The sequence below is a fragment of the Myodes glareolus genome, chromosome 12, assembly GCF_982192425.1.
Source record: "Myodes glareolus chromosome 12, mMyoGla1.1, whole genome shotgun sequence".
Taxonomy (NCBI): Eukaryota; Metazoa; Chordata; class Mammalia; order Rodentia; family Cricetidae; genus Myodes; species Myodes glareolus.
In genome coordinates this window covers 12489514-12560967 of record NC_142037.1, presented here as the reverse complement: position 1 = coordinate 12560967, position 71454 = coordinate 12489514, and the positions used below count along the sequence as shown (strand labels likewise).

Genomic DNA, 71454 nt, shown 5'->3' with positions numbered 1-71454 from the left:
AGTGTTCTTCAACGCTGAGCCATCACTCCAGTACTAACAATTAGTTTTAAGTCTTTTTTTCCTAAAAATTAAATCACTGTTTTTGTTAGAAGAGCAAAACTCTTGTGCAGTAGAAACACTGCGACTCACAATGTAGAAGAGTCTCAAATGTGAGCTGCTGAGGTATGACAGGCAGATAGCGTGGCCAGTGCCAAGTGTGCTCTGTGTGTGGAACCCAGGCTGCAGTGAGGTCCTGCAAAGCAACATGGGCTAAGACATCCAGAAACACCCCGGATTTGATACTTGTTTGATTTGGAATCAATTTTTGATAGTTAATGTTTGGAAACCTTTCACTGCTGCCTCATTTTTTACAAACCCCACCTACAGTGATGTGGCCCACAGTCTAAGAAGCAGACGAGTCTTAGCCGGGTGATGGTGGCACGTGCCTTTAATCCCAGCACTCAGGAGGCAGAGGAAGGCAGATCTCTGAGTTCAAGGCCAGCCTGGTCTACAGAGGGAGTTCCAGGGCAGCCAGAAACCCTGTCTTCGGGGGTGGGGGAAGAAGCTGCGTCTTAGAATACAAGTCAGCCCTTGTGGCCTCCCTCTGAGACAGTGGCTCTCAACCCGTGGATGGCGAACCCTTCCGGGTTTGAACAACCCTTTCACAGGGGTCGCCTAAGATCATCTGACTATCAGACATTCACATCACTGTTTATAACAGTAGCAAAATTACAGTTAGGAAGTAGCAACAATAATTTTGTGGGTGGGGGCACCACACCGTGAAGAACTGTATTAAGTGGGTCATGGCATTAGGAAGGCTGAGAACCACTGCTCTCAAGCAAACCCTTCATGAGGGACACTCACACTCTGACCTACCTGCACCATAGTGTGATTGATTCCACGGCTCACCGTACAGGACCCATGCCTCCCTGCCTGATTTCAACCCCTGAGTCAGCTGCTTACCACCTGTGTGACCCTGGTCAATTTATTTAATTCCCTGTGTTCAGTGTTCGGTTTCCTCATCAAGCATATGAAAATATTTATTACTCACCGATAGGTTGTTGTGAGGATTACATAAGTTGAAAGCTGAAAAATGCTAGCCTAGTTCCTGCCGTGTAATAAACCCTAGGGCAAGGTTCATCCGTATTATTACCATGCCTGGAACCCTTCTCAGCCGTGGCTTTGAAGCTATTGGTGCGGTGTCTCACTGGTCCTGCCCTTCCTTACTCCACTCCCAGGGAGGGTAAATTGTTCCTTGCTCTGCCCACTGCAGCGTGTGTCCTGTTCTCCCCCTCCAGCAGTACCCGGTCACACAGCAGTTAGTATCTGTGTGTCCCTCAGACCCAAGGTTTGGTGCCCCTTAGGGGCAGGGACCATAGTTTTTCTGCTTACGTGTTATCTGCTTCTCCTGAATGTCTGGAAGACAGCAGCCCTGATTATGAATAATGGTGAGGTAATGAATGAACGAATTGGCGGCAGGGGCAGGTCGAACCGAGTAAGAGCTGAATAATAACAGTGGTCAGAGTTGGAGGCGTTTATCTCCCTCGCGGCTCTCTCTTTGCCTCCTGGAATACCGCGTCAATAGCTTTGAAGCTCTTTCCTGACCTTGCACACACAGCACCAGGGATCTCTTGACTGGCTCTGACATTTCATCTGTGTTCAGGATGGTCTTTGTGAACTTTGGGGCTGTAATTCTCATCGCCATAAACTTAGATTGCACTTTTCATGGCCTGATTTCCGCCACCACTCCAGTTCCGTGCTGGTAAGGACCAAACAGGTGTTTCTTCTCTACTCTGGGCCTCTCAGCACCAATCCCACCCCCTGCTTTATTTTTGAGACAAGTTCTCACTATGTAACTTTGGCTGGCCTAGAACTCCCAGAGATGCACATGCCTCTGCCTCTCAAGTACTGGGATTGAAGGCGTAGGTTACTATACCCAGTGTGACATTCGTTCTTGTTGAGACCATGGGCAAGCAGCTCTGAGGTCGTCATGATTGTGAACATCATTGCTGTGAGTGGTGACAAGGTGCTTGGAGAGCTTTGAGTTACAGTTAGCTTAGAGGAATTGGCCTCTTCTGAAATCTCCTACCACAGTTTGCGTTCCAGCGCACGCTTGTTACTGGACTGCCAGAGTTCATAGGAAATGGCCAGGCTAAGCTATGCTTTCTGGATTCCCTGAGACATTTGCAACCTGGATTCCTAGCCTTGAGCATTCACAGCCTGTGACAGGCCCTTCAAAAGTACAGAGAGGGGCTGGAGAGGCACTGGCTGCTCTTTCAAAGAACCCACGTTAGTTCCCAGCACCAACGTGGCGGCTCTGTTACTCAAGTCCCAGGGGATCCATTGCCCTCTTCTGACCCCTATGGGCCTCAGGCATACATGTGGTGCAGAAATATAGGTAGCATGAATAAAAAAAACCCAGAGACAGATATTGGGGTTCAACCTGAAGATCAGAGAAGCAAAACAGCCAACCACTAGAGAGACCTTTTACCTCTACCAAATCTTCAGACCGAAAGGGCGATCCTGCAATGCTCTCCGCCAACCTCAGACTCCACACTCCACTGAGTTCCTGTCTCTTCCCACTTATATTCCTCTCTCTGCCCAGCCATATCACTCCTATCTCCACCTCCCTAGTGCTGGGATTAAAGGCGTGTGATACCAAGTGCTGGGATCATCTTTGTGTGAGCTCTGTTTCTCTTTTAGACAGATTCAGTCTTGTGTAGCCCAGGGTGGCCTTGAACTCACAAAGACCCATCTGCCTTTGTCTCCTGAAATTAGTCCTGAAATTAAAGGTGTGTGCCACCACTGCCTGGCCTGTATGACTGACTACTGTGGCTGCTTTGCCCTCTGATCTTCAGGCAAGCTTTATTTATTAAAACACAAATAATATACTACTATAGATATAAATGCAGACATTCACATATACATATAAGATATAAGTAAATAAATCTTTTTTTTCCCTAAGGGCAGAGATGGCTAAGGAGGCTCAGTGGGTAGGAGCACTTGCTGAGCAAACCTCCTCTGATCTTAGTGCCCACATAAAACACCAGGTGTGGCCATGGCACCGGCAGCTCCAGTTCTTCTGAAGGGCGAAGGTGACAGAATCACTGGGGCTTGCTGGTCACCAGCCTCGCTTCAGGTTCAGGGACAGACTCTGCCTCAGAGGCATATGGTAGACAGTGACAGAGCAGGTAGGACGCATGGCGTCTTCCCATAGCCTTCTAAGTGCACACACAGGTGCACAGCCCCCCCACCCCCCGCCCATACAACAAACACCATCCCTGCAGCAAAACAACAGAAAAACAGAGGAAACAAGACAGATGTCCAGAAAGCCAGCCGTGGTGGCACATGTCTGTAAACCCAGTATCAGGAGGTAGAGTAAGAAGAATCAAGTCATTCTTGAATATACGTTGTTCACAACCAGCTCCAGCTATGTGAGACCCTGTCTCAAACAAATAAAAGTACAGAGGGTGAAATTCTCCATGCTCCCCCATTCTGTGCGCCAAATTGGTTCTCCCCAACTCACTGCAAAGATTTTGATGGCTGCTGGCCAGAAAAAAACACTTGAGAATATGCATAGTGGGTAGCCGTTGTGGAGGTTTGTAGCCTGTCTGTCCTGTTCCCTACACCCTGCCCAGCCCTGCCCTGCCCTGCCCAGCCCTGCCCAGCCCTGTCACAGCCCCACAGTTCTGTTTACAGTATGAACACTTTTGGGTCAGGGAAATGATTCTTATCAGGAGGTCACATTACCCACCCACCAGCTGCTCCCCTTCTCCGCTCGCTCGCGCCCAGAGAAGATGTTGCTTTGTCTCTTGAGACAGTCTGGTCTGGAGCTCACTATTAATACAGGCTACCCTCACACTCACATCAATCCTCCTGCTGCAGTCTCCCAAATGATGGGATCGGAGTCCTTGTTACCCCTTGACTGTCTGTTTTCAGTTTGGGAAACTTGTTAAGCAAGCCTATGTGCTCCTGGGGGAAAGGAAGAGCGTGGTTTGGGAGTAGAGAAGGGACAGAGTGTGCTGAAGGGCGGGCAGGAAGCGCGATGACTTCTGGAGACAGCGACAAGGTGGCGGGGAGAACCGATGAAGGAGGTCAGGGGAGGAAGTGGACCTTCCGTGCAAACTCAAGCCCCAGCACAGCGGCGACCTGGAAGGTGCGCCCCAACAGCTAGCGCCCAGAAAAGACTTTCCTACGGGAAGCTGTGTGGCTGGTTTGGGCTTTATAGGGAAATCCTGGAACATGAGTCACGTAGTCACGGTAACAGGCATGGAAACCAGTGCTTTCTGGCTCCTGCCTGATCTAGCACACAGCGGGTAGGTTAGTCTATGCTCTGCCCCAATTAGAATGTCTTTGTAGCTGGTGACAGAGCCAGCCTTAGCCAGTCGAAGCTTTAGAAAGGGAGGTTTAGAAAGGGTCCCAGGTGGGATGGTCAAAAGTGGGCTGCACAATCCAAACACAGAGGTGAGACTGGGTATTTAAATATTTTAGGACTCCATTTGGATGTCATTCCTTCCTCCATCAAAGCTTTCCTCCTCTCTCTCCCCTTCCTCCTCCCTCTCCCCTTCTCCCTCTCTCCCTTTGTCTCCCCTTTTTTCCTCCCCTTCCTCTTTCTCCTTCCTTTTCTTCAATAGGATCTCATTAGGTAGCCCAGGCTTAGGTGAAACTCCCAATGCTTCTGCTTCAGTTTCCCAAGGTCATTCAAGCTTCCTTGCTTTTTTATTTTAATTTTTGAATTACAATTTTTAAATTACAGTACGAAGGAACAGGTTTAGTGTTTTACAAACCATTTATTTATCTATTATTGTATATGTGACTGAGTATATGGTATATGTGTGAGTCTGTGTCCATGTGTCATGGCCTGTGCATGGTGGTCAGAGGGCCACGGTTGGACGTGGTTCTCTCCTCCCACCATGTGGAGCCCTGGGATCCAACACAGGTTTTCAGGCTTGGTGGGCAGCACCCGTCACCATCCAGCCCCAGAGTAAAGGGTTTCATTGTATCTTTACCACATGTGTGGGTCACTGTACTGTGCCCAGGTCACCGCTTCCCTCCTGCCATGTGCCACGCTCCCTCTTCGTCTCACACAGATCATCTCTCCACCCTGCTTACCTGGAGGCAGAGGAGGTTCCCAGGCTAGTGCGGCACAGGCACCTCCCCCATACCAGTCGCTGATGTCTGCCAGGGCCCAGGTGGGAAACCACACACTGAGCCTGTGCAGGCAGTCTGTCGCAGATTCTACCAACTCCAGTGTGCCAAGAAGCCCAACACAGGGCCAGGGCAACCCCTTCAAACATGGCAGGAAGGTCATCCAGACAGAGAGAGAAGTCATAAATGTGTGTCTTCTGTGTTGTCCTCCTGCTCAGCATGGTGTCCTCGCTCTCTTTCCAGGTGCCCGGCTCAGGGTTCATGTTTCAGCTCTTCTAAACTTAAAACATGTTTTAGCTTCTTCTAAACTGCCAGGGGTCATTTAGTAAACAGGACAATTAACCTCCTCCAGTCCTCCTCCATCCTCCTCCATCCTCCTCCATCCTCCTCTATCCTCCTCCATCCTTCTCCATCTTCCTCCATCCTCCTCCATCCTCCTCTATCCTCCTCCATCCTTCTCCATCTTCCTCCATCCTCCTCCATCCTCCTCCATCCTCCTCTATCCTCCTCCATCCTTCTCCATCTTCCTCCATCCTCCTCCATCCTCCTCCATCCTCCTCCAGCCCTCCTCCAGCCCTCCTCCAGCCCTCCTCCAGCCCTCCTTCATCCTCCTCCGATCCTCCTCCATCCTCCTCCGGTCCTCCTCCATCCTCCTCCATCCTCCTCTGGTCCTCCTCCATCCTCCTCCATCCTCCTCCGGTCCTCCTCCATCCTCCTCCAGTCCTCCTGCATCCTCCTGCATCCTCCTGCATCCTCCTCCAGCCCTCCTCCAGCCCTCCTCCATCCTCCTCCATCCTTCCTCCATCCTCCTCCAGCCCTCCTCCATCCTCCTCCATTCTCCGGTCCTCCTCCATCCTTCCTCCATTCTCCTCCATCCTCCTCCAGTCCTCCTCCATTCTCCTGCATCCTTCTCCATCCTCCTCCAGCCCTCCTCCATCCTCCTCCATCCTTCCTCCATCCTTCCTCCATCCTCCTCCAGTCCTCCTCCATCCTCCTCCATCCTTCTCCATCCTCCTCCAGCCCTCCTCCATCCTCCTCCATTCTCCGGTCCTCCTCCATCCTCCTCCATCCTTCCTCCATCCTCCTCCAGCCCTCCTCCATCCTCCTCCATTCTCCGGTCCTCCTCCATCCTTCTCCAGCCCTCCTCCGGTCCTCCTCTGGTCCTCCTCCATTTTCTTCTGGTCCTTCTCCATCCTCCTCCAGTCCTATCTTATCAGCTGAACTGTGTCCCTCCCACATTCATGCTGCAAACCTAACCCTCAGTGTCTTTGGATGTGACTTTCTTTGGAAAGGGGAACCTTTAAGGATCTGAGAAAGTACAAGTGGGGTCTCGTCTCTAAGGTGACCCTCATCCAGTTGTATGACTGGTGTCCTTATATAAAGAGAAGACTCTGGGACATGGAGATGTTCAGAGGGAGGATCACGTGACGACTCAGAAAGAGCAGTCATTTCCAAGGCAAGGAGAGAGGCCTGAGAAGAAACTAACTTTCACATGTATGAAACAGTCAAAGAATAAATAAAGGTATTCCACCACAAAAGAAAGCCAAGCATGATGATGCATTGCAGCGTTCGACTTGACCAGCAAGAAAAACGCCACACGTGGCTCTCTTTCCTAAGCTTTATTCAGGACCTTGAACAATTTCTGAGTAGTACAATGGGATGGGAAAAGCCCGCTCGCTGCTTGAATACCCCCTGGGTAGCCAACCCTAGCAAGCCACGTGGGAAATGCGGATAGGGCTAAGTAGGCAGAAGCAAGCCAGGTCACATATTTGGCCATAGATAAAGATGTTTAGGGTCAGAGAATGTCCACCAGTCAGGGGTGAAGAGCGAAAGCCAGCGCCATTTTCAAGGCACAGAACAAAGCAGCTCTCTACAATGCATGCCTTTAATCCCAGCACTTGAGACACAGAGGCAGGTGGATCTCTATGAGTTTAAGGCCAGCCTGGTCTACATAGGGAATTCCAGGCCAGTCAGGGATACACAGTGAGTACACAGTGAGAGCCTGTCTTAAAAAGAAGGAGGAAGCGGAGGAGGAAACTAACTTGCTGTCCTTGAACTTCTGGCCCCTATTTGTGAGTAAGTAAGTATCTGCCGTGGAGCCCCCGGTCTACAGCACTTCACCACAGCACAGCAGCACGCTCTCCTTTCATTCTGTTGCCTTGTTTTCTGCCTCTTCTCTGTCAGGGGCAGCAACAAGGCGGCAGGAGCTGATGGGCATGCTGAGGTCCCAAGCTCTCAGGAGAGGCTCTGGCAGGAGTGTGGGCTTTGTAGTAGCTAGTGCTAAAGGCCAGCTTGGGTTAGGCTGGTGGCAGAAGAGGGACAGAGGTAGCTAGAGCTAAGGCAGGCAGGGAAAGACGCTTTTCACTTTGACAGTGGATACCTCTGAGTCCCTCGATCTCTCTAACCTGACTGACTAGGACCGCCCGTGCGTTCTTGAGAGGGCTTGGGCTGCGGCCTGGGCAGAGAGCCTGTGTAACCCAGCAATGGGTACATTGCTGCCCCTGACCCCATTTATGTGCTGGCCAGGTTTGGATGAACTTGTGTATTGAGTGAGTTGGAAGGAGTGAACTTGCAAAATGGCTGAGGCAGATGTTGGGCACCCACTGAGCACACCGGAAATGAAGGACCAACTGCTGCCAGCTGAGAAGTCAGCCGCAGACAGCCACAGTCTTTCAGCTCCATGACTGGAAAGGGTTCTGTCCCTGTGACACCCAGGCTCACCTTCTGTCCCAGGAGTTCCAGGGTCCCAGCTCAGAAGCCAGCTGTGGGCATCATATACGACAAACGTCCTGAGGACAGCCCCGTCTCACTTGTCACCCGGACAAAGCGACAGGATCCGGACACAGGCAGAGCTGGCAAACTTGCCGTGGCCCGAATGTGACAAGTGGGAAGATCATTTTCTTCTCTTTCCTGGTTGTCTCAACTGTCAGCTCTCTATGGTGGCTTTGTGGGGCGTCTTCCCTTATTTGGTACAGCGGAGCTGGTTTCTGGGAAACTTCTCTTTCTGGCTTCAGTTCATATTTCTTCGTGCTGTAATTTTTATTACACTTGGTTATTTGTGGCGGGGAGGACCCGTGCTCGCCGCAGCACAGGAATGGAGGTCAGGGGACGTCTTGCGGGAGTCAGCTTTTACCTTCCACCGCGTGGGCCCCGGAGCTTGAACTCAGGTCAGGCAGGCTTGGTGGCAGACACTTTACCTACTGAGCCATCTTTAACCCCACCACGCACATGCTTTTATATGTCCATAATTTTCCTTTCCTTCTAGCCTTCTTCCCCAATTCGAATTTCCCTATCTAAAAATTGACTAACAGGTCTCCCCCCCCCTTTTTGGTCTGGTCTCTTCCACTCTTTCCTGGCTTTCTTGACCTGAAGTTCCCTCTTTCAGGCACCATCTGGACCTTCCAGAAGCTTCCTCCAAGTCCCTCCTCACACCATGAGTTGAAGTTGCCCCGAGGGCCTTTGCTTGGCTTTCTATCATCTTTTCATTAATCAGAGTCCTAATATCTCTGGACCAGGCGAGGCCGCGTGGCCTGTTTGCTGAGGGTCAAGGTTAGGCTTGTCCCTTCTTTCAAACAGCACAGTCATCGGTATCTAGATGTATTTTATGAGACCATCTTGTACATTTATTTTGAATGAGTTTATATAGGCGTTGGGTTGGGTTCTAAAGAGTCATTTATTGCCCATATACAGATTATAAACTCTGGGCGCTCCCTGACATACAAGACCCTGTTGCTAGTTTTCTCTGGCATGGAATGGGCAGAGCGGTGTTCTCTAGGATGGGGCAGTGAAGCAGGAAGCTGAGCTGATGGTTCAGTTCAGAATAAGGGAGCCTTCTAAATAAGAAAGACAGACGCTTTATCTGTCCCTACAAACTGACCAAAGACTGCCCAGAGGGCAAGAGTGTGACTCATCTCTTATCTCCATAGCAACCTCTTTGGCTGATCACTTCTGACTGACCTTCAGGGAGAGTGCCCTTATGACTCACATCTTAAGGCTTGGGACATTTCCAAAGACAGTTCTGTGGTCCGTCCTGAGCATTATGTACACACTAATCATCTACAGGTGACTCGTCAAACACTGGTTGCTAGGCTACCTGTGCAGAGGAGAGTTCACGGTGTCTAACCGCCTCTGTAGCCATACAGTGACTTCCGTGTGGAAGCTTGGAGGGAACAGCACCGTGGGGGCAATGCGGGCCCTGGAGAACCTGTAAATCTGTCCCAGAGACTACAGCAGGCCTCCTCTGAGTCACTGAAGGGTGCTTGTGTGCACACTCCCTCTGCTTTTGGGAGAGCGGTTGAGGTCATTTGTTAATCCACTAATAATTGATTATTTTAGAGACTACAAGAATTCTGGAGAGTTGGGACACCTGAACTGCTCTGTGGATTACATAAACCAGCATCTACAGTGATCGGGGCTTCTGTTTGGTTTTGTTTTTGAGACAGGGTCTTACTGTGTATCCCTGCTGGCCTCAAACTCCTATACAGATCAGACCGGCCTTCCTTAAACTGGATGGGATCTGCCTATCTCTGCATCCCAGGTGCTGGGATCAAAGGCATGAGCCACCACCTACCCACAGTGACTTTATTTTTAATACTTACATTTATTTATTTCTAAAATCTTATCTGTCCATTTTAATATTTTTAAATGCACGTGAGCATTGTGTGTGGGTTAGAGAACAACATTCAAGAGTTGGTTCTCTCCTTTGCACATGAGTTACAGGGATCAGACTTGGGCTGACCTGAGGGTTTATCTAGTCAATGCTACAGTGATTCTCTTCTCCAGTGGTTTCTTGTTATTGTTGTTGTTGTTGTTTTACAGATAGCATAAAGGTAAGGACTTCTGGATTCTGCTCCTCCAGGGGAAGGATCTTGGAGAAGCAAATGGCTTGCCTGGTGTCAATTCATTTGGTCTTCTCTACAGAAAGAATCAGTGACCAGGTGGCTTGTAAACAGCAGGCGCTCACACCTTATCATTCTGGAGGCTGGGCCTGGCACCAAGGTGAATTCTGGGCTTGTTTTATCATTAGACGGTGACTTCCCACTGTGTTCTCACAAGATGGACAATGGTCATTCCACTTGGACCTCATTATAAAGGCCCTGACTTGATGGTTTGTTTTTTCTTTTAAGGTGACACGCATCATGTGCGCTCACACACGCATGCGTGTCTGTGTCTGTGTCCCTATTGTGGTCCATGGCTTGACTCCCAGTCCTCCTGAATACTGGAATTACAGACAAGAACCACCATACTCAGATCTTTTATCCTGGTTGTTGTTGTTTTGACATAGGGTCTCACTATGTAGACTAGGCTGGCCTTAATAGACTATGTTTGAGATATTTTTTTTTGTTAGTTTGTTCTTGGTTTGTTTGTTTTTCTACTCAATAGAAAGAATCAGGGGAAAAGGAAGGCAGGGATGGGAGGGAAGGGAAGGGAAGGGAAGGCCACCGAACGTTGGTGGCCTTAGGAGGTGCTGTGATTGGCCATCCAGAAATGGAAAGAGCAGTTGACCACAGATGGAATTCTCTGGAGAGTGGCAGGCAGAGCTGCTCCCTCAGGCCTGACACAGCGTAGGACCAGTGCTTCCTGTCTGACTCAGGCTCCTTAAGAGCCTGCCTTCTAGCTGTCTGACAGACAGTCTTTGGGATTTTAGTTAGAGCAGAGAGACATTTAGTGCTGGAAGACTATTTACTGTCGCCCTGACCATGGCTATATTTAGTTCTCTGTCCCTTAACTTTCTCATGAATAACAGGGTTTGGGAGCAAGGGCACAGTGAAACCCCTGAACTGGACCATGGTTAGGAAGAAGGGGTTATTGGGACTCCAGCTGCCAAGGTAACAGCCCCACCCCGGGTGGGGGAGAAATGCAAGTGACGGGTCAGCAGAATTGGGGTAGGCGTTGAACTGAGGCAGCCTGTTGGAATTGACCGGGAACTAGCTGTCCTTGCTAGGTCCTTAACCCTAGGTAGGTTAAGAGAGAGTGTGGGGGTCTCCGTTCCACGCCACCCACTTCCCACGAGTTCCATATTATCCTAGGGGTTAAAACACAAGACGCACACACAGAGATACAGAGTTCCAGTCATCCTCAAGAAGAGAATGCCCAATTTATTCAACTTGATCCAGGGTTAAATACCTTCAGCCCCAGTAAAGGAAAACTCCTCCCACCCAGAGGGGGCTGGGGAAACTGGCCTCAGGCAGGTGGTCTAGGGTGCAAGGCAATGTCAGACAGGGTAGATGGACCTTGAAACCTGAGCTTCTTTCAGGCAGGTTGAGAAATTACCATTTTAAAGTAAAATAGATCCCTCAGGCTATTGCACCAGGCTGTAGCAGAAGCAAGGACGGAACTTAGCTGGAAGCTTAGCTGGTTAGTGGAAACATTACTTGCATCCTGTGTTTTGATCTCAAGGAAGAGGGAGGACAGGGCCCTACAAGAGAGTCCTGGTCAATAGAAACCACATTTAAGTTTCTGTTTACCCAGCCAGAGTCCATCTGTTTAGGACATTGTCACCAGCACTGCCATTTGGGGTGGCTGTTTCGGACCTAACAGGATTAAAATAATACTCCAGAAATGTATGTAAGGCCCTAGGCACAGTACAGGGCGCATGTTTGGTAGATACTGGCCAATGTTATCATCTGAAGCCGGAAAAGAAAAGCCAGCTTGAATCTCCTTAACCACGTCTCTCAATTTTTATCTAAATAACTGCTTCCAAACTGGATAACAGCCTCCTGGAAAAGGGTGCTGTTACTTTTAACAATGTTCCATACAGACAGAGCTTTGCCCCGTGCTTTTAATTTAACTGTCCCTCGCCCTGCAGGACTCTCCTCCAATCTTTGAGAAAACATCTTCCTAGGAAGCAATTCACTCATTCATTCACTCATTCATTCACTAATCAACAAATACCCACTGAGGAAAACCTACTATGTATCCCGTTCTGAGTAGACCAAAACACCAAAACTTGGGGTATTCAGAAACAGCAAAATTCAGAGAGGAGTGAATGCAAACGGGGATACCTCTTACATCTCAGACATGTCAGGGACCCCTGCTCCTTCCTCCCCTCACACGCGTAAGTTACTATGCACTTCTGGGAAAGGCTTTGGGTGAAGGAAATGGAGGCAGGATGAGACCATGAGAGGCAGCTTCAGACTCGGGAATCGTGCGAGTCTTAAGAGTGTCTGAGTGCTGACAGCCAGGACTCACTGCCGGGCACAGGTGTGGGCATAGGTGTGTCCATACTCCAGCTTGGGGAAACTCCAGGGTCCGTGGGGCGCGGTCCAGCCAGGCGTCTGACGGACGCGGGTATGCTGCCCCGCCCCAGGAGGACGGGCCGGGCTGAAGTGTATTAGAAGCACCCAGCCACCGCCCAACTTGCTAACAGCTAGCGGAGAGGAGCGGAGCAGAGCAGCGGGCAGAGCACTGACCAGGTAAGCGGCGCCGGGCGAGGGAGACCGGTGCTGCTCAGTGCACCAAGAAAGGGATTAGCTCTGCAGCCCTGCCGGAGGCGACCTTTAGGGTCCCAGACTCCGGCTTACGGCCGTGGCTCACCTGCAGGTAACACCCGGAGAAAGCTACGACCTACATTCTTAGCATCCGTGGGGTGGTGGAATGCCATCGGGTCACGGGCACGCCTCGGAAGTCCTGCACTCGAGCGAGCCCCAACCCTCTGGAAGTTACCCTGCAGCTGACTCCAAGCAGTTGTCCCTAGCTTGGCCATAGGAACCAGGTCCTCCTCCCGACACACTGGGGGGCTGCCTAGGGACTCTACAGGACATCTCCTGGGATCCCTGACTTGGCCGGCAGGCTCCTTTGTTGCACCTACTGAGACTTCCCCTACAGATCTTGCTATGTGGTGCCAGATTTACCATCAACAACAGGGCCTACAGCCACTCCCAGCGTGCTAAGCGCACAGAAAACAATGCCGATGAGGAACTAAAGTAACCTCTAAACTTTTTGCAAGCCAAGTGACTCATTCGTGTCCAATATGATTTGTGCAATAACCTCAAAACCTGGGCAGGAAATTTTGGGTGTGGTGGTGTTTATCCATGAATGCAGAGCCTCAGCTGGAGACTCTTAAAGGTTGAATTTATTCTAAATTATCTGTTGCTCAAACACGAATGTAGGGAGCCCATGACTCGGGGATTGAAACTGTGATTCCTATTCCAAAAACTGGAATCTTTGTAAAGTAACCGTTAGGGAGCTGGGTTTCTAGATAACAGGGACCCCTGGACCTAGTGACCCAGTTTATTTCGAAGAAAATAATTGCAATCACAGTGTTTAAAACTCACTAATTTCTGAAATTTTAAGTTGTTTGCTTCAAGTTTATGTATTCCCATATTTTTATGTATTTGCCTTTTGGGGTAGGGGAAGGCGGGGTCTCACTGCAGCCTAGGCAGGTCTGGAATTCACTTCGCAGCCCAGGCTGGCTTTCACTTTTCAGTCCTGTCTCAGTGTCCCAAGTGAGACGAGAGGTGTGAACTGCCACTCCCACTGTTTCCATGAAAAATGAAGTTTAATAACAAAAAGCTTGCTTTTCTGCCACAATAGTCTTTGAGGGGGTTAAGGAATTTGAGATTGGAAGAGTTTTTGTTGTTTATAATTGAGACAAGGTCTTCTTATCTGGTTTAGGCTGGTTTTGAACTTGTGATTTTTCAGGCCAGTACAACCACATTTAGCAATTTTCTCCTTCTTGGTCACTGATATATTTTGTGTTGTTTTGCTTTTGTTCCTTGAGAGAGGGTCTTAAAGTATAGCCATGGCTGGTCTCATGCTTAGTTTATCGTCCAGGATGGTCTTGAACTCACGGCACTCCTTCTACCATAGTCTTCTGAGTGCTAGGATTACAGCGCGTGCACTATCATGCTAGCCTGTGCACACTGAGTCTGAATACTTTTCAAACAGGTCCCTTTTCCCTAAGATAGTCACATTTATCCTTGGTGGGGGCTAGCTTCCTAAATCCACAATGTTTAAGAGTTTAAAATCTGCATTTATTCCATATCCTGGGGAGGACGTTCATGGGATCTTTCAGGTTTAAGCTTAGAAGTGTTTAAGGGATGGATCATTAAACTGTACACAGAGCAGAAAGGATGGAGAACTGCTTGACGCATGGACCAGAAAAACTGATTATGTTTATGTAATATGACTGAGTCTCTTCAGGGGTTCTTAATCAATGAGAATTTTAACTGGGCCAAAAATAAGCACAGTGGCTTTATTGGTTTATTTGTTATTTTTTGAGATAGGGCATCACAGGTAGCACTGGTAGAACTCGGTACATAGATCAGGCAGGCCTGGACTTAAGGACACCTGCCTGCCTCTGCCTCCTGAGTATGCACAGAGCCTTCCAAAGAACTTTTCCTTAGGTGGGTAGGTGCCTATAATTCCAACAATCAGGAGACAGAACCTAGAGAATCTCAAGTCCAAGGCCAGCATAGGCTACATTGAGAATTCTATGCCAACCTGGGCACAAAGTGAGACCTGTCTCAAAATAAATACATAAGAAAACAAACTTTTACTTCTTGCCAGTGAGCTCAAGTGGCCTAGGATGGTCTCATTTATGATTTAGATGCTGTATGCCGAGCACCCTTGGTAGCCAGAGTCTTCGCTGCAGCAGTCTGTCCACAAGGTGTCCTTCCATCATTGACACTCGGCTTTCCCAGAGGGCAAAGTCAGTGACTGAGAAACAAGCACAGAGTAACTTTATCTTTCTTGACGTGAGGAACTGGCAAGAGAAAGAAACCCTAGGAGACGGCCAGTGTCCTCCCACTGACTGTGGCTTTGGGACGTGGACTTCCTCAAGCCCTGTTCCGTGTTTCCACAAAGGCAGGGAATGGAGTGGAGTTGCCTGGGCTCCTGGGGAAGGAGCGTGGGGAGGGCCCAGGATCACCAGTTACTGCTTTACAGTTTTATTCTTTATGAACACAAGTTCCAGAAGAGTCCCTGGGAACGCAGACCACTGGGCGAATGGTAGTTGGGCCCAGGGGAGCATGGCGCGATCGTTCGCCCCGCTAAAGGAAAAGCCTCCATAGACCGCTGGTTACATTGATTCGTATTTAAGCTCGTCATTCAGAGCGACACTGAACTCTTTCTGCCTACTGCTTCCAAATGCAGTATTTCCAAATATAAAGACCAATGTCCATACTCTGCTTTAAAAAAATACCTTTGATAAAAATTTTCTCCCCCCCGCCCCGTGACTCTTCAAAAACTTCTGGTTTTAGAAGTGTTAGAATGGAGCTCACGTGATGTGAAGGGTGGGAAGAAGAATTCCTTACATTTGAGAGCATGAAATGAGCAGGTTACAATCCTATTCAAAAACTAAATCTGAGCCGGGTGGTGGTGGCACATGCCTTTAATCCCAGCTCTCAGGCGGCAGAGGCAGGCAAATATCTGAATTTGAGACAAATCTGGTCTACAGAGTTCCAGGACAGCCAGGGTTCCACAGAGAGGCTCTGTCTTGAAAAACCAAACCAAACAAATAGATCTGGAGCTCGTAAGACAGTTCAGTGGGTTATGACACTTGTCACCAAGACTGATTGAGTTTAATCACTGGGGCCCACATGGTGGAAGGGGAGAACCAACTTCTTACCTCTGTCCTTCCATTCCTTCCACACACACATCCCTACTTGAAAAACACTGTATCTGGGGGCTGAAGAGATGGGTCAGCGCAGCACAATGGAAAACTCTGAGTTCAGATCTCCATTGCACACTGACCCAGCTGGGAATGGCCAGAGGGGCCTGGATCTAATCCTCTATTGTGGATGAGGAGGCAGGTGGAGTCTATGGGCTCACTCATGTTGGAGGGAGGCTGCTTGTTTGTCCCGGCCGCCCAGAACCGAAATAATCACACCGAAACCATATTAATTAAATCACTGCTTGGCCCATTATCTCTAGCTTCTTATTGGCTTACTCTTACATTTTAATTTAACCCATTTCTATTAATCTGTGTATCGCCACGTGGCTGTGGCTTACTGGCTAAAGTTCCGTCTGGCTCCGGTGGGGCTACATGGCTTCCCTCTGACTCCGCCCTTCTTTCTTTCAGCATTCACTTTAGTTTTCCTGCCTATCTAAGTTCTGCCCTGCTACAGGTCGAAAGTGGCTTCTTTATTCATTAATGGCAATCACAGCACACAGAGGGAAATCCCACACCACACTCACCAGCCATTCTAGCCAGGTGTGCACCTCAATTCAAAGAGAAATGGTATCGGAAAATAGGGTGAATCGTGACTGCAGAGGACATCTGGCTTTGACCTCTGACCTACACACATGGGCATGCGCACCCACCTTCACACACAGGTGCATAAGCATGCATAACACACACACAAACACACCTCAGTAAAAAAAAAATATCTATGGTTGAGAGGTGACACAAACAAAACAGTAAATACTGGTATTGGAAAAGCACAACGTATTGGTTAAAATGTGATTTTTCTCAGCAATGTGGCTGTACACGATGGTATTCTGCCTTCAGTAGCCTGTGAGTTGAATGAGTCATCGAGTTCATGTTCTGGATAAAGTTTGATCTTACTATTAGTTTACTATTTCAGCATGTTATGTAGTTCTGGGAGAACAAGTCAAAGAATTTTTCAGTGAAGTAACTAACAATTTCAGACTTGGACCCTGGTCCCACACTGCCAGTGAGATCGCTTTGGGCCACTCAGTTAGCTCTCCGATCTCTCGCTTTATAGTGGGAATATTTTCTCTGGTCAATCTCATTAGATTGCTAACAAAATAAACAGAGCTGTGAATGTTCTCTGGGAACAGAAAATCAGCACTCAGATGCAGGAAAGGCATCATTATCCAAGCATCCCCTGCAGTTGTAACAGTGCAATCCAAAGTGTCATCCGCGGTCCATGTGAATCACAATGAAATCTGCTGTTTCTAAAACTTCCTTTGACTAGACTGGAAAAAGGCCCGAACCAGCCCTGACCAGAGGCTTTGAGAAGAACAAAGTTCAATGTGGAAATGCCCTACAGTTGCTAATTGTATCATTTGTAAATGTAATTTGATTGGTGTTCTAGCAATAGGGCACTTTTTGAAGAAAAGGGTAAAGTTAGGTTGTTTTATCTTTCTCACACAGAATTTTTATGTGAAACATATAACATCAGAGATTTGGCCTTCAGACTTAAGAGTTTAACATAAGTCTAACAGCCTCTTAAAACTGTAACCTACTTAAGGGAAGGCAAAGAAAAGTTTTCTTTTTGGGGGAAGTATTTCCTTCTGGTTTTTGGAGATGATCTTGCTGTATGGCTTAGGTTAACCTTAAACTCAGTCCTCCTGTCTCAGCCTTCTGAGTGCTGGGAATCCCAGTGTGCAGTACCACACCCAGCAATAGATTCCCTTGGTTTGGAACAGGGTCTACTTAGACCTGCTTCTTAGAGGGCTTTACACTTTTGATCTTGTGCCTCGGCTTCTCTAGAGCTGAGGTTACAGGCGGTTACCGTCCTTCCTTGTAAACTTGGCTAGTTTTAAAACCTGAAACCCCTTATTAGTTTTTATTGCCTTGCTTCTGTACCCTTTATGTTGGGATAGACATTAACAGCCTAGATTGGTGGTTTTCAGCCATACCTGGTTTTGGCCCTAGGGGATATCTGGCAATGTTTGAAAACATTTGGGGCTGTCACAGTCATAGGGCAGTGTGCTACTGTGTGCTAATGGCTTGAAGTCACAGATATTGCTGAAGGGGTGGGAAAAGAGTAATCAAACATACTAAGTTCCCTGCCTACTTTGAACTTCAAAACTGTTCCTAACAGCCTCCAGAATGGACACAGGGTCTCACTATGCAACCTTGGCTGGCCAGGGACTTGCCTCATAGACCAGACTGAGCCTCAAACTCACAGAGATCTACCTGCCTCTGCCTTCTGAATGCTGTGTGCACCATGCCCAACCTACGTTTTAGTTTCTTAAGAAAATTCTGAAGCCAGGCATTGTGGCTCATGCCTTTGATCCCAGTAACTGGGGGGCTGAGGAAGTAGGATTGCCGTACGTGTTCAAGGCCAGAATGAGACCCTGGAACTTGGTATGTAGTCCAGGCTAACCTCAAACTCATGGTGGTCCCCATGCTACAGAATGCTGAGATTACAAGTATGAGCCACCACACACACCCAATAATGTTATTTCTTGGGATAACTGAGTAAAATATCAGAGGTGGGCAAATGAAGTCAAAAGAGGTTATGATTATTTGTAGGTCCAGATCATTCTGGTGGTCTGGGTCATTCCAGAAAAATAACTGTAGTTATTCTGAGCTCAGCTAGAACTAACCCCGGTCCAAAGCAGCCCTCTGGAGGCTGCTTGTGTTGCTTAGTACTAGAGTGCTGCAGAAAATTTAATCCACAGCACCCCAAGGGGAAGAAAGAACGAGCGAGCGAGCGAGAGAGAGAGAGAGAGAGAAGAAGAAGAAGAGAAAGAAAGAGAGAGAGAGAGAAAGAAGGAAGGAAGGAAGGAAGGAAGGAAGGAAAAAGTATCGAAATATCTCCAAAGCAAAGCTGCCCCGTGCTTCACTCTGAGAGCAGTTGCATCAGGGGTAGGAGGGGTTTCTATAGGCACCGGGCAGGAGCAGGAGGAAGTAGGGTATGTCTGCAAACCAGCCCCGTGACAGCTTTGTGCAAGACAAACTTGTTTGACAGTTTGAAGCTCCCCACATGCTTCTGTTCCCATCGCCAGCCACCTGACTTACCTTTGTTCGACTGCTTTACTGCTGAACATTCTATTTTGAATATCAAGATTAGCTTGGCATCATGGCTCACAGCACAGCCGGCACTTGAGAGACTGAGGCAGAAGGGTCCTAAGTTCAAGGATGGACTACATAGAAAGACCTTTCTAAAATATAAAGCAAACACTCCCAAAACCAACAAAACCGACACTCCCAGATGTCACCTGTCCATCAAGGCTTTGAATTAACATCATCTTCTTTCCCAACTCACACATAAGCTCTCAGATTTGAATGTCCCAGCAGAGTCTGGTAAGCATTGCACACCCTTGTGTACAAGTGTCTTATGTCCCCTGCTGGTCTGTGAGCCCTGGGATGCACGGAAAGTGATGGCTCAGAGCAGGCATCAGTGTGTCAATGGAGAATAACCTGGCAGCAGCCGTGTCAAGCCGTCTTGGAGATCTCAATAGGAGCCACACATAGCTTTCCCCCAGTGTCCACAAGTGTAGACAGAAGTTTCTGTCCTGCCCAGTCTCACAGCCATTGAGTATCAAATAAGCACACAGAGGCTTATATTAATTATAAACTGTTTGGCCTATTGCTCAGGCTTATTACTAACTAGCTCTTACGACTTAAATTTACCCATAATTCTTGTCTATGTGTAACCATGTGGCTTGGTACCTTTTCTCAGTAAGGCATTCTCATCTTGCTTTCTCTGTGTCTGTCTGGCTGCCTCTCTTCTTCCCAGAATTCTCCTACTTTGGTTGCCCTGCCTATACTTCCTGCCTGGCTACTGATCGATCAGCATTTTATTAAACCAATACAAGTGACAAATCTTCACAGTATATAAGAACAGAAGGGCTGGGAAGAGAAGAGGGGTGGCCTGTGCTGAACATAAATCCTTTCAAGGGTGGAGAAACCCAGGGAGGAAGGCAGCCAAGGGAAGCCACACCTTGTACCGTATTTCACCTAGAGAAGAGGCAGAAAAGTCTCACCCTGCTCTTTGCCCCTCAAGGCTTTCCTCTCAGACTTCAGAACATGAGCTCCTGGCACCAAGGTCTAACTTCATGACTTAAGCAGGTTTGGAATTTAGCTGGAAAACATCCCTCCCCCCCCCCCCCCAAGATGTTTTTCGGTCCTGCACCTTTGGCTTGGGCAACATGATTGCAGACTGACTAACACTGCCCGTGGACTGTTTGGGATGCTGAATCTCACAAATGTCTGCAAAGTCTTTAATGGCTCAAATAATAATAATCCCCTCTGTCTTTTTTCTCTTAGGAAAATGGCAGACAGTTTCTCAGTAAGTATTTCACGTCTACTTTCTTAGCTCCGCACACTCACATGGGTTAAAGGTTTCATTTCTACCACCCAGCTTTCCCTTTGACCCTCCGACGAAGTTCCCTTTGGCTCACTCCTCTGCCAGGGGACTGTTAGCTGGAGACTTGCTTTTCCAGCATCAGCAGCCAGGGAGAGACGTGGCCTCTGCAGCAGCGCTGTCCCTGATGGAAGCAGCAGGACCGGTTGGGCCAAGGGCTGCAGCTGTTTCTCACGCTGATTAGAAAGCGTTTGCTTTTAAAGGCAAGCGGCTGGTCTAAGTTAGGAGAGCTGAGCCCTCCCTGGTCTGTGATGATGAGACCAGAGGAAAGCAAAATAACAGCATGGGTTCAACCCCAAAGTCCAGGTCCTTGGAACTGAGAACAGTAGAAGAGGCAAGGCCAGAGTGTGACCCTTCTCTGGTTTCTCAGCTTCTCAGATCGCAGATGCCCAAGTCCTGTGAATCCTATTGCGTGCATGAGTCCCACCCTCTAATTGTTTAATCTGTCTTTACAGCTTAACGATGCCTTAGCTGGCCCTGGAAACCCAAACCCTCGAGGATGGCCTGGGGCTGGGGGTTACCCAGGGGCTTCCTATCCTGGGGCCTACCCAGGACAGGCTCCTCCAGGGGCTTATCCGGGGCAGGCTCCTCCTGGAGCCTACCCTGGCCCAACTGCCCCTGGAGCTTACCCTGGCCCAACTGCCCCTGGAGCTTACCCTGGCCCAACTGCCCCTGGAGCCTTCCCAGGACAACCTGGCGGACCTGGGGCCTATCCTAGTGCTCCTGGGGCCTATCCTGCTGCTGCCCCCTATGGCGCCCCCGCTGGAGCCCTGGTAAGAAGGAAGAGTTGTTTCATGGGCTTGATGTTCAGGGGAGAGGACATTAGGGGGTGGGGCTATCCTTAAGCCTGTTGCTTAGATCCTTGTCTTAAGGGCCAATCACAGAGGTGTATTGGTCAAGTGGAGAAAAGAACGTTCATATTGAGTTTATTCTGTGACTTGTTAGTATAGCAAGACAAGGCATTGAGAAAGGTGCTTTAATATAAATCCAATTAAGGTTGTGGTAATGAGCTGGGCATAGTGGTACACACCTTTAATTCCAGTACTCATAGGCACAGGCAGGTGGATCTCTGTGAATTTGAGGCCATCGTGGTCTGAATAGAGAGACCCTGTCTCAAAAAGATACTTAATTTTATTACACTATTTATTGTATTATTTTTATATTATGAGGTTAATAAACACTAGCAAACGGGGTGGCTCCTACCCACAACTTCAGTAAATACTGAGTGCTCTTCAGAGTAGCAAAGCTCTGGCTCAAACGTGGGAGGGGGGAAATGCAGGAGGCGGAACTGAAGGACAAGGGGCAGGGGAGACGCCTCCAGCATATACCTCAAGCAGGAACCTCCAGTTCACAGATCCACTGGGAGCAACTCCGGAAGCACATCCCAGACTAGTGCAGACCAGGGCCGGAGGTGAAAGTCTGGGGACAGCTGAATCTAGGAGGGCCAGAGACAGGGCCAGAGCTCTGGGGGAATTCGGGTCCCTTAAACACGTAGCTCAACACTCGTGAATGAGTTAAAGGGTTCATTCAACAAATACTCAGACTTTCATACAAAGCATTCTGCCGGTGACCTGTGAGCACAGAAGCCCCAGGTGACACAAACCTTTTCTCAGGAAGCAGAATTGCAGCGCTGTATGTCATGTGACAAGGGGCTGGCAAGTGAAGAAAGACTGTTGGCCAAGTCTACCTTAAAATGTCAGAAAAAGGATGTGTTATGGTCTGAAGCAGCTCCAGTGATGGCCCAGAAACCTTTTCTCCTTGTGTGTTAACATTTGCACACAGGGAACTTTGTCATTTTAGGCCCTGGGCAAGGGGGTCTCAGAATCTAGACAGAGGGGGCTGAACTAAGGATCCGTGTTAGTCATCTGCGTCGTAACATTAGCAACGTAACCTTCCTTTCCCCAAGAAAATCCAGTGCTTTACTGACGCTTGGTCTTGTCTGTCCCCAGACAGTGCCCTACGAGCTGCCCTTCCCTGGCGGAGTCATGCCTCGCATGCTGATCACGATCACGGGCACTGTGAAGCCCCACGCAAACAAGTACGCCAACAACCCAACATGTCTGTTGATTGGTTTGGGAATAAAGACACTCTTATTTTTTTTTTTTTTAACTACACATTAGAATCCTGGCAGGGCTATCTCAAGGATTATCCCATAATCAGTACATGTTGCCAGGTGATTCTTCCATGTCAGGGTTGTTCAGAGCAAATGGTAGGATCCTCGACCGTGTGGCATATCTTTTGATCTTCATAGGTGAAGCAGGGTAAGGACCATTGCATTCCCTTTTGTCAGGTAAAACCGAGGCTCAGGTCCTACAGGCAAGAGGAAAGCCCACCCTTAAAACGGGGCATTACTTATTTAAGGGTTGGAGAAGATTCTATCCATTAAAGATTTCATCAAAACAAAACCTTTGACAGGAGAACAGGTTTGACTGAGGTGAACCCGTTTGGGATGAGGTAATTTAGAACACTGCTGTCACTTTCCCCAACTTCCTAAGTTATTGTAAATAATCACTGTTAGGTCTAGACCACAGCCTATTAGCTACTAGTGTTACTAGATGGAACACAGCTTTAGAAACCCAGAAATAGGGTCAGTCCCTTAACAAGACTTGTGAATGCTTAACACCCAGAAGAAAGAAATTCAGAAAATTCAAGTGGCACTTTGGCCAATGCCATCCGTAGTCAGAATTTTCTTTGGGCTGCCGGCTCACAAAAGGAAGACACAGAGACTTCTTACTAATGATAACAGCTCAGCTTATAGCTCAGGCTTGTGCCCCTGCTCTTACAACTTTACCCACTTCTATTCACCTATGTGCTGCCATGCGGCTCTGGTACCTTTTCTCTGCACTGCCCATCCTGCTTCCTCTCCAGCAGGCTGGAGACTCCAGTTTTCCTCTTCCCTGAGCTCTCTCTATCCAGAAGTCCTCTCTGTACCGCCTGCCTAGCGATTGGCTGTTCAGCTTTCTATTAAACCCGTAACAGTGACACATCCTCACACAGCATAAAGGAGCAATTCCACAACACCCATCTCATGGCGTGGAACGCCCTGACTCTACAACCAGAGCAAAGGGGAGGAAACATTCGCTACCCCTGTGCACCCCTGCTGTTCTGAACCTCCTGGTTAACGGGAAAGGCAGGCACTTGATAGTTCTCAGCCAGCTGACTTGCTTTTTAACAGATAGCGAATCTACCAGTTCAGGGAAGAGCCATTATCATCTCTAGCAAGGTATAAATGGTCTCAGGTTGGGTGGTCTGAGGCTATGCGATATCTAGGAGGGATTTGCATGAGTGCACAAAAGTGTGTCTGTCAGGAACGGTGGCACCAGACAGAGTCAGCCAACATCCCTCCAAAAACAAACAAATTCAAAACCAAACAACTGGCGGCACACCTGAAGGTCAGGGTAGGAGAGAATCACAAGCTGGAAGCCAGCCTGGGCTACACAGTGAGACCTGGTCTCAGTGAACAGTCGTTTGAGCTGATTACTATAATGAGAGGGCGGGCCTACTACTCTTCTCTGAGTTGGAACTCACGCTCTGGCTTATTTGTTTCTTGTACAAAAAACAATTCCTATATAAAAAGTGTTTGTTTTTGGAAACTTAGATGCTCTTGGCTTGGTAATACATTAATATCTTTGATTTCTGATTTAAAACAGGTTTATTCTAAATTTCAAGAGAGGGAACGATATTGCCTTCCACTTTAACCCCCGCTTCAATGAAAACAGCAGGAGAGTCATTGTGTGCAACACCAAGCAGGCTAACAACTGGGGAAAGGAAGAGAGACAGTCAGCTTTCCCATTTGAAAGTGGCAAACCGTTCAAAGTAAGTTCCTGTCCGTGCAGACAATGCTCTTATGAAGGGGAACACTGGAAAGCATGCCTGTCCTGGGTCAGTCTTCCTCCCACCCTAGCGACTGAGCTTAGAGGCTGGGGATGTGGCCAGGAAAGGCATGTTCTCACTGGGCAACTCCAAAGCTACACTCTTCTATACTAAAGGGTTTAAGGATGGAAATGGGTGTGTATTTCCTGGCCTTTCCCAAACTGGCTACACACTAACCAGTCCTATAAATTAATATCTGCCATTAAGGAACTCCTTCCATTAAAACTAAACTTGTGTGTAGGCAAATTATGTCTTCTGACTTCCATTATCTATCCTTCTGATCATTTTGGTGCCTTTTTTTGTGTGGTTTAACTCTGACAATTTAGATTCACTTTCTATGCAGCTACTGTCTCTGGATTGTTATCCTTCCACTAATAAAATGAAATATTGGACTTCTTGAACTCAGCTTACACTGGTTTAAAAAGATTTAAAAATTATACATCATGGACAGTATGTCCTGAAAAACACACGCATGGCGGAAAGCCTAAATCGCACGCATTAGCACACGCTTTACCTGATGGTTTGTGTATTTGGTTTCTAGATACAAGTCCTGGTGGAACCTGACCACTTCAAGGTTGCAGTCAACGATGCTCACTTGCTGCAGTACAATCATCGGATGAGAAATCTCCGGGAGATAAACCAGATGGAGATTTCTGGTGACATCACCCTTACCAGTGCTGTACCCACCATGATCTAATCCAGAGGGGGCGCTCTTATAACCTAAGTGTCACGCAAAGGCTCCGTGCTCATTCTGAGTGGAAAGCTTTACATTTATTCCCTTATCCTTCTTGCAAGGCATCCATTTAATAAATATTCCCATACTGACAGATACCTGTTTTTCTGTTTATTTTCTGATACTAGGTGTCAAATCTTAGGCGAGAGGCGGCAGGTTCCTGGAGCTGGAGTTACAGGTGGCTGTGACCCGCCTCACTAGGGTGCTGGGAACCAGGACAGGTCCTCTGCAGCAGTAGTCCATGCCTTTCACTCTAAGCCATCTCTCCAGAGAGAATAGCTGAGCTGCCCAATTCAGGCCTCGGACTTGCATCTCTCTTCCCAGGGTGCTGGGACTAGTTAGGTCCACCAAGGCCTGCTCTAGCTGCTGGTCTTTATACGCTCTGAGCTGGAGCAATAGAAGTAACGTTAAGGGAAGCATGCACTATCAGTCAGCCATCCTGAGTTTCAAGAGGAAATATGAGTGCTACCAGCTACCAGGAGGAAGTCACCACTAATAGGCTGCTCAGAACTGCTGGGTGACTGCGGGTGAAGATCAGAGGGTGCACACACAGCCCTGGGCGTGGGCCAATCGAGACGCAGTAGAGGGCGGTGAGCTGCTGCCGGCACTCACACTGCCTGTTGTCTCCCGGGAGTGTGGGGTGCATGTGCCGTTCACTCTGTTCTTTACAGCAGGGAGCAGGTGTCACACCGTCACTGCGATCATGTGCACCTTGCCACACTGCAGGCCTCATCACTAGGTGACTGAATCATTCTCCATCTTTATGTATATATATAGTTCTGAGATAGCTGTAGTGTATGTAGGCTGTTTTCAACCCACTTTTTCTTTTAAAGTCATACGTCATTGTCTTCAAATCAGTATTTGACATCTTCTGTGTCTTGGTTTTTATATACACATTTTCACACCAAGTTTCTTCTTTTTCTGTTGGTTTTTCAAGACAGGGTTTCTCTGTGTAGCCCTGGCTGTCCTCAAACACACTCTGTAGACCAGGCTGGTCTCAAATTCTGAGATCTGCCTGCCTCTGCCTCCCAAGGGCTGGGATTAAGGCGTGCGCCACCACCCAGCCATCTTCTAACGTTCCTATCACCAACAAGATCAAAGATTAGGAAAGTGTCAAAATTGTTCTACAATGCTATCTTCTCCAATAATTTAAACTGGTGATTGTCACAAACTGGAGTCCCAAGGAGAACAGAAATTAAAAGGTCTGTAAAGGCAAGCATTGGGAAAATGGCTCAGTGGCTAAGAATAGCTGTTCTCGCTACCATCTGTGATGGGATCTGATTCCCTTCTGTTGTGCGTGACGACAGGTCACTCTATACAATAAAAAATAAAAAAAAAAGGCAAGCACTTGCAATCAACACTTGAAGGACCAAGAACATGCAGAGCTGGGCTCTCCTTCCACCATGCAGGTTTGGGGTGCCAACCTCAGGCCATCAGGTTTGGTGTCCTTACCCATCAAGCAATCTCACCGCCTGGGAACTTTCCGTCATTCATTAGTGTGGAATATTTGTACACTGTGAATAAAGATGGAGTCACCAGCCAGAGTAGGAGGAAGCAAGACGGGGAGTGTGGAGATGAGGCAGCGCCTCGTGGCAGAACACAGATTAGTATGAACAGGTTAATTTACGTTATAAGAGCGAGTGAGACCAGTCCAACATAAAGGCCAAGTTTCCATAACGAAGTCGTTATTTGACCTGGTGGCTGCACCTCCCCTCCGCGTTGTCAATGGCAGCTGGCTCTGCTAAGGAGACAGTTACCAGAGGGAGGAGGGACTGGTCTGTAATAAATGGACTTCACAGTTCAGAAAACTTCCTCTAAAGGAATGAAGGAAAAAAAGCAAAGCTATCTGCTCAAATGAGCAGTATAAATGAGGACACAGATGTAGAGATTTGCTTCATGTTAGTATTTTACAAGCCTACAGTTTGTACAGCATCACCAAAATGTGTCTTGATGAACACTGAGCATTAAAAGATTATGTAATACAATATAAATACAGCAAAGAGAAGCGAATACTAAAGCATACTTTAAAAATTTCCAACAATTTGACAATGTGTCAGAGAATTAATGATATGAAAAAAAAATGTCTGGAATTATTTCTAAGTTAAAAACCCTCCGGGTGCTCTTGATTGCGGAGTCTCAGAGGTGAGAAGACGATGAGGTCACCCCCAAAGGAGATGTGTCTAGGACGACCTTGCTGTCTGGACTCCACCTGTGTGCAGGGGCTGGCGTTGCTTAGGGCTGGCTGAAGAACAAAAACAGAGAGGTCATTGCATTCACTATCAAGAGTTGTTCCAAACAAACTTTTTACACTGCCAGTTAAGTGGGTGCTAATGAATAAGCAGGTTTCCCAAAGCAACAATGAAATTATAAATGCCTAAGGTCTAATGGAAAGCAATCTTTAAAAAAAAAATTTGTTCTGTTTTTTTGACCCAGGGTTTCTCTGTGCAGTCCTGGCTGTCCTGGAACTCACTCTGTAGACCAGGCTGGCCTCGAACTCAGATCCACTGGTCTCTGCCTCCTGAGTGCTGGAATTAAAAGGATGTGCTATACTGCTGGGCGGTGGTGGTGCACACCTTTAATCCCAGCACTCGGGAGGCAGAAGCAGGCGGGTCTCTATGAGTTTGAGGACAGCCAGGTCTACAAGAGCTAGTTCCAGGACAGGCTCCAAAGCTACAGAGAAACCCTGTCTCGATAAAACAAAACAAAAGGGTACTCATGCAGGCTCCACAAACCCTAAACCATGTAAGCCTTAATGGGTCTTTCACCATAGTGTGGCCCTATTGGGATCTTTATAATTGCCCCAATCAAGCCCTGTTTGAGTTTCAAATGATACTATTTGGCAAGCACTAATTTGGTCCTAAACAGACTGCTAGATTAAGTGCCTAATGTGTAATATTTATGGAAATGGAAAAAGAAATCATAGAAAAAGTGTAACTACTAAGATTCAATGAGACGACGGAGAGCTACAGCGCACCTCTAATTATATTACAGACGTCAAAGCAGAGCAACCTCCAGATCTACTTATATACCCGAACCAGAGACGAGACCTAAGAGGAGGGTTCCATCAGGCCTGCTATATGAATTAGCCTGACGCTGCTGAGTCCCTAGGGCGTCTGAGACCAAGAATGACAGAGACACAGTTGTGCTTCAGGGACACAGGCGGCACAGGGCCTGAGCACAAAGACAGCAGATTTGCAAGAGGTCAGAAGACAAGACAAAGGTGCATTAGGAATCAGCGGCTAGAGAATACACGTATCTGCCGCCATTTAACCCTACATTTGCTGTAGTGGATTTCTGACTTGGCCTTTATGTTTATTTAATGAGTGCATACTAGGGCATATACACAAGAGTAGGGAAGTCATGGAACAACTTGCAGGAATTGGTTTACTCCTTCCAGTGTGAATTCTGAGGATTGAATCTGGGTGGTTAGGCTTGGCACATCTTGCCAGCCTAGCGACTTTCTTATAGTCTAATATTCAAGACTAGCAAACCAAAGTCATTTCCTGATTCACGGTAGCAGCTGGTGTCAGTTAAGCCAACAACGTTACCCACAGGTATATTAGACTCACAGGATAAGAGACAGGAGACAAAGTCCTGTTCCAGATCACTGAGAATGTCCACTCAATAGAAAGACAACTATGCTGATCACGTCAATACCATTAATACCAGTGAGCGTCAGGCAGAAAGTGGATAGTTTATAATTACAAAATCAGATTCTGAAATGATGGTGGATTTCAGAAATAATAAGTTCATATTGTACTCTTATTGAGAGACTAAATACACACACACATACACACGCCTATAAACCCATGTCTTCAGCGGGGCTAACTAATATTTGGACTTAATTTACAAGTAAGAGACTACCAAGAATAAAAGCTGCAGCTCACAGTAACACAGCAGAGTATCACTGCAGTGGTCTCAGGGCTGAAGGAGAACACGGCCATGGAGGGCTGAGATGGGATGCAGTGGTCTCAGGGCTGAAGGAGAACACGGCCACGGAGGGCTGAGATGGGATGCAGTGGTCTCAGGGTTGAAGGAGAACATGGCCACGGAGGGCTGAGATGGACAGACACTGCCCGTCACCCCGTGCTTTTTAGAAGCGGCAGCCGCATCCTATGGGTTTTGAGACAGGGTTTGTCCATGTAGTCCCCACTATCCTGGAACTCTATCTGTAGACCAGGCTGGCCTCAAACACAGAGATCCACCTGTCTCTGCCTTCTGAGCACTGGGATTAAAGGTGTGTGAGACACCACCACCTGGCTCTTTTCTTCTTTCATACTTTATTATAAAAGCTTGAATCACTTAGAAACATCTGGCAGAATCTAAACCAGACAATAGGTAAGTTTTCAGCCAATTTGTCCTATCATATTTGAATAGCAGAATGCATGTCAGTGTTTAAGACTATTAGAATGTATGAATGTGTCTCTCAATTAAAATGTAAGCAGCTATGTACTTTATGTGTATGGGTGTTCTGCCCACAAAGGCCAGAGAGGGTGGGGACCCTCTGGGAGTGGAGTCACAGGCAGCCTTGTGCTGTCATGGGGGTGCCGGGACCTGAACCCAGATGCTCCGGGTGAGAGAGCGACCACTGAAGCTGTGCCCGCTCCCACTTCAGAACACTAGATGGTGTGTACAGCTCAACATATGCACACGTAATCACACGACACACATTTAAACCTTGCAGCCAAGCTGAAAAGTGAGCAAGTTTCATTTTATACAAGAAATTGTCATCTCAGAAAGGGAGAGTTGGAGGCTAGCGTGGTCTTCAGAACAAGACCCTATTCTGAAAACAAACAAAACCAGGGTGGGTGAGAGGTTCAAAAGGCTGGCACCTGGAGTTCCATCCCTGGAAGGAGAGAGCGCACTCCCCAAAGTTGCCCTCCGCCCTCCATACACATGCCATGGCATGCTCACACCCACAGTAAACTGGAAACAAGACAGAGCCAAAAAAACTTTACAATCGCATAAACCTAGAATATACAGAAACTTTCCAAAGTAAGATAAAAAACTTACTGGATCAAGAAGTTGGTCTTCAGACGTGAGCTGTCTATGTAACGGTTCTGAAAAACAAGGAACAATAATTTTTAAAGAATATTCTTTCGGTTAAGGGAGTTACAGATGGACAGGGAAAACCACCATCAGACGAGAAGACAAAGCCACGCCTGCCTGTGTCACGTGGTTCAATGCAATTAGATCGCTAGGTCAAATTCTTACTTTTTATAAGGGTCGCCAGGCAGTGGTGGCGCACACCTCCAACCCAGCACTTGGGAGGATCTATCTACACGAGGTCCTGGCCAGCCAGGGCTACACAGTGAGGTCATGTCTCACACAAAAGAGGTCCAGGTAAAGACAGGAGATGTCTGCACAGTGTAACACTGCACTTTACTAGGTCTCGGGCAGACTGGGAACAGCGGAGGAGAGTAGGCCCATATGCTATAACACAAATGTGAGGCCCAGTCCCTTTTACAGAATAATCACAACATGGTAGATAGAAAACAAGCATGAGAGAGGAAAAACGCAATATTCTGAAGACAGCTTTGGGGATATGGGCTGAAGAAGAGAACCGAAGGAGTTTTTCTCATTGAGGGCTCCCATACACGTCTATCGCCAAATGCCCTCGTCTCCAGTGTGGACCAGCACTTGTCTCTCAAGTCTCGGGTTAGAAGCATGGTGCTCCTTGGTGCTGCTGTTTTGAGACAGCGCCTCACTGTATTGCGCTTGCTAGCCTGGAATACCATAGGTAAGACAGGCTGGCCCTGAACTAGACGTAATCCTGTCTGCTTCTCTTTGGCTAGGATGCCCCCCCGCCCAGGGTATGACCCACCACACCTGGCTGCAGAATGAAGTATTCTGAAACTGGCTTCTGTAACATTTACAGTGAGCCTCCTTCATCACCTTCGTCATGAGAAACTGTTCTCAGAATCCTACGACGATCGCGCCTTCCTCTAACTTGTGTTGCACCCAGGCTGCACTGCGTCTGAGACTTTACCTGACTGGGATACTCTGGAGTCTTCCTGGGAGGCATTTGGCGAGGGGGAGCTCCTCTCAGGATCACTCATCAGCACATCCTGGGAGGCAGACTGTAGCTCCATGCCTTCCACATCCGAATGCGCTTCTCGCTTGGTGTCATCGTCCACTCGACCAGCAGGAAGAGGCAAATTCATCACCTCGGTGGGGAAACAATCCATCTCCACATTTACCTTATTTACAACCTGGAGGTAAAAACGGGCAAAGATTCCAATTACCCATAAATGGAACTAATTTTTAAAAAAAAGCCATACTGCTATGAAATATAAGAAAAACAGAAGCCAGGCAGTGGTGGCACATGCTTTTAGTGCCAGCACTCGGAAGGCAGAGGCAGGTGGATCTCTGTGAGTTCAAGGCCTGCCTGGTCTATAGAGCGAGTTCCAGGACAGCCAGGGCAACAGAGAAACCCTGTCTCAAACCAACATCCCCAAAATGAAAAAGTCTAAAGAATGTCAGGTTGGCGGGGGTAGAACTGAAGATGGAATGCAAAATGAAATTAACAAAATAAATTCGGGGGAAAAAAAGGATGCCGGGAAGTGGTGGTATATTCCTTTAATCCAAGAACTTTGGGAGGCAGAGGCAGACAGATCTCTGTGAGTTCGAGGCCAGCCTAGGCTACGCAGAGAAACCCCAGTCTTCACACAACAGCAACAACAAACCCACAAAAAGTCTAAAGAACACTATGAATCCTGCTGTCTTGTTCCACAACACAAAGAACTAACAGGAACAAGGACAAACTTCTCAGCAAACACCTGTATCAGCTCAAAGATTGGCAAACTTTTAGTGAAGAAAGAGAAAGTAAATTACAAGAGCAAACCTGACCTGGGAGCACCAGATTACAGTGCTACCCTGGACGGTAGGGCAAGAGGGTTCCAGTTCAAACCTGCTAGGTCTATTCAGCAAAAGAAGGCAGATATAACACACAGATGCAAAAGATAGCGCTGGCCGCTCTCCCAGAGGACCCCGGTTTGACTCCCAGGACTCACATGGCAGCTCACAACCTTCTGTAATTCCACATCCAGGAGATCTGACACCCATTTCTGAACCCACAGGCACTACATGCACACAATGTGTAGATATACATATGCAGGCAAAACACCCAATCATAAAGAAATTAAAAAAAACAATTTAAAAAGAGACTAAAGACTGCTATCCTTGCTTGAGTGCACTGGTTCCAGAGCCATCTTTTTTTTTTTTTTTTTAAAGATTTTATTTATTAAGTATACAGTGTTCTGCCAGAAGAGGGCAGCATATTCCATTACAGATGGTTGTGAACCACCATGTGGTTGCTGGGAATTGAACTCAGGACCTCTGGAAGATCAGCCAGTGATCTTAACCTCTGAGCTATTTCTCCAGCCCCTCCAGAGCCATCTTGATGTGGCCTGAAGCAGACAAAGAGAGCTGTTTCCAGCAACCCAAGGGCCACTCAAATGAGAACGATGCGACTTTGCATGATTCACTTAGGCTGCCAAATGCGAGTTTTGTTATTTTCTCTGCCTTTCTTTGAGTGACTTTCTGTCTGATATAAACAGCTAACACCCTTGGCTACCTCCCGCCACCTTGCAATATGACTTACATGGTCCAGGGCACTTGACTCTTGCTCTCCAGGACACCAAGTGTCATCTACTCTGCTGGACCTAGAACAAACAGTGGTTAGACACCAATTGTCAAGCACATCACAGTCGCTTGATGTGGGCTTTGAGTCCACCCTTCACAGAGGGTGCTAGCTTGCACAGTGACGTCAGAGGTAGAGCCTGGCCCAGGAGAATGGTATAACAAAACTCATTCTTTTGTATGTTGATAAAAAAAAAAAAAAAAAAACAAAACTAGGAAGACTTATCTGTCATAATCTCTTTGGGGACCCACAAGATGGTTCCCCGCCACCAAGACTGATAACCTGAGGTTAACCCCTGGAACATGTTAGGAGGAGAAAACTGATCCCTGAGGAGCTATCCTCTGGTCCACACACTGTACCACAGTATGCATACAAGAATCTACACATTCAACGTGACTAAACATAATGTTAATTTCAATCTTTTCAAAGTTTGCTTTAAAAATATTCTCTTCTAGAGAGATAGTTTGCTGTTCTTATAGAGGATGAGAGTTTGGCTCCTGTGTTGGTCAGCTTACAACTGCTTGTAACTCAGGGTCTAGGAAACCTAAAATCCTCTTCTGGACTCTGGATATCCACACACATAGCATGTATGCACATGTGTGTATATACACAACACATATACATGCAAACAAAAATGATTCCTTTTTTTTTTTTTTTTTTAAATTTTCAAGACAGCATTTCTCTGTGTAGCCCTGGCTATCTGGGAACATGTTCTGTAGACCAGGCTGGCCTTGAACTCAGAACTCAAGAGATCTGTCTGCCTCTGACTCCTAGGATTAAAGGCATGTGTCACCATTGCCTGGCATAGAAATGAATCTTAAAGAACAACTTCCTGCAGAGTTGCTTATTTTTAAGATGCCGTCTTGAAAGACATTTGCAACTGAACATTAAAAAAAGATCCACTATATGTGTGTGAGGCCACAGCACACATGTGAGGTTGGAGTGACCGCAGGGCGCTCTCTCCTCCTCCTTTATGTGGTTTGTAGGGATTGAACTCAGGCCAGGCAGCTTGCAAATCAAGCACCTTCACCCACTGAGCCATCTTGCTGGCTCCAGATTCTTATTTTACAATTTTATTTCCTACTTGTTCAAAATCCCCTCCCTCTATCAGACGCGCTGTGTTTAGGAATCACTGAAAAGGACAGTTTAGCTGATTTTAATGCATTTGTGGAGAGTGGATACATGCAGAATGGACCCAGTTTGACCAGTTACAAGTTGAACTTCACTAAGACACCATTTAGCTCTCCTCACTCAATACCTGACATGGCTGCTGTAAGAGAGGACACCAGTTAATAACCTAACGTGATCTCTAGGCCGTCTGCCCACGCTGGGCACTTCCTGTACAGCCCAGCCTAAACGTATGTGCCTCTGAAGCACCGCAGAAGCAGCGGGTGTCTGGGTGCGCCTGCTCTGGAGCGGAGAGGAGTGAAGCTCAGTTTCACAGGGGCCAGCCATGCCCTGCTAAGCACCGGAGGGCACCACACTGCTTCTTCTCCAGGGTACTGCACTATACGCGCTGCCAATCTAAACATGGCCACTTTTCAACTTCGACCTGCATTTTTTTGTTGAAGACACCAGCATCACTGGGGCTGGTCTCAGACTCTCTTAAATCACCCCTTACCTCAGCCCCCTGAGTGGCCAGGATCACCTCCACCGCACTTGCTTCCAAACGGAAGCCTTAAGTCTATTTCCTCAGGAAAGAGCAAATCTTGCCTACATATTTCAGGTCATATGTGAAATTTAATTGGATACACGTCTGTCACATTTTACCAACCTAACCATGTGAAATAATAGTTAATATCAGTATCATTAAACTTGTAATGTACATTAAAGAAATACCTGCTTTCAAGAGTGCCTGAAAACAATGTCTTATTGATGTGGTCACGCTCGCTGCTCTGAGGGTCAGGATTCTCCAGCGATCTCCTTTGTCTCTGAAGGTCCCCTGCAGCCCCACTCTCAGGCATGACTCTGCTGGCAGATATGAGCGCTCCAAATCTCTGAGAACGACGTTCAGAAGAAAGTGCTAGAAAAAGACAGAATAACCTCCATAGCAAAAATTCTTTCTTTCATTTTTTTGTTCAGAAAGGCAATGCAAATCCTGCTAACTAGGACTCCTCTTGTCAACATTTGCTAGTCAGGTGCCAGGGGCTTTCCTTGAAGAAGAGAATTGTGACTTTAGACAATGCTTCCCATGCCTGTTACAGCATTGTTCTTTCGACTCTGTGGCTGGAGGGATGACTCAGCAGTTAAGACTGGCTGCTCTTCTGGAGGGACCAGGTTTGATTCCCAGCTCCTCCTGGGGCTTTGCAGCAGCTGTAACTCCAGGTCCTGGGGATCTGGCGCCTTCTTCTGGCTTCTGCAGGCATCAGGGACACACATGGTGCAGACAAACATCCATATATACAAAACACTAAAACTTAAAAAATAAAAATAGGTGCGTCTCTGACAATAAGAGACTATATTAAGAGTATTTTAGAAGAGGCTGGAGAGATGGCTCAGAGATTAAGAGCACTGGCTGATCTTCTAGGGGTTCTGCGTGTAATTCCTAACAATCACATAGTGGTTCACAACCATCTATAATGATATCTGGTGTGTGTATACGTAAGAAATAAATTTTAAACACACACGCACACACTAAAAAATATTTTAGAAGGTATAACGAAATCAGCAAGTGAGCTATTTCTCACCTATGTCGAAACAAATGGACACTGGGGTCAAGAATCTCAACCTGGCAGGCACAGTAGTGCACACCTTTAATCCCAGTACTTGGAGGAAGAGACAGATGGATCTCAGCGAATTCGAGGCCAGCCTGATCTACAGAGTTCTAGGACAGCCAAGGTTATACAGAGAAACCCTGTCTTAAAAGCCAAAACAAGCAAACAAACAAAAACACCAAAACCTCAGTTTGAAGAATAATTACAACAAATTCCTTTGATGTTTCTTGCACAGCAAAATATTTCCTGGAAAGGCTGAGACACAGGTTGTATCCTGCTGCAGTCACCAGATACAGCCAAAAACTGGGCCGGTCCATGGAAACAAATGAATATTCACAAATAAGCTGTTGAGACTCTCAGAGCCTCTGTACGGTACTTAGGTGGCTGGTGTCAGAATCACAGTCCTAGCAGGACATAAGAGAGTGAGCAAGCAGCACCCAGAGAAACGTTTCAATAGTGATGTGAAGTGGGAGTTTGTGCTCCCTGATGCCCCAGCCTCCTCAGAGGCTATGGCAGGAGGATTGGAGCAAGTTCCAAGTCTGCATGAGGTCAAGGATAGCTGGGAAACGTAACCAGACCTCGTCTCAAAAGAGAATTTCAGAAAGGGAGGCCATAGATCAGTGGACAAGTGCTTGCCTAGTGTATGCGTTCAGAGCTCAGTGTGATCCTGAGACTCAAAAAATGCAGTTGCTCAGTTCCCTCCCATCCCTCCTGTGCAGAGGCTGCACAGTTGCACAGCCGCACAGCTCAGGAGGGGAAAGAGCAGGTCCAGTTCCTTGTGCACCTTAGTTCTAATCTCACTTGTCACGGAACCTTACAGATCGGGACTCCATGCCAGTAGCAGCTATGGAAGCCTTGGAAACACAAGCATGACCTTAAAAGACGGATCATGCACAAACCGATCTGCCCACACCTCGCAGAGTGTGGTTTGCGTGTGGCTTGCTAGCACAGATCTGTCTTCTAGGAACCGGTGCACCTTCATATGTTCACAGGAAACCTATTTTATCCTGCACACAAGCCCTCATTTGGCCCAAATATTTCTCTTAAGTCTCTGCAAAAACACAAACCTGAAAACGACTTAACAGGACTCTCAATTCTGAAAAACCCAGCATCAAACACTATTTTGTCGACTTCCTTTGGTGTCTCCACGGCTGCCACCGGGGCATGCTCTTCCTGCTTCAGCCTCGCTTTCATCGCATTCTTTATGGCAGCAAGGCGGTTTCTAGCCGCCAGTCTTCCTGCATCATCCTTCTCTGTTCTGTTTGTTCCAACAGGCGCAATCTTCTTCTGCAAGGGAAATAGCAGAAATTAATCAAAGATGACATTTCCACCCCTTTCCTCTTCCTTTGGTGAGGACTGAACATTACCATCTGTGGTTGGATGTAACTGGCCCCCATAATCTCACAGGGACTGGCACTATTGGGAGGTGTGGCTTTGTTGGAGTGGGTATGGTCTTCTTAGAGGAAGTGTGTCATTGTTGGGGTAGGCTTTCAGGTCTTAAATGCTCAAGCCATACCCAGTGTCTCTGAGCCCCTTCTCCAGCACCATGCCTGTCAGATTGCCACCATGTCTCACCATGATGGACTAAACCTCTGAAAATTTAACCCCAATTAAATGTTTTCCCTTGTAAGAGTTGCCATGGTCATGGTGTCCCTTCACAGCCAGAGAACCCTACCTAAGACACCCTCCTTGAACATTACCCTCCTCTTCTGTTCCCTTGGTACTGGGGAAAGTACCAGAGCCCTGTACACAGCAGGAAATCTTGCTACCACTGACATAAGTCATTAGTCCTTAGAACTCATCTTGGGCCAGGGTCTCACTAAGTTGTGCCAGCTGGTCTTGAATGCATACCCGCTCCACCCTCGGGACCAGCTGAGATTAAAGACTGGCATCACCACACCAACCGGTATCACCTTGTGTGGTGTGGGGTCTGAATGAAAATGACCACCATTGGCTCATATGTTTGAATGGTGGGTCCCCAGTTAGTGGAACTGTATGGCAGAATCAGGAGTTGGTGTGTCTTCGTTGGAGGAGGTGTGTCACTGGGGGTGGGGGTTTGGGGTTTCATAAGCCCACACCCGGCTCCCTCTCTCTCAGCTACTGCTCCAGCACTTTAACAATCTGTTTTCCTCCATGATGATCATGGACTAATCTTCTAAAATTGTAAACAGGCCCCCAATTAAATGCTTTCTTTTATATGAGTTGCCAGAATCAGTTGCTCTGGGTTCTTTCCTTGTAAAAGATCCATGAAAATAGTTCAATTTTTTTTGTGGTTAAGAATCTCACTATGTGGCGCAGGATGTGGCCTGGAACTGTCCTGTCTAAAAATCAAACAACAACAAACCAGGAAGAAAACGGGTCGAGTACAGTCCAGGAAAGAAGCGGGGAACTTCTCCCGAGACCTCAGTTCTGCAGGACGCACACTGTCCTTGGGAAGGCTTTGTGTTCCTCCCAGGTGCAGCTGATGCAGATGAGCTTACTCCAGATTACTCGATACTGCTTGCTGTTGTTACCAATTAAACACTGAAATTATCCTTTGCAGGCCTCTATGAAAACATGTTTCTGTCTCATGCAGCTTGTCATTGTGACTGTACACAACTTGAACTCATGAGAACTTTACTTAGGCAACCACTCTTAAGCCTCGGAGAATAATCTGTTTAAGGCTCTGAACAAAGTTGGCTATTGCATGAGACTGTAATCTCCTCAGTTATCAACTCCATTCTCCCAGGTTCCATGGCCTCTAGAGCAGTGACAAGAGATATTTCAGTAAACCCGAGAGGACCTGAAAAACTTACTGTATGTGCAGAGGAAGAAGTGCGTATAACAGGAAAGGGAAGAATGGGCTACAGAGATGGCTCATGGGTTAAGAGCATCTGTTGCTCTTCCAGCACCTACATGATGGCTCACAACCATCATGACTCTACACAGGGACTCTAACAGGCATGCACATACATTCAAGTAAAACATTCATAAAGTAAGAGAGAGAGAATATTGAAGTGGAAACCCAGGAGTAGTGGCTGGTACCTGTAATCTGAGCATTTAGCAGCCTAAAGGAAGAGGATTACCTAGTGTGGGTTTCAGCAAAACCCAGAGCTACAGGACAGACACCCAGTGGCACAGAAATGCCTTCTTCTGAGACAGAGAAACCGCTCCTGGAAATGGTTTACTAAAGATACGGAGACAATGATGTGCAGAATCTGAGCCTGACCAGCACCTTCGTATGTAAAACAGATTTGGGAGACCAAGAAGCAGGTTAAGATGCACAGGAATGGGGCTGGAGAGATGGCACAGCATGGAGGAGAGCTCACTACTCTTTCAGAGGACCGAGTTTGGGTCCCAGCACCAACACGGGGCTGTTATTAGCATCTGTAACTCTAGCTCCAGGACACCAACACCGCTTCTGAATTGAGAACCCACATACATAAACACACGCAGAGTGGACAGCGGTAAATAAACTTACAATTTAAGAAAGAGGATGTAGACAGTAACAAAGAAGGTTAAATTGTATAAGCCACGCATCTAATAACTTTAGCAACTAATGGACTAAAAACTCTTGACAACTTCTCTGAAGGCAGAGAGTGGTAAACCACACAAGCCGGATAGAAATCTGTGAACACAGGAAAGATATGCATGCTTTTCAGGAAACTTTGTGACTGAGAAGAGCTGAGAAGGGGGTGGGACCCACAATAAGGTGATTCACCAGGTAAGCTGTAATCAAGGTTAGACCTTGAACACATTTAAAGAGGGAGGAACAGAGAAAATGCGACAAACTGGAAGGGAAATGCGTAAGAGTTACAGGTGTGTCATCACAGTACAGGTAAAAGATTAGTTTTATTTGACTAACAGGGCGTGGCGTATAACTCAGACATAAAGCACTTGCCTAGGCTACACACTGCCTGAGATGGTCCCAGGGTTATAAAGGTCTCCACAACCAACCAAACTGTAGCCTAAAACAAAGTAGACACAGAGAGACATCTGGTGATCAGAGGCAGAACTGCACCTCTTACGTGATACAGCCACGGACAGCATTTTCAGATCTAAACATTCAACAAGAAATACCCACAGGCTGTCAGGAGCAGCTGTGCAAGTCTACAATCTCAGCACCCTGGAAGCTGAGACAGGAGAATTCCATGCTTGAGTTCAGACTGGGATACATAGTAAGACCCATCTCAAAGAACATTTATCGTTATACTAGAAACTTAAATAAATATTCTCCTTTATTATGTAGATTTACAAATTTCCAACCATTTACTCATTCCCTCGATCCTTACAGTGAGACTTCATTGGAAGGAAATAATAGTTTCTTTTAATTCTTTAACGTGTTGTGCTGCTAAGACAGAATTCAGAAGCTTTGTTTGCATAACAAACTATAAAGTACCACCCCAAGTTTATAGACTAAGTGTACTTCCAACAGCACGAGGAACACTGACAAGTAAGACAAATGGCCATAAGAAGCCTAAGAAAAATGGACTTAGAAAAGACCCTAAAGCATGTGTACATGTGTGTGTCTGTGTGAGAATGTGCACATGGGTGCAGCTGTCCCCAGAGCCCCCTGGAGCTGGAATTATAGGCCATTGTGAGCTACCCTATGTGTGTGCAAGAAAGAGCAACATGTGCTCTTAACCCGCTAATTGGACTCTTATTAGATTAACAAAGCATGTTTTACAGGAAAAGTAGAAAACCTTACCAACATAATGAAGAAATACATAAAATCTTATCATTCTATAGTCTGTCACACAAAAAGCACGTAGACAGTGAGGAGGTGTGGTCTGCCCAATAAAAGCATGAATTGGGAACACCAAAGCCTGGAATGAACCCAACACTACCTTGGGCAAATGATTTACTCTTTCAGAGTCTTGAATTTCTCAGCCATAAACTGAGGATACAGCACCCTCTAAATGAAGCTCTATGAAGCTTAATGGACTTGGAATTAACAAAACATGGATTATTTACAGCTCTGCAATTAAAAGAAATACATAAACATAGGAGGTCTGTTCAGTTTTGTAAGACACAGTCTTGTTATGCAGCCCTGGCTGTCCTGAAACTTGCTTCGTATACACAGCAAATGGTGGCCTTCGGTCAAGGCAATCATTCTGCCTCGGTCTCCCGAGAGCTGGCATCACTAGTGTGCCAGGCCACACATGCCAGCGCAGGTGCAGCTTTCTGGGCAAGTCCATGCCCGTGGTCATCCCCGTGCTCATCTATCCACCCACTATCTGGGAACAGGAAGGTCACCTAGGTAACCCAATTCAATCACACAGCTCTTACTTGTTTCTCTTTAGAAGCAAACATCTTACACTTTGTGTTGATTGTACCCTTGTTTTCCCCCAAAGACGATCAGAGTGTAATAAGCATTATAGAAAACGTAGCTTGTGAAACAGGAAGCCCAAAGCTAAATATTTTCAAGACTTACATGGTAGAAGCAAAAAATCAATGTTTCCAAGCTGTCCTTCACCTCCACATGTGCTCCGTGGCACAACTAGGCCACCCTGCCCCCACATGATTAAATGTATTTTAAAAAACAAAATTAGAGAAGCATCTATGCTGGAAATTTGGATAGAAAATGCACAAACCTACCCGGAGGACTTTTTTGCTTGGATTATTATTGTTTTTCCATCCAGCTTCCTCAAGTTTGACCAGGTTGTTGAACTTTTGGTTTACATCATCGACCTGTTAATAAAAAGCCCAAGTTCATCCCATTAACACTATGTTAAAATTGCTACGTTATGACTATAAAGTTACTACGCTAAATAAACTAAAAAAATTGTGCCCAGAACTGGATCATCATTAAATTCCTGTGTGTGTGTGTGTGTGTGTGTGTGTGAGTGAGTGAGTGAGTGAGAGAGAGAGAGAGAGAGAGAGAGAGAGAGAGAGAGAAAGAGAGAGAAAGACTGCTGTGGGATAATGCTCTTCTACACTGTGAAGATTTGTCACTCGTATTGGTTTAATAAAAGGCTGATTGGCCAGTAGCCTGGTAGAAGTATAGGTGGGGCAACCAGACTAGGCGAATTCTGGGAAGAGGAAAGGCAGAGACAGTCAGCAGCCAGGCGTAGAGGAAGCAAGATCAGAATGCCTTACCAAGAAAAGGTATCAAGCCGCATGGCTATACACAGGTAAGAATTATGAGCCAATTTAAGTTGTAAGAACTAGTTAATAATAAGTCTGAGCTAATAGGTCAAACAGTTTATACTAATATAAGTCTCTGTGTGTTTTTTTTTTTTTTTTGGGACTGTGGGTCTATGGGACCAGGTGGGACTAGGTGGGACAGAAACTTCCATCTACAAAATATGTGTGTGTGAGAGAAAGAGAGAGAGAGAAACAGAGAGAGAGAGAGAGAGAGAGAGAGAGAGAGAGAGAGAGCGCATGGTTGAGTGGCAGGGTCTTAAGTCAATCCAGGATAACCCACATTTTGCTGTACAGTTCAGGATATATTTGAACTCCTGATCCTCCTGCCTCTACCTCCCAAACGCTGGGGTTATTCAGCTTACGTCACGGTAAATTGAGTGTTCAAATCAAGAATTTTTATGTTAAAATTGTTCATTGGTAGTTTTGGTCTAGAAATCTCTAAAACCCACAGAAATGAAGTTATATATTAACAACTCTCCCAGATTCCTTTTAAAAACAGTTAACAATTACCCCACTAAGGGACATCTTGTTTTTTTTCCCTGGTGTTGGCAAATACAAATACTGTTGCTCTCAGCACTGCACACAAATCACACGGGAAGGCAATGACGGTGTCACTGGCATCGTCACCACAGAGTTCCTGCTGCTCCGTCTCCTGCTGCTTGCTGACCAGCACTCGCTCTCAGTGTCTGGTGAGAGTCTGGGCAGCTGTTCCCTTTACTGCTCTAACTGCTCAGTGCCTGACAGCATATGATATTAAATCATCGTATAAGCTCGCCACTTCATTAACACCAACTGGTTTATTCTGTTCTAAGGCATCTGGTCAGGTCTTTGTCCAACTTTTTAAACTCGGTTGTTCATCTTCAGGCTTTCTTTCTTGATTTTTTTAGTGGGAGGAGAAGGGAGAGGAATAAATATTACAAACTCCAAATCCAGAGACAAGGAATGACCAAGTGCTTATCTGGCAGAGGGAAGGGCCCAATTTAGATCCTCAGCACCACATACTAGAGAGGGTGAAATCCCTTACATAAAATGTCTTGCTATTGCATATAACCTGTGTATAGCCTTCTGTACTGTCTAAATCACCTGTATATTTTATAATTCCGAATGTGAATTCTTCAGTAGTTTCCAGAGTGATGAGATTAAAGGTGGATTCCACCATACACTGCTCATCTGCTTGCTTCTTTTTCCTTCCTTTAAGATTAATTTTATTTTATTTAGCCAGGCAGTGGTGGCACACACCTTTAATCCCAGTACTTGAGAGGCAGAGTTAGATGGACCTGTGTGAGTTCAAGGCCAGCCTGGTACATAGTGAGTTCCAGGGCAGCCAGAGATATCACACAAGAGAAACTTTGCCTCAACAACCAAAAACAAACAAAAAAGGGACTGATTTTATTTCATGTGTGTATTATATTTATTTGCCGGACCCATGTTGAGTATGGGTGACCATACAAAGGAGTCAGATCCCTTGAAACCAGAGTTATAGGCAGTTATAAGCTGCCTGATGTAGGTGCTGAAAAAAGAATCCCAGTCCTATGCAAGAGGAGCAAGTGCTCTAACTGCTGGTCCATCAATCTCTTCAGCGCCTCATATACTTATTTCTGAAATATAAACTCAGCAAGGTAGGAAATGTCCTTCCCCCAGACATACCCTCCTAGACCTCCATCAATACTCTGCTTTACATTACAATGTCATACTGTATCTAAGAGGCTCAGCTTCCCATTACAACGTCATACAGTATCTAAGGGCTCAGCTTTCCATTATGTCATACTGTATCTAAGAGGCTCAGCTTCCCATTATGTCATACAGTATCTAAGAGGCTCAGTTTTCCATTACAACATCATACATATTTAAAAGGCTCAGCTTTGCATGACAATGTGATGTGGGACTCCCCTCTGTATGTTGTGAATACCACTGGTTAATAAAGAAACTGGTTTGGGGGCTGGAGAGATGGCTCAGAGATTAAGAGCATTGCCTGCTCTTCCAAAGGTCCTGAGTTCAATTCCCAGCAACCACATGGTGGCTCACAACCATCTGTAATGAGGTCTGGTGCCCTCTTCTGCCCTTCAGGCATATACGCAGACAGAATATTGTATACATAATAAATAAATATTAAAAAAAAAAAAAAAGAAACAGTTTGGCCTGATAGGGTAGATAGGCAGGGAAAACTAAATGGAATGTTGGGAGAAAGGAGTGAAGGAGAAGCCATGTAGTCCAGCTGGAGACAGACACTGGGAACTTTACCTGTAAGCCATAGCCATATGTCAATACACAGATTACTAGACAATACACTGATTACTAAAAATGGGTTAAATTAAGATGCAAGAGTTAGCCAATAAAAAGCTAGAGCTAATGGGCCAAACAGTGTTTTAAAAAATATAGTTTCTGTGTGGTTATTTCGGGTCTGAGTTGCTGGGTGGCTGGGAAACAAACTAATGGTCTCCATACAACAACGTCATACCCTATCTAAAAACTGCTAACAGCCTCCATACAACAACGTCATACCATATCTAGAAGCTGCTACTAAACCATTCACTTCTCTTCGTACCTGTTTTGTTTTGAAGTCAGTCAGGGTTTCTCTGTGGAGCCCTGGTGGCCCTGGAACTGTTGACCAGGTTGGCCTTGAACTCAGCCCTACCTGTCTGTGTGGGATTAAAGGCATGTACCACCATGTCCAGTTCTTTTCCTGCCTTCTTATCATTTCTAAAACCAAGGCAGGGCACACAACAGAATTCAGTAACTGCACTGGCTCATGCCTCACACATACAGTTACCACAGACTATTTGACAACACGGGAAGAGACAGTGCGATTTACACGGTGCATCCATCCGAACAGCTCCCTTATGACATCCACTGTGAAGCAAACGTCGCAAACACCGGACACATACCTGAAAATTAACCATATCCCAAAATCCGTCCAGATCTGAGCAGGTGGTCTCCTTTTCACCTCGTTTATATTCACAGTTATCTATTAGTCCTTCAAACTGCTTGAACCTTTCCATAATAAGGAGTCTTGTTTGACCAACTGTTGTGCGAATAAGATCTTTAGCTAAAGAAGAAATTAAGTAGGCTTTACAGCGAGCCAGCCAACTGAGACTTAGCCCCTAATCCCCAGATCCCTGTTTTTAGAGAAAAACAAAAAGTAACCATCCCCAAACTTTGCCACAAATGCTGAGCACGAGCTCCTTGCTTCAAGGACCAGAAACAATTAGCAGTGTTCACCCTCAATCACACATGGCTTCTCAAGGAACCATTCCCTTTCTCCGGTATTTTATGGGATTTCAACCTCAAAAGAGTCAAGGTACATAAGCATCCAGGACCTCATACTGCTAGTTTTTTAAATAATTTCTCCAAATAAATAGAACTAATTTGTTCATACTGATTTACATAATTATAATTCAGAACACATATTTATATAACTAAGGAATACCAGATTAACACCACTATATACAAAGTCACATTAAAACACCAAAACACACAAAAGCTGTATACTTCTTTAGCATAGAGCTACTAGAGGATGGATATATGTTGAGCAACTTGTGGCATGTTGAGCAATATTGAAAAAAAATAAGGGTTATGGATATAGTTTGCCGAGCATGTGCTTAGCACAAAAAAATATCCTGGGTTAAAACTTCTACAGTTACTCTTACTACTACAATAAAGAAAACCTACTACAGACATAACCATTTTTATTGTCAGGTGTGTTTAGACACACCTGTAAGCCCAGCCCTTAAAGAGGGACAAGATGACCAGGGTTCAAGGTCACCTCCAACTACCTACTGGGCTCTAGGCCAGCCTGTGCTAGGAGAACCCCTCTAAAATGCACAACAATACAATGCTAACAACGAAAGAGAACGCCGTTATCTCACCATCATCAGGAATGTCCAGGTCCAGCTTCCTCTCCCACTCCAGGCACTGCGAGGTTAATCTGTCAGTTTCTGATTGGAGGATTTTCCTGGAATTGTGACATCCATTTTAGTCACACAAGTGTGGCCACCTTAGTTCAGTCTTACCATTAGGACACTTTAATACACAAGACAGGACGGTTTAAAACAAAGGTACAACATGGTACATAAAAAAGGCAAAACAGTCATTTTGAAGATTTTATGTGCAAGGGTTTAATGAACTATATACAAAACTCACAAAAGACAAATTTTCTATCATCACATAACTCATGTATGCCTGTTCTTCTATAGTAAAATTTACATGGGATGGATGATGCCCAGACACACTTTTCCCCTTTCCAAGCCACCGTTTCTGATTGGTTCGGTTCCTCATTCAGAGGCTGAGTTCAACATCCCTTGGTGAGGAATACACACTCAGATACTCATCACAGAACTAAGAACTGTCAAAAACGAACTGAAGATAAAGCCAGCGTAATCTATGACTAAAGTCAGGGCCTTCCCTGAGGCACGGCATGGCACGGCCCGGCACAGCACAGCACAGCACGGCACAGCTGCAGCCTAGAGCCAGAAGGCAGAAGCAGGAGAGCAGTGCGAGCCAGTTCAGCCAGGCGAGGCTACAACCGAAAACAAGGACAGAAAAGAACAAATCCTCTCCGCCAGGTGACAGGGTCCTACAAAATCTATTAGATAGTGTTTCTTTCTCTCTTTTTTGAAAAAGATTTATTTATATTATGTATATAGTAATGTTCTGCCTGCGTATTTTGCCTGCGTGCCAAAAGAGGGCCCCAGATCTCATTACAGATGGTTGTTAGCCACCACAGTTGCTGGGATTTGAACTCAGGGTCTCTGGAAGAGCAGTCAGTGCTCTTAACTTCTGAGACATCTCTCCAGTCCTAGATAGTATTTATTTGCGTTAATCTTGCTCTCCAGAGAACATTTGATGATGTCCAGAGACCTTTCTTAAGACAAGGTTTAACTATGGAGCCCTGGCTGGCCTTGAACTCAGATCCTCCTCCCTTCTGCCTCCCTCTGCTGGAACTAAAGATGTGAAAAACTGTCTGGCTGGAGATTTTTGATTATCACTATAGGTTAGGGATGCTCTAAACACTCGACAAGAACAGAATAGACCCAAACAAGAAGTTCACAATCCAAAATGCGAGAGATCCAGGCCTAGTAGGAGTTCATCTGTGTTAACACAGGCATCCCACATCTACGCACACATCAAAGAAAGACCTGAAAGCAGGTCCCCAAGGCATGCTTGCACACTCATGTCCACAGCAGTCCTAATCACTAAAATGGAAGCAAGCCAAATTTCATTACAGCTGAGTGTGGCAGCGCCAGAGTCAGAGACAGGAGGATCAATCTAGACTGGAGGCTGTTATAGCGAGTTCTGGACCAGCCAGGTTCTGGGCTCATATGGTGAGTGTAGGGTAGTCAGGAGACTATAACATGATTCCGTCACAAATGAAAACAAAACAAGACAACAGCAGAAATGTAGATGACAGAAGCAAAATCTGAGTACAGAGTACCACTTAAGATTTATTTTTGAGCCGGGCAGTGGTGGTGGCACACGCCTTTAATCCCAGCACTCGGGAGGCAGAGGCAGGCGGATCTCTGTGAGTTCGAGGCCAGCCTCGTCTACAAGAGCTAATTCCAGGACAGGCTCCTAAAGCTAGAGAGAAATCCTGGCTTGAAAAACCAAAAAAGATTTTTTTTGGCTGGAGAGATGGCTCAGCAGTTAAGAGCACTGGTTGTTTCTGTGTTTAATTTGGTGGCCGCTCACAACCATCTGTAATGAGATCTGGCGCCCTCTACTGGCACGCAGGCATACATGCAGAGCACTGTTACATAAAATATAAATAAATAAAAATTTTTAAAAAGATTTATTTACGAAGTGTATGAGTGTATGCAAGTGCACCATGTATGCACACTGCCCTTGGAGGGCAGAAGAGGGTACTGGATTCGCTGAAGCTGAGTGACAGCTGGTTGTGGGCTGGAGACCAAACTCCCGACACATCAGCAAAGTACCCTTAAAGGCTGAGCTACCTTTCCAGACACCACACCCCATCCTGTTCAACCTTGAGAAAGGAAAACTGGGCACAGGGCTTATGTCTGCAGTCTCAGCACTTGCTAGGCATAGGTGGGAGGGCTGCCCATGAGTTGGAGGCCTGTCTGGTTTACAAAGTTAGGACTACACACTGAGAAAGGAAAGAAATTCTAACACCACAGATCAATCTTAAGGATACTACACTAAGTAAAATAAACCAGTCACAAAGATACAAAAAATAAAAAAAAAATCACTGGCTCAAAACTGTCTCTAACTCCAGTGCCAGGGACCCAAAGGCCTCTTCCGGCCTCTTCAAGCACCAGGCACACACACAGTACACTAGCATACGTGTAAGCATGACACCCATACATATTACAAACAAACCAACTGAACAACAGCAGTCCATTGGCTATTGAAAGAAAGAAAAGAAAAGAAGACGTGAGGGTGGCTTGGAGGCACTGTGGACCAGGAAAGAGTTAAAGGATGCTGAAGGTGAGTTTGATGAAAACACACTGTATGGAATTCTCAAAGGTCAAGAATAATAACAAAAAGACAAGTTCTCATCTATCCCAGGCAGTTCTTGTATCCCAGGCGGTTATGTAGCCAAGGATGACCTTGACCTTCAGATCCTCCTGGCCAGTTTGTTCAAACTTTCCCGGGTGCTAGGAAGCGCATCACCAACTGACACTGCCGCCCCATGCAGAAGACGCTTTCTCTCTTCAGCCTGGGCTTCAAGAGTGAGCAGCTGAAGCCTGTTAGAGCCACCAACTGAGTCCAACTAAGTAAACTGTGATAGAGCAGACAACTGAGTGTTTGCACCCACATACGGGAGAGCTCTTCAGGTGCTAAAATAGAAGTCATCAACATTCACCACCAGATGAAAACAAAACTGTGTACCATACAAGACACGAACACAGATTCTCAGGGCAGTAACAGACGAACCTGAAATACGGCACATCATGCTGTGGCTGAGACATCTGACCTTCACCTACTCCCAGTGATGTGGCTCCGTCCACCGAAAGGCAACTGGAATTTGTAGTAGGCGCTTCCTTTTGGTTTAAGACATGTTCTATGTGAAAGAAACCATTACTCAATAAGAACAAGTCCTAAAATGACAGAACTCACGAGGTATCTTTTAAAACCCTTCAGTTTTAGCCATGCTGAGCTTTAACATTGCTGCTTCTGCCTCAGTCATTCTATTCAGATCTCGTCCATTATGGTCGTCAGTGTGTGTGTGTGTGTGTGTCACACACGCGGAGGTCAGAGGTCATCTGCAGTGTCCTTCTAAGAGCACGCTCCACTGTCTTTCTGAAATGGTCTCTCCAGGGCTGGAACAGACCAATGGCAGTGTCCCCACCTTCCCATTGTAGTCTTTAGCTCCCATCTGACCCACATCCAGCTCTGTCCTTAGACTCCAGATCTTAGTGGCTGAGCGGTGCTCTCCCTAGCTCCTTCTTCCCATCTCCCACTTTATCCAGGCCCTGGACACATTTCTGAAGTACACGGTGAAAATGAGCAAGTTCAAGAGCAGAAGCCAGAGGAGTGACAACTTAATTAAAACACCCTACCTTCATTACAGACTGCCGGAGACTCCAAATCATTCTGTACGTTATTTGATTCTTGCTGCACTGATAAAGACTTTTGTACCAAGAGTCCATTTTCTGAATCCTGAGTTGTAGAGCTAAAAATAACAGCAGAAAGTACACTTCACAAAAGATGAAGTTCCCACATATACAGCCGAAGGACTCGAAACTTGTGTAGTTCTTTAAAAAGAAGATAAAGTGGAAATGTTTTTTTAAGAGCAGGCCTCACTACCTAATTCACACAAAGTAGCTTTTAATTAATAAACTTCTATCCAGGCTGGTGATACGTGCCCACAACCCCAGCACTGGGTGGGAGCAGGCTACTGAAGATGTCGTGAACCAGGGGAGCTGGGATCAAAAGTCACTATTTGGGGATTTTTGTTGGTTTTGACATGATGTCGTGCTAGGAAATGGAGCCTGGCCTCAGACACTGAACAGCCTCTTCAGCCTTGCCAACGGGATGGCTGTGGGCCAGGCATGTGCCAACCACCTTGGTTAGGATCCTGAACAATGCTTATTCTGGGCAGGGAAATTTAAACCAAAAGTGGGAATAGGCTTCTTCATTAAACTAATTATAGGAGGATTCAAAGATATTGGAGCTCTGTTTTTCCTCCCAAGACAGGGCTTCTCTGTGTAGCCCTGGCTGTCCTCAAACTCATAGAGATCCGCCTGCTTCTGTCTCCCAAGTACTGGGATTAAAGGTGTCACCACCACTGCCCATTTTAAAAATGGAACACGTTTTTGTGTGATTCGTAGCTAGCACACTTTACTAACTAAAAATAGCACAAAAAAAGTAGAAATGTAAGACTGGCATTTGTTGCTCCTTTTAGTAAAGAGCTTAGTATTAAGGTTATTTGTGTATTAGTGTTTGCGTGTGTTAAAGTACACATCTTACCCGTCTAGTTTTAAAGGGCTCCAGGGCGTCAGGAGAGCGTGGTCACTTCTAAGACACGTCGGTGCCACTGGGTAGGTCTTCAGCCCACGAGGTGGCTGAAACACACAATGCTCAGGTGCAAAGGAGTTCCTTTGCTTCGCTTTGGCAGGAACTGTCCTCGGTAAGCTCTCCACGGCTGGGAAGACTCCGCCCTGGCCCGTTCCCCTTGGTATGCTGCTCTGTGGATCCACACTGTTTTCTTCACTAGCACCTTTAGAGGGAATGACCTAGGTATAAGCAGAACAGAGCTGGAATTTCTCCTCCAGGAATGCACCCAATCACTAAAACAGAAACACACAAATAGCAGCAGTAGCAACAAACAAACACATTTGACACTGTGAGGGCCGTACTGAGGGACGTCACCACGACCCAGCACTGTGAGGGCCGTACTGATGGACGTCACCACGACCCAGCACTGTGAGGGCCGTACTGATGGACGTCACCACGACCCAGCACTGTGAGGGCCGTACTGATGGACGTCACCACGACCCAGCACTGTGAGGGCCGTACTGAGGGACGTCACCACGACCCAGCACTGTGAGGGCCGTACTGATGGACGTCACCACGACCCAGCACTGTGAGGGCCGTACTGATGGACGTCACCACGACCCAGCACTGTGAGGGCCGTACTGATGGACGTCACCACGACTCACTTCTGGCCACACCTGAGAGTGAGGTCTAGACAAGCAAGGCAGGAAGAGCAGCCAAACTGGTGTGGGCAGCACCATTCTGGCCACTGACTAAAAGGGAACAAGCTGAGCACAGGCACTCACTGCTGCTTCTTGGCTGCTGCTGACATGTGACCAACTACCTCAAGATTCCACAGGATGATGAACTATAGCCTTGAACTATGAGCCAAAGTGAACCTTTACCTCCTTAGGTTACTTTAGCAACAGGAAGTTAGCAAGAGCGCATCCACATGAACAATTTGAAACTAAAATAGATATACTTAATTAAAATACATTAAAACTAAAATGGAAAAATTCAACTAAACCTCTGAGGCATCTCTCCAGCCCCAAAATACATTTATAAAAATTACAAGGCTTTAAGAATGAGAAATCTAGTATTTATTGAGTGACTCCTAATCTAGAGGACCACACCCTTAAAAAAAATAACCTTGAACTGCAGTGGCTGGAGCAATGGTTCTGTGGTTAAGAACACTGGTTGCTCTTCCAAAGGAGCTGGGTTCAATTCCCAGCACCCACACGGAGGCTCACAACCATCTGTAACTCCAGTCCCATGGGATCTGATACTCTCTTCTGGCCTCTGCAGGCACCAGGCACACAAGGCATATATGCAAGCTAAACACCCATACTCATATTGTAAATCTTCTTTCCACAGAACAACAGTTTTTAGTATGCTACAATGAGATCAAGCCATAGAATACAAACATATTTTTCCAAGTCAGTTTAGCTGTTACTTGATATTGAGACATTTAAAAAGTTTTTTACTTATGAGGTCTGAACTCATACTCAACCTGAATAAGAATATCAAAGGCCAATATGTCACTGAAAGTAAAAACTAATGATAACATTCAGAGGAATAATAATTTTCTTAAATACACTTATTTATTTTACGGTATGTGTATTAGTTTGGGGTGTGTACACCATGGCACGGGTGGAGATCAGAGCACAGGGTCCAGGTGTGGTTCTCTTCCACCCTGTGGGATTCGGGGATCAAACTCAGGTCATCAGGCTTGACAGCAAGTGCTTTTACCCACTGAGTCATTTCGCAGGCCCCACAAAATAAATCTGAGAAGGGTTCCCTTTAAGGCTTACAAAGATTCCCTCCTCTCCGTTTCCTTCCTTGGACACTCAGCACGGCTATCGGCAGGCTTTGCACTCTTCAGCAAGAGGTTCTTTCGTTTGTTTTTAAGATTAAAGTTGCATTCTAGGCCAAGAGACTAGGAACTCAAAATAGTTTCTTAAGTTTTTTTTTTCTTTCCTTTTTTAAATTTCTATGTGTGGAGGTCAGAGGACACTTGCAGGAATTAGGTTCTCTCCTTCCACCCTGTGGGTTCTGGGGAGGTCAGCAGGCTTGGCGGCTGCACCTTTACCTGCTGGGCCACCTTACAGGCCTCACTGCTAGATGCTGTCAGAAACCCTAGCTTACTGAGTTCTTAACAACTCTGCCTAGGACATTCTGCTAGAGATGGAGAAAACCTCGAAATTCTGCTAGAAATGGAGAAAACCTCGAATTCTGCAGCTTCATGTCAGCCATGGACAGAGCAAGGAGACGTCAGGCTTTCGGGACAAGCAGACCACACTCTCTACCTTGTCAGGCTTGGCGTCCACCTTTCTGGCAGGTCTTCCTCTACTTGGCCCCACTCTTTCAGATTCATTCTCTAAAAGAAAAAATGAAGCAAGACATCCATTTGAAAACAGACAAGCGCTCTTTTCTGCTGGCAAGATGAGAGCTTCTTTGTCAAAAATCAGGAGCGCCAGAAGCCCAAGCTACCCACCCAGGAGCAGGGAGTCACTGAAACCCCATGGACCCTGCTTCCACCTCAAGGAGCAACCCATCTGAGCCTTGGGCCTGCTTGCACCTGGAGGAGCGATCGTCAGCGTCTCTGCTCTGCCTAACGTGAAGGAGCCACAGCAGCCACAGCCCCAACTACACCAATCAGAGGAAGAGGGATTGTTCTGCCTGGAGGCTTGCCTTTGGATATGGCAAAGTCTCTCTCTCTCTCTCTCTCACACACACACACACACACACAGTAAAAGCTGCCTTCTACTTCATCAGCTTCCTGGACCCACACGGGGGATATGGTTCATCCCATCCTGCCAAGACAGGCAGACCGAACCCAACCCCCACAGGAAACTCCTCAGGCCTCCTGGGCTCATCACCTAAAGGCAAGTACTGCTTCTAAGATTGGTATTCTGCCAAAGACTACGGGGAGACTTGGGATTGCTTGCATAGCTAAAAAAGCTGTCTCACTTCTGTTAATTTACTTATCTCTCTCAGATCTGTCTGATGGCATCTGATGACTTAAGGTACTGGTAGCTCATTACTTCATTTGCTAAGTTTCCTGCTAAAAATACAGACAGGTGTGCCTCTTTCACAGGCTTCATGGTCCAGGACTAACAGGTTTCAGGTGTATCTTCAGAGGTTCAGAGTGTCCAGTTTCCTTTAACTGTCTTCTAAAAAGGTCATGCCTTTTAACCTAAAGTCATATACTTTTGCTATGACACCAAGATGTAAATCTGCCCCAGCTGTCTTACAGATGCCTGTAGGTTCCTGGGACAAGTTCTGCTGCTTTATCAAGAAATCTGGCCTGGTGAAAACTAACAGTCTCCAGTGCCTGTTTTGACCCCTCCCAATCTGAGCATATTTTACAGGTCACTCCTCCTGCCTGGGCCAAACCAATCTGCAGAGGGTTCTCCAGATAACACCAGCAACTACACCAACTCACCAGCTCCTGGGACTTCACCATTGGTACTGCCTCTCCAGGGTCAAATGGGTACTTACCCAGCAAATAAAATTTGGTTTTAAAGGGCATATCTGCTCTCATCTCATTTATCACCCATGCCTCTCCTGTACCAGGACACTTCTCTGTTCCATTCTTTCTGGCCTTCCCAAGGCTAGCCCCATTCAAAGGGCTGATAATAACAATTTATTTTTTTTTTCTCCTAGCAACCTGCCTTCTCAGTTCTCTCAAGAAACAGATGCCTGAGGCAGTAAACCTGATGCCCCTCCAGTCACACTTCCTGCTGAGTGTGAGCCCAACTCCCAGCTCTCCCCTCCCCAACATCATCCCCATGCCCGCAGGAAGCAGCCAGACTTGAGCCAGAGTCCCTATACCCAAAGAGTCTGGGATGTTTGGGTGGAAGCATCACCCCAGCCCCTGGCATCCATATACCAAAAGAAAACTTTCCCAACCTAAAAAAGGACATGCCTATGAAAATACAAGAAGCTTGCAGAACACCAAATAGAGTAGACCAAGAAAAAAGTCCCCTCACCACATAATAATCAAAACACAAAACTTACAGAAGAAAGAAAGAATAGTAAGAACTACAAGGGAAAAAGGCCAAGTAACATATAGAGGCAGAGCTATCAGAATCATACCTGACTTCTCAATGGAAACAATGAAAGCCAAAAGGTCCTGGACAGGCTTCATGCCGACACTAAGAGACCACAGATGCCAGCCCAGACTACTATATCTAGTAAAACTTTTCATCACCATAGACGGAGAAAACAAGGTATTTCAGGATAAAACCAGATTTAAACAATACCTACCTACAAATCCAGCCCTGCATAAAGTACTAGAAAGAAAACGTCAACCAAGAAGTCGGCTACATCCATAAAAACACAGGCAAGAAATGCTCTCACAGCAGCAGACCCGGAAGAAGGGAAATGCACACACGATACCAACACCAACAACGAAAACTAAACAGGAGCCAGCAATCACTGGTCATTACTATTCCTTAATATAAATGGCCTCAACTCACCTATAAAAAAAATCGCAGGCTTACAGATTGGATATGAAAACAGAATCCATCCTTCTGCTGCGTACAAGAAACACACCTCAACCTCAAAGACAGACATCGCCTCAGAGAAAAGGGTTGGGAAAAATTTTTTTAAGCAAATGGACCTAAGAAACAAGCTAGTGGAACTATCCTAACATCTAACAAAATAGACTTCAAACTAAAATCAATGAAAAAACAAAAAAGGACATTTCATATTCGTCACAGAAAAAAAAAAAACAAAACCAATCCATCAAGAGGAAATCTCAATTCTGAACATCTATGCCCCAAACACACGGGCACATGAGGCAGGGCAACAGCTCAAGCACAAGCGAGCACATGCAAACTCATAATGAGCAGGCAAAACTGGCCAAGGCAACCTGTCAGAGGACCAAAAGCACAGTAACTAATAACTAGTGTGCGCCTAGCCAATCACACACGCCAACAGTGACCGTCAGTTTCAAAAGGACCAACCAGAAACGTTCCTGCAGCAGCTTAATGCCACTAATCCCATAAAAACCCCAACCGGTTTACAATAAAGAGTTTCTGTATTGGAATCTCCCAGAGTCTGTGCCCTTGCCTCTGTGTCTTCTCAGCCCTGCCCACCCACCCACTCCCATCCCCCCGCTCCCCCAAATGGGGATCACACAACAGGCAGCAGCCGCAAAAACTACAGGAACCCACATTTGTAAAAGAAACATAATTTAAGCTTAAATCACACATTAAGCTTCACACACTAATAGTGGGAGACTTCAACACCCCACTCTCACCACCGAACAGGTCAGTCAGACAGAAAATTAACAGAGAAATAAGGGAACAGATGTTATGACTCAAATGAATTTAACATAGATAGAACATTCCATCCAACCACAGAATATACCTTCTTCTCAGTACCTCATGGAACCTTCTCAAAAACTGACTACATACTTGGTAACAAAGCACATGTCAATAGATATAAAAAAAAAAACCAAACTGGAATAACCCCATGCATCTTATTGGGTCACCATAGCTTAAAGTTAGAATTCAACAGCAACACTAATTTCAGAAATCCCACAAATACATGGAAATTGAACAATGCTCACCTGAATTACCGATGGGTCAAGGAAGAAATAAAGAAATTATTAAAGACTTCCTAAAATTCAATGAAAATGACCACACAACATACCCAAATTTATGGGACACAATGAAGGAGGAAAGTTCGTAGCACTAAATGCCTCCATAAAGAAGCTGGAAAAATCTTACACTAGTGAATTAACAGAATGTCTGAAAGATCTAGAACAAAAAGAAAGCAATTTCACCCAGAAGTAGTATACGTTGGGAAATAAACTGAGGACTGAAATCAAGAAAATAGAAATAAAGGAACAATACAAAGAACCAATGAGACAAAGAGCTGGTTCTTTGAGAAAATCAACAAGATAGACAAACCTTTATCCAAATTATCCAAAAGGCAGAGATATAATATCCAAATTAATAAAATAAGGAATGAAAAGGGGGACATAACAACAGACACAGAGGAAATCCAGAGACTCATTAGGTCATATTTCAAATACCCGTACTGCATAAAATTGGAAAATTTAAAGGATATGGACAATTTTCTGGGTAAGTACCACATACCAAAACTAAATCAAGACCAGATAAATGAATTAAATTGATCTACAACCTATAAGGAAATAGAAAGTCATCAAAAGCCTCCCAATTAAAAAAAAGCTCAGGGCCAGGTAGTTTCAGTGCAGAATTCTACCAGAATTTCAAAGAAGAGCTAATACTGATACTCCTTAAATTGTTCCACACAACAGAAGCAGAAGGAACACTGCCAAACTCTTTCTACGAGACTACAGTTACCCTGACACCTAAACCATACAAAGACACAATTAAGAGAGAATCACAGACCAATCTCCCTCAAGAACACTGATGCAAAAATACTCAACAAAATATTGGCAAACCGAATGCAAGAACACATCATAAGCATCAGCCACCATGATCATGCAGGCTTCACCCTAGAGATGCAGGGGTGGCTCAACATAACGAAATCTGTCACCATAATCCACCACATGATCATATCGTTAGATGGTGAAAAAGCCTTCAACAAAATCCAACACTCCTTCATGATAAAGGTCTTGAAGAAATCAGGGATACAAGGAACATACCTAAACATAATAAAGGCCAACTTAAAGCAAGCTGACTGCCAACATCAAACTAAAAGGAGAGAAAAAAATCAAAGCAATTCCATTAAAATAAGGAGCAAGAAAAGGCTGTCCACTCCCTTTATATATATTCAATATAGTACTTGAAGTCCTAGCTAGAGAAATAAGAAAACAAAAGGACATTAAGGGGATACAAATGGAAAGGAAGAAGCCAAACTTTGGCTATTTGCTGATGATACGATAGTATACACAAGTGACCCCCAAAAATTCTACCAGCGAACTCCTACAGCTGATAAACACCTTCAGTCATGTGACAGGATACAAGATTAACTAAAAAAAAACCAGTAGCCTGTCTTTATACAGATGATAAACGGGCTGAAAAAGGAATCAGAGAAGCATCACCCTTCACAATAGCCACAGATAACAAAATATCTTGGGGTAACGCTAACCAAACAAGTGAAAGACCTGTATGACAAAAATTTAAATCTTAAAGAACGAAATTGAAGAAGATATCAGAAAATGGAAAGATCTCCCATGCTTATGGATAGTTAGGATTAACATAACAAAAATGGCAATCTTACCAAAAGCAATCTATAGATTCAATACAATGCCCATCAAAATCCCAGCACAATTCTTCACAGACCTCAAAAGAACAATACTAAATTTCATATGGAAAAACAAAAACCCAGGAGAGCCAAAACAACCCTATACAATAAAGGAGGCATCACTATTCCTGACTTCAAGTACTATTATAGAGCTACAGTAATGAAAACAGCTTGGTATTGGCATAAAATTAGACAGGAGGACCAATGGAATCGAACCGAAGATCCTGATATTAACCCACACACCTATGAACACCTGATTTTCAACAAAGAAGCTAAAAATATAAAATGGAAAAAAGAAAGCATCTTAAACAAATGGTGCTAGTATGACTGGATGTCGACATGTAGAAGAATGAAAAGAGATCCACATCTATCCCCATGCACAAAACTCAAGTCTAAATGAACAAAGACATCAACATAAATCCATTTACACTGAACCTCATAAAAGACAAAGTGGGAAGCAGCCTTGAATGCATTGGCACAGGAGACCACTTCCTGAATATAACACCAATAGCACAGACACTGAGAGCAACAATTAATGAATGGGACCTCCTGAAACTGAAAAGCTTCTGTAAAGCAAAGGACACGATGAACAAGACAAAATGATAGCCTACAGAATGGGAAAAGATCTTCACCAAACTCACATCTGACAGAGGGCTGATTTCCAAAATATACAAAGAACTCAAGAAACTAGATACCAAACTACCAAATAATCCAGTTTTTAAAAAAAAAGGCACAGATCTAAACAAAGAATTCTCAACAGAAGAATCTCAAGTGACCAAAAGACACTTAGGAAATGCTCAACATCCTTAGTCATCGGGGAAATGCAAGTCCAAACAACTCTAAGATACCATCTTACACCTGTCAGAATGGCTAAAATCAAAAACACCAATGATAGCTTATGCTGGAGAGGATATGGAATAAGGGGAACGCTCCTCCCTTGCTGGTGGGAGTGCAAACTTGTACAGCTATTGTGGAAATCAGTATGGTGATTTCTCAGAAAATTCGGAAGCAATCTACCTTAAGACCCAGCAATACCACTCTTGGGCATTTACCCAAAGGAGGCACAATCACACCACAAGGACATTTGCTCAACTATATTTACAGAACATTATCCATAACAGCCAGAACCTGGAAACAACCTAGATGTCCCTCAACTGAAGAATGGATAAGGAAAATGAGGTACATTTACACAATGAGCACTACTCAGTGGTAAAATACAAAACAAAAAAACCCAAACCAAAACAAAAAAATAATGACATCTTTAAATTTGCAGGCAAATGGACAGGACTAGAAAAACCATCCTGAGTGAGGTAACCTAGACCCAGAAAGACAAATAAAGTTTGTACTCACTCATAAGATATCAGACATAAAGCAAAGGATAAGCAGCCTACAGTCCACAACCCGAGAGAAGCTAGACCCCTCTTCCAGAAACAGATGAAGCAGATGCAGAGATCCAAGCTCCAGGCAGAGAGAGGGATGAGTGATAATACAAACAATGGGGTCAAGACTATGATGTTCCCATCTCACAGAATCAGCTGACCAGATCTAGTGGGAGATCACTGACTCCAGACTGACAACTGGGGAACCTGCATAGGACGGGACTAGACCCCCCGAATAGGTGACAATGGTGTGGCTTGGGCAGTATGTGGAGCCACTGGTAGTGAGACCAAGATGTAACTCTAATGCATGAACTGACTTTGTGGAGCCCATTCTCTATGGAGAGGCACCTTGCTCAGCCTAGGCACTGGGAGGGGGGCTCCTTGGTCCTGCCTCAACAAGGTGATGGTGAAGACCTAGTTGACTTCCCAGGGGAGGCCTTAACCTCTGAGGAGCAGATGCGGGGCAGGGAGAGCAGGACGAGAGAAGGACTGGGGAACTGGGATTGGTATGTAAAAAAACAAATAAAACTAAAAAAAATCATAATAATAGAAATAAAAACAGTTTAAAAAACAGAAAGAAAGAAAACAGAAGCAATGCTACATTAAAGTACTAGATCATTTGGTAAAGTCTGCAGAAAGACAACTTTTATGATTACAAGTCACACCATTAAAGGGGACAAAAAACAAATGAAATTTCCTGTCAAATACAAACCATCTGCTTTTCAAAATAAAGCTGTCTCCCTTCTTTTATCCTGATTACTAAATACATACTAATCATAAAGAAACAGAACCAACAAATCTTACCTCCAACACTAAATCAACCAACCAACCAGAACAGCTGGGCAGCCTATAACTTCCAAACTTCCTTGAAAGTCCGAGCCAACAGGATCACCTGTACCACATGTGTGTCCAGTTCCAGGACATAAGATGCCCTCTTCTGGCTCTGTGGGCACCCATTTGGTACAGATATATATGCAGGTAAAACCAACTCACAAAAAATGGAAATAAATCTCAAAAAGAAAAAAAAAACCAACAACAAAAAAGTGAGGAGCAGTAATTAGTTGGCAAAGGGCTTAGTGTGGCCAGACCCGAGTCCGGGTGCCGGGACCCCTGTAAAAGGCTGTGTGCTGGCACCCATCTGCAGCCAGTGCTGGATCCCAGAGCTTGCCAGCCAGCCAGTCTACCCGAGGGGGCAAGCTCCACGGTCGGAGACTGCACCCCAGACAGCAGTGAGGGAAACTGAGGAAGTCATCCCATGTGCACAGCCTACACACCCCCCTCACCCACGGCTCCACTGCCAATTGATACTTCGGCATCTGTTTATACTAGTTTTTGTTTACTAACAAACACACTATATTTTAGAGTCATGGTCTTCTTTGACCCTTCCTTGTTCTTTATAAAGTGTATTACTGTGTTTCTTACCCCCAGCAAGTCTTGTGACTGGCTTTCTTGTGGCAGACGGGACTGCTCGGGCCATCTGCTTTGTCCTCTGAGTGGCGGCTGATCCGGTCATTTTCCCTGACGACACCATGGGCTGTACAGCTGGGAAAAATAATCTTGATCAGATGTTTTTTGTCATTCATAAATTATTTCCGTGGCAACACCAAGTTTATCATCATTACTAATATTCCTACCTTTTCTCTCTTTGTCCAGTATCTTTTTTTCAGAAGTCTGTTTTTGGCCAAACCGTGCTGCTTGAAGGGCAATCCTACTATCAATCTGTGAAGGGAATTAGGTACTTTGTTATTTAACTGCATAATAATTCAAAACACATTTGTGTGTATTTGTGTGTGTGGTTTCTTGAGATGGGGGTTTCTCTGTGTAACAACCCTAGCTGTCCTGAAACTAGCTAGCTCTTGTAGCTCTTGTAGACCACCAGGCTGGCCTTGAACTCCCAGAGATCGCCTACCTCCGCCTCCTGAGTGCTGGGATAAACGGCATGTGCCACCACCGCCCGGTCAAAACACATTTTAACTTGTAAGTTGATCTCAAAAGAATCAGCAGTTCAACACCAGCCTCAACCAATAGGGAGAGTCTGGGCTATAAAAAAAAGTCTCTCTAAAAAAAAAAAAAAAAAAAAAAAAAAAAACACCAAACAGGGCTGGAGACTGGAGAGATGGCTGCTCAGTGGTTAAGAGCATTGCCTGCTCTTCCAAAGGTTCTGAGTTCAATTCCCGGCAACCACATGGTGACTCACAACCATCTGTAATGAGGTCTGGTGCCCTCTTCTGGCCTGCACACATACACACAGACAGAATATTGTATACATAAATAAATATTAAAAAAAAAAACAAAAAACACAGCCAGAAAGGCATGGTCACACTCGCCTTTAATTGCAGCACTCAGAAAACAGACCTCAGAGATGTTTCTGGGGTCAAAGACATATGCTCACTTGAGAATTCTGACAATACTAACATTAATTGTGGTTTTCTGAGATGAGGCCTTCTTGTGTTGCCTAAGCTCACAAGTTAACCCCCTGCCTCAGCCTCAAAAGGAGCCATGAACAGTAAGTGGCTGGTACGTCATGGTCTAGTGAGTTGCTCAGCAGTATAGAGCGTGCCTAACCTGTACGGGTCCCTGGCTTTTGTGATTCCCAACATTGCTAGGGGAAAAGAAAAAGCAACAAGTTACAACAGCAAAGGAATCTTTGAATCTTACATTTCCTGGGGTTCCCTCACTTCCTCAAGACTACACCCCACAAGTAAGCATCACAGGAAGGTTTTCCTGGACTGCGCCAACTGAAATGTTACTCAATGCCTACTCCCCCTGCCATCTCCCATTGTACAGACAATATATACCAGTTTTCTTTCTAGGCCTACAGTGAGCTCCATAAAGCTCAGAATTTTGTTTGGTACTATAAGTATCCCAGAGGCTAGAGAAGTTTGACAAACATGGTAGTGACTCCAATATGCTAAAAACATAAAACCTAGCTTCATATTTAATTCTCTCTTCACCTGTTGCTGTGTTTAGAGATCAGAAATGTGTCTCGCCCCACTGGGCTTTCCTTGTTCTGGGCTGATTTATACAGATAGCATGGAGTGTAGAGTAATAGCACAGCATACACACAGCAGCATGAAGATGGAGCTGGGATGGATCACACTAAGGTGTTCATAAAGATGGAGCTGGGATGGACCACACTAAGGTATTCATAAAGATGGAGCTGGGATGGACCACACTAAGGTGTTCATAAAGATGGAGCTGGGATGGACCACACTAGGGTGTTCATAAAGATGGAGCTGGGACGGACCACACTAAGGTGTTCATAAAGATGGAGCTGGGACGGACCACACTAAGGTGTTCATAAAGATGGAGCTGGGACGGACCACACTAAGGTGTTCATAAAGATGAAGCTGGGACGGACCACACTAAGTTGTTCATAAAGATGGAGCTGGGACGGACCACACTAAGGTGTTCATAAAGATGGAGCTGGGACGGACCACACTAAGGTGTTCATAAAGATGGAGCTGGGACGGACCACACTAAGGTGTTCATAAAGATGGAGCTGGGATGGACCACACTAAGGTGTTCATAAAGATGGAGCTGGGATGGACCACACTAAGGTATTCATAAAGATGGAGCTGGGGTGGACCACACTAGGGTGTTTATGAAGATAGAGCTGGGACGGACCACACTAGGGTGTTCATAAAGACGGAGTTGGGGCGGATTACATTTAGAGCTGCTCATGTAAACACTATTGTTTGTGAGTGTGACTTTTCTTGGCATCTAGCCAGAAACTGCTCTACATCACCGCTAATTTTTACACTTTCACTCAGGTAACTAAATCACTATGTTTGCATCTGATTTTAGGTTTAAAATGAAATTATGAAGGGTCCAGAGCTCAATTTCCACAAACCACATTTGCCTCATAACCATCTGTAATGAGATCTGGTGTCCTTTTCTGGCCTCAAGCATGCATGCAGGCAGAACACTGTATACATAAGAAGCAAATTTTTAAAAGAACCAAAAAACCAAAAACCTTTTGAGGGGAAAACGGACAGTATGTTATTTTGGTAGCAATTATCTATACCTTAGTGTGTTCCATATGATCTTTGGCCTTTGATCTTGTAATCCGCCCGGTGTATGGAAAAGCCTTTTAAACAGTCAAAAAAAGGTGAATTAAACAAACAAACACAGGCAAAATTAATTCCATGTCTCAGTTTAAAATTTAAACTTTTAAGTAGCTATTTTTTTAGTTCCAGAGTTAAAGGAATTGTTTCTCTGTTTTAAGTTAAAATCATAAGCGTACCTTTTCCGGCTCAGCTTTCGCGCTCCTGCTGTCTGTGACAAGGAAGCCGGGGGCGTCAGGTCTGTAGAGACCCACTTTAAACACCCCTCGCTTAGCTTTCTCTCGCTGTTCTTTCAATTTTTGAAGCTGTTTTTCTTCTTTGTATTTTTGAAGAAGTTGTTTCCGCTGGTCACTCAGAACCATTTTCTCTGACTCTAAGGGGAGGAAGATGCCAAACAACAGCCCATAAAATACTTTAGACAAAATATTACAAAACAATTTTGGTTGTTTTGGGTCTTTTTTCTTATTTATTTTGAGATAGGGTTCCTCTTTGGGTAGCCTTTGCTTCTCTATAGACCAGGTTGGCCTTGAACTCACAGAGATCCTCCTGCTTCTGCCTCCCCAAGTGCTGGGATTAAAGGCGTGTGCCACCACCGCCCGGCGACAAATGCTTTAAGTCCTGTCCTGTGAATTCCTCACCACTGTAAAACAAGTCTTTCCAAGCTTTAATTATTTTGAAAATTGTATTCATTAAAAAAAGATACACTGTTCACGTCAGGCTGAATCACTCTAAAGAACTTTAGAGTGGGCCATTTGCTCTGCCTTTCCTACATGAACAAGCCTGAAAAATTGCATTAACTTTTGACAATTGCCTACAATCAATTCCTTGAGAGATGGAAGAATGAAAAATGCAGGGTCTTGGCTAGCCTGGCATCAGCAATGCCAGGCCAGACAGCACTATCTATTGAGACCTGGTCTCTAAAAACAAAAGTTTCTTTTGGGAGTCTATAGTTAGCAGAAAAGTACTTGCTTAACTGCCTAGCATGGGTGAGACCCTGAGTTCAATCCCTAATCACCCTGCAAACAAAACTAAACCCTTCTTTGTGTGTGTGTCCCCTGCACAAAGCCCAAAATGACAGCTGTCCTCATGGGGGCTCCAACTTTTGAATAAACCAGCTCTAGCTTCACCTCCCTGCCTCAGTCGTCTCTCAGCAACAACCTGGGACTGCCTACGTTGCTCCATCTCTCCTTCACAAGCTTAGTGACTTTTGGTCTAAGAAGCCTCATACCTTGGTCATTTCTCTGAATTTCATTCTCCTTATCAAGACCCCCCCGCCTTGTAAATTTTATAAGCTTTTCTGTGAACTGTCTCTTGCATTAAATAGGTTCTTAGGCCCAGCCAGGACCACCTAAGAGGTGGGCCCTTGATGGGCTCTTGTTTTGCTTATTTCAAGTTTTTCACTTATTCCTAACCATGTTTTTTCTAGAGCAGAAATTACATCTCAGGGTTTTATTCGACTCAATACTGTATCCTTGATGAGACTTCCATTCTCCTCTGAACTCATTCCTATCTGGCCTTCCTTCACCCGTCCCCTTTTGAGCCAGGGTCTCGCTGTGTATAGCCCCCAGGGATCTAATAGCCCGTTTCCTGAGACCTGGGACTAAAGACATGAACCACTACGCAAGGTCCCTCAGCTGCTTTCTAAAGATCATCCTTCCTTACATGCCTAATAGGCATCATAACTTCAGCATGTCAACAGTGGACTGTATTTATATATTTGCACATACATATACTTACATGTGTATGTAATAATAATAATAATAAAAGAAAGACTATCAATTTGGGGGTGGGGCATAGGAAGGATTGGAGGATTGGTACTTAAGAGTTGGAGGGAGGAAAAGGAAAATGAAGTAATTCTGTTTTAATTTAAAATGTATTTATTGAAAAGGAAAAGAAAAAAATTTAACATGTCCAAAATTCAACTCTTTAATTTTTTAAAAAAGATTTATTATATATACAGTGTTTTGCCTACACACTAGAGGGCAGCACAGATCTCATTACAGATGGTGGGAGCCACCATGTGGGTGCTGGGAATTGAACTCAGGACCTCTGGAAGAGCAGCCGCTGCTCCTAACCCCTGAGCTATCCCTCCAGCCCTTTTTTAACACTACTGTTGTCTTCTACAATATTCCCTGCATATTTTCGCTGTGCTCAGACCACACAAAAGAAGCCTCCCTTTCAAACCCTGATCCTTGGCCTTCTCCATTGCCTGACACTCACTAAACAGGCTGCTATTTTCTCTCTGCAAACACACTACCAGGCCCACTCCTTCCTTCAAGTACGCACTATTCACCACAGGTCAGAAGAAACAAAAACCTCTAAGTGTTTTGCCCAGTTCTTGTCCTTCACATTTCTTCAGAATGACAAAAATGATAAATCTGGAAGAGAACCAACCAGATGTGGTGGCAGTCCCAGTACCACCCTTTACAAACACCTGAAGAATGATAAAATATTACTTCTAGGGGCCAGGAAGACAGCTCAGCAGCTGAAGGGTTGGCTGAGCAAGACTAACGATGTGAGCCTGCTCTGTGGATCCACAGCGTCCACCAATGCAGAAGGACAACGCCAGAGCCATCCTCTGACCTCCACACTCTTGACAGAGAGCGTGTGTACTCCCGCGTGTACTCCCATGTACCTCGCACGAGCCACCCCTCCAAGAAATGTTAAAAAACAGACAAACACACAAAACCCTGTAGGAACTTCTCTCATTCGCCGCTCACCTTCGCTCTGCATCACTGCCATTTAGTTCCTACCACCTGCTATAGAAACAAAGCCAGGCTCCAGACTCCTACTAGAGATGGGGTTGCCCCAGTTCTCCTCCTCCAGCCCAACAACACCCTTGAGGACTCTGTTTCCACTGTTTTTATCTTTTCTGAGAATATCCCTTCTTGTTCACTCAGCTCTTTCTGTCCTCACGGCCCCAAATCATCCAGGAAACATAAGAATCATCGCTTTGTTCTCTTCTTGAGAAGCACTTTTATTTCAAGCTTCTCACTGAGTTATTCGGAATGATTTTCCTTTGACCAGTGGAGTTCTTTAATTTTTCCTCCCAGGCATTAAACCACCTTTCCCTTTGCTTTTAGTATTTATCTGGTGTGTGTATGTGTGTGTGTGTGTTTGTGTGTGTGTGTGTGTGTGTGTGTGTGTGTGTACGCGCACATGAAAGCCTGGGCATGCATACGTATGTGCACCACACGCATTCAGGAGCCTGTGGAAATCGGAAGAGGGGTCAGATCCCACAGAGCTGGAGCCACCACGCCAGGAACTGCTGAGACATCTCTCCAGACCGACTTTGAGTTACTCTGAAAAGGACTTAGAATTATGAAAGGTCTTTACTTACTCATTTTGGTACTGGCCTTTTCTGGAGCGAGGCTCTGAGACAACTCGGGTATGTTAACAAGATCTCTACCTTCCAGTGGAATGTTGACATCTCTCAAGCCGAAATGCCTGTTTCGCTCGTACACCTTGTGTCTGTTTTCTTTCTGCGACAGTGACTTCCTGTGAGCAATGCTAGTTCGAATCATTTCGGTGCTTAAGTCTTTCCGAAGCCGACTGGCAAATTGGGATAAAGGCATCCTGTCAAAAAAGAGAAACAGACACCAACTTTAGTGGATTTTCATTTTAGTATTAAAAAAATAAAATCTGAGACCAGGTTGTAGTGGCTGGGTCACCCTTTAATTCCATCACTTGGGAGACTCAAGCAAGCAGATCATTGTGAGTCTGATAGTCTGGGCTAAGAGTAAGAGCCTCTCTCAAAGACCAAAATAAATTAATTAATAAAAACAATCATGATTTCTGTCCATCTCTTATACCATTTTGCACTCCCTTGAAATAAAAATATTAAAACACACACCAGAATACAAGTGAGTAAATATGAACGTAGAACATTAGCAGAGACCTATTACGTTACCAGGGCCGATTTGGGGTTTCCGAATAGGAAGCTGCTCAACAGATTAAAAGGAAGCAGAGAAAAGCTATGATCTCGAATATAGACAAGAGACACCATGTAAAGCGGAGGCAGAGAAAGTAAAGAGCTGTGTCATAGAACAACTTCGTAATCTTCCTCTGGTGAAGGAAAAAAGAACCTGTGCCTTTCTTCTCAATTTAAGAAGCAAAAGTGGTCTGCAGGAGATGGCTCAATCCATTGAGCACCTGCCACACAACCACCAAGACCTCCGCTCATCTCCAGCAGGTGCCTGCAATTCCAGTGCTGCGCTGGGCAGAGCCAGGCCCTTGATTACCCGAAGCCCTTCTGCCAGCCAGCCTAACTGAATCAATGAGCTCCAGCTTTGATGAGAAACTGTGCCTCAAGAAAATTAGGAAGAGAGTTGTCTTAGGGTTTCTACTGTGCAACAAAACACTATGACCCAAAACAAGGATTTGTTTGGCTTACACTGCTCTCGGCATTGTTACCCTCCAAGCTCCCACAGAAAAGCCCACTTAGCTCTCGACATGCAATGGCTTTTCTAGCCCTAAGTTAAAATCTTTCCACGGTCCTCCCGAAAACATTGTCAGGTCTGTCACAGCCATACCCCACTACGCGGGTACCAACTTGTCTTGGTGAAAATTTCTATTGCTGCAACAAAACACAATAACAAAAAGCAAGTTGGGAAGGAAAGGGTTTATTTGGCCTACACTTCCAGATCATAGCCCAGCCCTCCCCATCAATCACTAATTAAGAAAACACCTTACGGCCAGATTGTATGAAGGCATTTTCTCAATGAGTTCCCTTCTTTCAGATAACTCTAGTTTGTGTGTCAAACTGACGTAAGACTAGCCAGACAAAAGCCATAGAGAAGGATGCCTGCCATTGACTTCTGGCCTCCACAGCACGTACACACACACACACACACACTCCTAGCATAGTGATTGGGGAACTGACACAGAAGGCTCAGTAGTTCAAAGCCAGACCGGGCTACCGCGTGGAATAGGGTTTGAAGCCCACCCACACTCTCGTTCCAGTAATACGCACTGTGATGAATATACTCTCATGATCTCAGCACCTGGCTAAAGCCAGCCTATAAAAGACCGTGAGGCCACAATCACAAAACCAAAATCCAGCACTTAGGAGGTGGACACATGAGGGCTGGCTCATAGCCAGTCTTAGCTCCACAGGGTGTTCGAGGCTGCTGGGAGCTACATGAGACCTTATTTTAATTCTCTCCCCACCAAAACACAAACAAATGGGGGGAAAAAGGCAAACACAAGATAATTACTAGAGAAAGAATCTAAGAAAAACTTGGTAATACAGTTAACCTCATCAGTTTGCCCAATTTTTGTCCATCTTAGAAATAATCCTTTGTAACAAACCTAAACATAATTAAGGCAATATAGAGCAAGCCAACAGCCAACATCAAACTAAATGGTAAGAAACTCTCAGCAATTCCACTGATATCAGGAACAAGACAAGGTTGTCCACTCTATTCAATATAGTTCTTGAGGTCCTAGCTAGAGCAGTAAGAAACCAAAGGGAGATCAAGGGAATAGAAATTGGAAAAGAAGAAGTCAAACTCTCACTGTTTGCTGATGATATAGTTTACATAAGTGATCCCAAAAATTCTACCAAGAAACTTCTACAACTCATAAACACTTTCAGCAATGTAGCAGGATACAAGATTAACTCAAAAAAAAAAAAATCAGTAGCCCTCCTGTACACAGATGATAAAAGGAGTGGAGAAGAAATCAGAGAATCAACACCCTTCACAATAGCCACAAACAGCATAAAATACCTCCGAGTAACTCTAACCAAACAAGTGGAAGCCTTGTATAACAAAAACTTTAAATCGTTGATGAAAGAAATTGAAGAAGACGCCAGAAAGTGGAAAGACCTCCCATGCTCTTGGGTAGGCAGAATTAATATATTAAAAATGACAATCTTACCAAAAGCAATCTACAGATTCAACGCAATGCCCATTAAAATCCCAGAAAAATTCTTCACAAACCTCAAAAGAATGGTACTCAACTTCATTTGGAAAAGCAAAAAACCCAGGATAGCCAAAACAATCCTGTACAATAAAAGAACTTCTGCAGGCATCACAATCCCCGACTTCAAACTCTACTACAGAGCTACCGTACTGAAAACAGCCTGGTGTTGGCATAAGAACAGAGAGGAGGACCAAATAGAAGATCCGGATATCAATCCACACATCTTCGAACATCTGATCTTTGATAAAGAAGCAAAAAATATCAAATGGAAAAAAGAAAGCATATTTAACAAGTGGTGCTGGCATAACTGGATATCAACATGTAGAAAAATAAAAATAGACCCATATCTATCACCATGCACAAAACTCAAGTCCAAATGGATCAAAGACCTCAACATAACGCCAGCCATGCTGAACCTTATAGAAGAGAAAGTTGCAAGTACACTTGAACACATAGGCACAGGGAACCACTTCCTAAATAGAACCCCAGCAGTACAGACACTGAGAGAAACAATTAATAAATGTGACCTCCTGAAACTGAAAAGCTTCTGTAAAGCAAAGGACACGATCAACAAGACAAAACGACAGCCTACAGAATGGGAAAAGATCTTCACTAACCCCACATCAGACAGAAATCTGATCTCCAAAATATACAAAGAACTCAAGAAATTGGACACCAAAAGATCACATAATCCAATTTAAAAAAAAAAAAAGGAGTACAGACCTCAACAGAGATATCCAAAATGGCTGAAAGACACTTAAGAAAATTCTTAGTCATCAGAAAATGCAAATCAAAACAACTCTGAGATTCCATCTTACACCTGTTAAGAATGGCCAAGATCAAAAACACTGATGACAACTTATGCTGGAGAGGTTGTGGGAAGAAGGGAACATTTCTGCATTGCTGGTGGGAATGCAAACTGGTACAGCCCCTTTGGATGTCAGTGTAATGATTTCTCAGAAAATTAGGAAACAACCTTCCTCAAGACCCAGCAATACCACTTTTGGGTATATATCCAAAGGATGCTCAATCGTGCCACAAGGACACATGCTCAACTATGTTCATAGCAGTTTTGTTTGTCATAGCCAGAACCTGGAAACAACCTAAATGCTCCTCGACCGAAGAATGGACAGGAAAAATGTGGTACATTTACACAATAGAGTACTACACAGCAGAAAAAAAAATAACAACAGCTTGAATTTTGCAGGAAAATGGATGGAGCTAGAAAACATCATTTTGAGTGAGGTAACCCAGACACAGAAAGACAATTATCACATGTACTCACTCATAGGTGGTTTTTAAACATAAAGCAAAGAAAGCCAGTCTATAAATCACAATCCCAGAGAATTTAGACAACAATGAGGACACTAAGAGAGTTTAATCTACATGGGAAGTGGAAAAAGACAAGATCTTCTGAGTAAACTGGGAGCATGGGGAGTTTGGGGAAGGACTGAAGGAAGGCAAAGGCAGGGAGAGAAGCAGAGAAAGATGTAGATTTCAATAAATATCAGTAAATATATATATATATAAATAAAAAAAGGAGAGAAATTGGATGGGATAATAGATTAGTGTGAGCTTACACTAATAATAATAGTGAGTGATAGAATGAATACTTGTGAGTTATTATTTATAGGCAACTACATTGGTATAGATTCTTGTATATTGATACAAAATTATATTAAATATTGCATGCAAAAAACCCTAAATAATAAGTAAAGTAGTTTTAAAAAAAGAATCCTTTGTAAAGGTCTTTTTTTTTTTCAGAAAGATCGGTATTGTTTGTTTGTTTTATGGTTTTTTGGGGGGCGGTGGGGAAGGTGGGGAGATAAGGCTTCTCTGTGTAGCCCTGGCTGTCTGGAACTCGCTCTGTAGACCAGGCTGCCCTGGAACTCACAGAGATCTGCCTTCCTCTGGTCTCCTGTGTGCTGGGATTAAAGACGTGTGGCAGCACCACCAGACTAGAAAGATCTCTGATAATGTATTCAGGAAAACACAGAAAGACAATAAGGACCACGATAATTCCAAAAGTATTTGTATTCCAGTTTGTGTTCTGTTGTTACGATTCCACACTGACTAAAAGATACTTACGGGAGAAGAGGTTTAAGCGGCTGACAGGCCAGCGAGAGAAATGAAAGTAGGAACTTAGCGGCAAGACCAAAAGAGACCATAGAGGAACTCTACGTAGTGATTGAAGCAGCTGACTGATAACAGCCGCTACCTCCTAGCTTCATGGTGATGAGCAAATGTGGCTCTCCTGTCGGCCCTTGCGTGCGCTCTCACCCTACTCCCCAGTATTTTAAAACACTATTAAGTTTTAGCTTCTCTTTAAGATTTTCAACTTAATAACCACAGGTAGTAACAAATGGCAGAGTCCTCTGGAAAAGCAGAGGCCGCCGTCACTTCTGGGATCTTTTGTGAGCTTACAGGCCAGGTAGATTCTTATCTCTAATACTTTCGCTAATACCTTAGGACAATATACTACATTTTTCTCATGCCGCTTTTTAATTTTTCAACGACTTCTTTTTATTTATGTGTATGTGTGTGCGTCTGAGCGTGGGTACCTGCCTATTAATGTCCAAAAGAGGGTGTCGGATCTCCTGACGCTGGCTACAGGGAGCTGTGAGCTGCCTAACGTGGGATGCTGGGAAGCGAACTTCTGCAAAAACTCAAGCGCTGCTAACTGCTGCGCCATCTCTCTAGACCTGGTCTCATGGAGCCCAGGCCATGCTCAAGCTGGTGTGCAGCCAAGGAGGACCCTGAACGCTCGATCTTCCTTACCTGACGCAGTTTCTGGACACTGCCCCCACAATCCCGCAACAGAGACCTCCGCAGCTCCGCAGACGGAACTCCTTGAGCCTGCCCCGAACTGAAACTTCCCGCGGTCGGCCGCCGATTGGACGGACTCCTGCCAACACTTCCGGAAGCTCCCGCCCCTTCCCCTCGGACGAGGCGTGCGATAGGCTGGTTCTGGGCGACATTTGAATTGTTTGGAAGGCGAAGGATTGGGAGGGGCGATGAGGAGGCGGTAAACAAGGGTGCTTCTGGACCGCTGGGGCGGGAGGCTGGCGGGAGCGTTTCTTCTCACCGCTTCAGGTCGTTTTCTCATTTTAAAAGATTTCTTTTCTTTTTTTTTTTTATCTTTCTTTCCTCCCTTCCCTTCCCCTCTCTCCCTCCCTCCCTCTTTC

The 71454-nt window shown here is 45.4% G+C and overlaps 2 protein-coding genes and 1 long non-coding RNA gene across 4 annotated transcripts; 2 read left to right on the top strand and 1 right to left on the bottom strand.

Moving 5' to 3' along the window:
* Positions 1-12405: 12405 nt before the first annotated feature.
* Positions 12406-24834, top strand: Lgals3 (galectin 3). 2 transcript variants are annotated; one of them, XM_048429976.3, is made up of 6 exons: positions 12406-12542; positions 20036-20057; positions 20588-20905; positions 22082-22170; positions 23783-23948; positions 24547-24834. In XM_048429976.3, exons 2-6 carry the CDS (start codon positions 20040-20042, stop codon positions 24700-24702), a joined length of 747 nt encoding a protein of 248 aa, XP_048285933.1. In that variant the 5' UTR covers positions 12406-12542; positions 20036-20039; the 3' UTR covers positions 24703-24834. The 2 variants fall into 2 exon arrangements, with proteins under 2 accessions (XP_048285933.1, XP_087768109.1); XM_087911983.1 differs by lacking the exon at positions 12406-12542 and adding an exon at positions 12560-12669.
* A 1786-nt stretch (positions 24835-26620) lies between these two features.
* Positions 26621-71171, bottom strand: Dlgap5 (DLG associated protein 5). Its single transcript, XM_087911982.1, has 19 exons — positions 71048-71171; positions 65685-65920; positions 62524-62717; positions 62305-62367; positions 59912-59996; positions 59700-59819; positions 51960-52030; positions 49648-49913; positions 48738-48850; positions 48112-48238; positions 45087-45172; positions 44106-44266; positions 40672-40764; positions 36162-36381; positions 34220-34403; positions 32342-32402; positions 30728-30950; positions 29752-29798; positions 26621-26980 (listed from the first exon to the last, which is right to left on the bottom strand). Exons 2-19 carry the CDS (start codon positions 65917-65919, stop codon positions 26840-26842), a joined length of 2490 nt encoding a protein of 829 aa, XP_087768108.1. The 5' UTR covers position 65920; positions 71048-71171; the 3' UTR covers positions 26621-26839.
* Positions 41085-53291, top strand: LOC146892225 (uncharacterized). Its single transcript, XR_015004798.2, has 3 exons — positions 41085-41207; positions 51823-52538; positions 53025-53291. It is a non-coding gene; the product is annotated as an uncharacterized LOC146892225 (long non-coding RNA).
* Positions 71172-71454: the final 283 nt, after the last annotated feature.

Bases quoted from the DNA above. Each gene is read 5' to 3' on its own strand.
- Lgals3 (XM_048429976.3), top strand. The intron at 20,906-22,081 runs GTAAGAAGGAAG...GTCTGTCCCCAG, and splicing joins GCGCCCCCGCTGGAGCCCTG to ACAGTGCCCTACGAGCTGCC. The intron at 22,171-23,782 runs GTACGCCAACAA...GATTTAAAACAG, and splicing joins GTGAAGCCCCACGCAAACAA to GTTTATTCTAAATTTCAAGA.
- Dlgap5 (XM_087911982.1), bottom strand. From the start codon at position 65,919: ATGCCTTTATCCCAATTTGCCAGTCGGCTTCGGAAAGACTTAAGCACC. The intron at 30,951-32,341 runs GTAAGTCATATT...TTTTACCTCCAG, and splicing joins AGTCAAGTGCCCTGGACCAT to GTTGTAAATAAGGTAAATGT. The intron at 29,799-30,727 runs GTAAAGTCTCAG...CTTGTTTTTCAG, and splicing joins CTCCAGAGTATCCCAGTCAG to AACCGTTACATAGACAGCTC.